The 72,089-nt window shown below is 40.8% G+C and overlaps 2 protein-coding genes across 3 annotated transcripts in view; both read right to left on the reverse strand.

The window, feature by feature from the left end:
* Window positions 1–34,392: 34,392 nt before the first annotated feature.
* Window positions 34,393–56,673, reverse strand: LOC144528059 (protein sprouty homolog 3). Its single transcript, XM_078266478.1, has 2 exons — window positions 56,619–56,673; window positions 34,393–40,969 (listed from the first exon to the last, which is right to left on the reverse strand). The coding sequence occupies exon 2, from the start codon at window positions 40,881–40,883 to the stop codon at window positions 39,963–39,965; it is 921 nt and encodes a 306-aa protein (XP_078122604.1). The 5' UTR covers window positions 40,884–40,969; window positions 56,619–56,673; the 3' UTR covers window positions 34,393–39,962.
* A 14,387-nt stretch (window positions 56,674–71,060) lies between these two features.
* Window positions 71,061–72,089, reverse strand: part of pof1b (POF1B actin binding protein) — a 32,844-nt gene continuing 31,815 nt past the window's right edge. For both annotated transcript variants that reach the window (XM_078265225.1, XM_078265226.1), the window contains exon 13: window positions 71,061–72,089. This exon is cut by the window's right edge. The gene's annotated coding sequence lies outside the window, so the exon portion shown is untranslated.

The following is a 72,089-nucleotide window of genomic DNA, read 5'->3' on the forward strand; positions in this document are numbered from 1 at the left end:
TGTAAACCTATTCTGGTACAACCTCTAAATACAATTATGAACCTGAAAATTATCATAATATGAAAATTTTAACATGAATCCAACATATTATTAGTAAAGATGTTTTTCAATGTACACAACATTGATCATTGGCTTACTGGCCTACAGCTAATCTCAGAGAAATTACGTTTGCCATTAAAAGTAATTGAGTATTCAGTTTAGTATGGGAACTTGATTTTTAAGAAAACACGGTTGTTATTTGCGTACAGGTCAGTACAGTGTTAGAAAATGTAGTAAATGTTTATATAGTGCTGAGAATGCCAGATGTGGGGGTTAGAGTTTTGCCAATTCTTTGGGAAAACAGCTAGCCCTTCTATCAAAATGTATACTATCATTGAGTTTATAACTTATCCCTGCACTCTTCTAATGCTATCTGATCTAATACTGTTAAGCAAGGCTATGTTGGAGGGTTATCATAAATGTCATTATAATTTTGAATTATGTTTCTGCTTACTGCTTGAGCAGAATGAAAAGTTCTGATTTCACTTTGGGCCTGTATAGGGAAGCTTGTTAACCTCACACACACTTGTTATATGTCCGTATGTGTTCTGGTTGGCAGCAGTGTTTTCTTGTGAGCAGGCAGTCTGTGTGACGTTTGGCAGCGACATCTGAGAGGCTCCAGAGACATGAGACACAACAGCCTCAGCTCCCTCCATCTCAGCTTCCTCGGAGGAGTCGGAGCCTGAAGACGACTCCGAGGCCAAGTGGCAGCACTTCAGAAATCAAGATGGTGGCCTGCCCCTCCTATCCTTCCGAATCAGAACGCCAGAACTGCTATTTTAGGAGAAAAAAAAAGATTCTCTTCATCCTCCCCCATAATCAAACTTTTTACACATAAACACAGACGGACATGCACACACTTTCTGTAGATCCTCTGGCATGCTAAGTAAAGGCTACCATCTGTTTTCCACCAGCATTTTCCTGTGGCACTTGCATTGGTGTAAACCCAACTGCAAGCACAAGTTCAAGTCTGATTTCCACCAACCACAACGCTAAAGTGAAGTGGCACAGTCTGAGCGTCAGACCCGCACAGAGGAGGCAACTTCAAAATAAAATCCAAAGTAAAAAATTGTCACTGGTTTCTGAGGGTCCGAGGAGGCGGCCCACTAGAAGTTTCTCCTAATGATGTGTGTTTTCTGCCTTTTGATCGGTGATTATCTGGGATAAATACTTTAAAGTACTAAAAAGTTAATAAAGACTCAAGAAAATCTTTCCAATTTGGACTTCTGAGACGAGAGAAGAGATTTGATAGACATGAAGCACGGACTTGTGGTGCGGATGGAGAGGGGACGGGGTGCAGCTGGGGAGATTCCACGAGAAAAAATTGCAAGAAAATGGACAGAGGAGGAGTGGAATAGAGGCAAGAGAGGAAGAGAAGCGTTGTACGACGAGGAGGAGAGGTGTGGCAGAACGGGCCGAGGGGAACCCGCCCCCCTAATTGGTACTTAAACACCCGCACTGAGCAGAACTGTTGCTATCATAAGAAATTGATGAATTAACTGAGAGAGATAGGCAGAGAGAGAGCAGGAGACTGTGGGACCACAGAGAGAGAGGGTTCTGAATCTTTTAAGAGGATAACTTACTTGGGCAAAACAGCTGTTTATGCATTATTTGTGCGGCGAGCCATTTACCACCGTTTAAGATGAAAACCTTGGTTCCCGGGCTGCAGGAGTTGCCCGGGGGGACACAGAGGGTTTTGGGAGGGACCCGGCAGCCCATCAGTCACTGATAAGAAAGGATGAAAAATTAATTTCCTCGTAGTTCCGTTTTAAAGACTCAGATATCGGCCTGTCAGTCTGTGAGCTATCGTTTAAGTGACAAACAGGCGTGCAGGGATTGGGGCAAGAGGAGGAGAAAACGGCAGGATGAGGTGGGCATGGATGGATGGATGGATAAAACTTTGTGGGCAACTGAGGCTGCACCCTCATTATCTGTTCACAGACTTTTAACATTGTATTTATTGCAGTTCCCAGAAAGAAAGAAATGCTGGGTGTGAAAGAGTCGGACATGCCTGCACTAATGCAGACAAACAGATAACTGGATAATAGTAGAATAATGTATACAGAGAGCCAAAAAGCCTGGTTTTGCTATGCTCCATCCATCATATATAAAGATCAGACTCAAAGGAATACTAGTTTGCATGAAAACACACTTAGCAAATGTTTCAGAGCATTAAAATAACAGCTCCTTCAGTGCAGCATATTAGAAAATGTCGGTTTAATACATTCTCAGACCAAAACCTGTTGTCTGGTTTCATCAGTGGAGGTGTGTGTAGAGGAACGGGTTGATGGGTGGATGATGGCCTCCTTAAACTCTGTCCAGAAGGCCCAACTTGACATCATCACTGTTTCACTTTGATCACTTCAAAGAAAGCCTTGAAGTTGACGCTGGAGAAATCACACGACAAGCGCTATTGCAGTTAAACAGCCGCGATCACACATCTTCAAATACCATTGCCTGTCACTCAAATCCAAACAAACTGCGAGAGCCTTGGCCCTGCGTGAAAACAACAAGATTGAAGATAAAATGCAAAGTTAACTGGTCAAAGCAAGAAAACTTTAGGGTTTTCAGAGTTTGGGGAGACTGGGGGAACTCACACATCTCCAAGGCTGTCTGCTGCTGTTTGATTGTGTGTATATTTCCATACTAATGAGGACCAAACTGGTTCAATTTAATGCAGGGCAATCCTTAAATGTGATAGGTAATACTTTAAATCTTAGAATTAAGATAAGGGATGATTATCAAAAGTACAGTATACCATTAAAAAAGATGTCTGCCTGTGCCTGTGTACATGGCGGTCTGTGCAGGTGTGTGGTTTCCCTGCTTCTGTCACCTGCTCTCTCCTCTCCTGTCATCCTTCTTGTTGCTGTGGTGACTGCCTCGGGGCGACAGACATTTCCATGTCATGTTGGGTGGCTCTGATGCTGATCGGTCCTGATGCAGAGAGCTTTGTCCCTTTTTGTTCACCTAAAGCACTGTCATGTCACAGTACCACCTGGGAAGGGAACTGTCTCTCATACTGACACACACACAGACACACACACACACACACACACACACACATACACATACTGACATATTCATTTTGAATACCTCAACTCCAAAACCTTTTTTTACGTGTCTGTAAGCTGGCACTACTTTGGAGGGAAATCTCAGAATTACCTGTTTACTTGAAACGTTTTGTTACGTATTTCTGACTAATTTTAAATTAGGTAAATTAATTTGTGTCTACTTCTTCCGGTTCCCAAGCCAAATCTCCACGGACTGAGCTAGTGCCACACCAAATGTGTAATGCCGAACTATGGATCATACTGTACTTTGGATTCGGTGATCCATTTATTCACAGTTCTGTATACACATCCACTGTAAGGTTTCACAACAAGACTGTTAGAGAAATTATAAAACATACTTTCCCTCTTGTTATTATTAAACTGTTTGCATAGAATGCCATATTATAATGATTACACTTTCACAAGATACCATGGAGCCATCGTCTGTCCTTGTAAAAGTCACAGGATGTTTCTGAGAGCAGAGCAGGCAGAGGAGATGCCCAGCTTGAAGATAAACTGGCAACATTGACTCTTTGTTAAGACTATAGACTTTGTATTGCATTCCACCTTGTGTTACAAAAGCTGTTGTAAGAGAGCCGTTTCGTTAGTCACTTTTCTGTACTCACGAAATGAGTGCTGTAAACTGCCTCCTCGTTGGGTTCTCGAGTAAAATGAACTTTAATATAACTTCAGTGGTTGATAATATAATGACTCAAACAAAGACGAAGATAAGAGTAAAGTTCTTACATTAACCGGTTTTTTACAGCACTCACAACAGTGCAGAGAAAACTTACAGATGTGTCACAATGTCTCACAGAAAATAGCGCTCTCACTCAACAGCCAACAACAGAGATTACATCAACAGCGGGCCAGACCTGTCCCCCCTCTGCTCTACCACAAGCATTCACACTGACCATGCACGTACCATGCATTCCCATCATTTGCAGAGAGATGGGGGGGTGATAGACTGACTCTGCTAATCGAGAACTCTCAACTGTACAAAATCATTACAAAAATGTATACACGGTGCGTGCAGGATTACGGCTGCCAGCACCACTGCCATCGATGATGGTAGTTTTATGTAATATTGTAGCATGACCAATAGCTAAGGGTGCTGTAGTAAAACTTTGGTTTTGTAAAGTGTTTTTTTTTGTTTTATTTTAACATCCAGTGCAGTAGCAGGTAACCATGTTAGTTACTCTAAGCAGAAACCCAAGGATCAGTTTTTCAACAACACATCCCGCTCATATAAGAATATACATTGAGACCCAGAAGCCAGTGGAACTTACAGTAACCCAGAAGGACTTGGCTCTTGATTTTTTACGAGACTTGGACCAAAAGACTACATAATAAAGGGTTGCCTTTTTTATTATGTTAGTAATAGTACTGATCTAGGATCATTTTGTGATTGGCTGCGTGCTCACATTTTGGAATGTGTTTGTTTTGTATTTGCATGATTCAAATCAGGGAGTTCACCCTATAAATGCTCTGTAAATAACACGCTGAGATAGATAGACTTTGACTCTCTCTTTTCTCACACAATGAGAGCCGGGTCCTAATGGAGGAGGGGTGGACTTTGCCTGGCATATCATCATTCAGGCCGGGCGCGTAGGGCGAGTCGTGATTAGCTGGCAATTTATTCTTCTGGCCGCGATTGAGAGGAAGGGGCCCTGAAATGGTAATGTGTTTAAATGTCAGAGGAAAGGTACGGTTCTCATCAACCTTTGGTCACCCGTCCGCTTTGAATATTCTTATTGCCGTCATGTATTAGTAATGAGAGTTGAAAAGTAAGTAAAATTTAACCTTCGCTGTACCTGAGAAAACTATGAATATTAACGAGGCCTATTATGTGTACCTGATCTGAAAGAATTTTAACCCCACGCCTGGCTGGCTCGTTGGCTCTCTCCCTCCCCAATTTCTCTATATTCATCCCCCGCTCTGTCTCACACTCTCTTCTTCTTGCACTCCTTTGCTCTGTTTCTCACTCCATTGTCTCTCCTCACATGCGTTGCTTTTAGCTTTCTCTCTTTTTCCCCTTTTCATTCCTACCTCTCGTTGTCTGTTTCCCTCCGTCATTCACATTTTTCCACTCCTCTCTTTTTCCCTAGTGCTATTTACTTTTACCCCCCACTTCATTTGTCATTTCATATCTTCCTCTCTCCCTCACTCATGCTTACTCTCTTTTGACCTGTCTTTCTCAATCCCTATCTTCCTCTTTAGCTCTGTTACCTCTTCTGAAGAGTCCATAATGTTTTTTTAATCTTCCGTGTCCTCTTTGGCTACTAGTGATATTTGGCATTTGGTGTGAGAAAGGTACAGTATGAGTCAAATTTTCCAACTCACCGCTAGTTTTTAATTTCTATATGTTTTTATCAGTGTGCCTTAATTACAGTAATGGCCATTGTGAGAAGACTAGAACTTTGTAGATCCCCCACATTTTCTCATTACGGGATTAGATAGAAGCTCTTCTGCCAATTCTTCTACCTTGATTTACATAATGTATTACTACTAGATACTTAGTAGTAGTAGATTTTGGGCAAATTATTACTTTTTATGACAACAAAACATCTGTCTACAGCCAAAAAGGGACACGAGAGTCACACCTTGGTTCGTTTAGACTATAGGTGAAACAGTTTTAAAATGTTTGTATCCCTTACTGAGGCCAGCAAAGTCATTTTGAATAATGACACAGGACCAGATTTGGACTGACAAATTCGAACAGGATCTGGTATTGATGACACTTGCACCCTCTTCCTCTCCCCCATTCACTTGTTTTGCTCTCTCTTTCTGTCTGTCATCCCTCCCCATCTTCTCATTTCTCTCTGTCATTAGAGGGGAGGAGGCTGTTTACCATGCAGAGATGGTGTTTGCATAGATCAGGCCAAAGCGTGTGTGTGTGTGTGTGTGTGTGTGTGTGTGTGTGTGTGTGTGTGTGTGTGTGTGTGTGTGTGTGTATTGGATGGAGGGGGTGTTACTCTCTGGATTAAAGCTTGATCACGGTGCCGTCAACACACACCGCCTCATTCCCTCCTCCCCCATGAGGGACTGGGGTTTTTCGGGGGGGTGGGATTGACACATCTATCAGCGACAACAAAGACAGACGGGATGTTTGCTGAAAAAAACAAGTCTCTCGTCCACCCTGTCTCTTACTTAAACTTATGATCCGTACATTTTACATCTCAAAAACTGTCAGGCACCTGAGTTTACATGCATGCATTGTGTTTTTATTACGTAATGTAAGTAGAAGGAGATAGCATATGTGTGTGTTGGAAGTGGAACACTGTGTAGTTTAACTATTTATTGTTTTGTTTAATTGGAAAAATAAACTCACAATCAGCAGCTTATTTGCATTGCAGTAAACGTAGCAACTACAGGTTGCATGAGGACGTGTACTCTGTACTAGCCTAGAAATCTAGACGCAACCTAGTGGCAGCAAATGTAATTTGCAGCCAGGGTCAGTCTAGCAACTCTCTGTTGGCTTGCGAGCTGGAAAAATCACAATCACATCGTGTATAGAGTCAGTGGGTGGGCTTAACATAAGGGCGGCAGAGTTGCGACGGTTCCCTGCTACTTGAAAACAAAGAAGATGGCTGTTGCTGCTGGCGAACAGCGGCCTTTCAAATTGGTTTTGGCCGCGACTCTGGCACTGAAGTCATTCTTAAAAGAGGAAGATGTGTTCGGAGTTTTGCCGACTGGATACTGCAAAAGTTTAATCTATCAACTAGCGTTGCTCTGGTTGGCTATTGAGTGCAGAGGGAATTTGAAAGACAACCATTTATTCCGCCTCTCGGATTGAGCCCTGCCAATGGTGAGTTCCCAGACCCAACATCTTGATGTGGGTCTGGCATGTCAGGCTAACTCTGTACTATACTGTATTACAAGTCCTGGATAATGCTCTCTGTACTCTATTGTAAATGTTGACGTCATAAAGGACAAAACTCACAAATATTGCTTCTTTATATACACACTATATAAACTTGTATTACATTTAATTCATTGTATGGGATATTGTTTAAAGTACATCCCATCACACCCACACACATGCTGTCCTCCCAGGGGCTCCTATCTTTCTTATCCTAGGTAATGTCCACCAGCTTAGTCATATTTTCCTGAAAGTGCAGCCTTCCTCTGCCTTCTGTGATCTCTTGGTAAGCCAGTAACAGCCCGACTCTTATTAGCTCTCTTTATTGATTTGGAGAAGGGATCAGAGCTGAGCTGCTCTCATTAACTCTGGATAAAGTCATAATCTACCAACCAGTAGGGTAGACTCACTGCTTTTCTGCTTCAGCACTCAGCTGCCTTCACACTCTCTGCCTCAAATTCACACTTAACGAGTTGATTCCAAGATGTTCCCCTTGTTAAATGATAATGAGGCCTTTTCACAGAAACAATGACGAAATGAAGAGTTTTCTTTGAGACATTCTGACTGCACCAACAGATAATAGTGTTTAAAGTTGTATTGTTGCAGATGTTGAATGTATAGGCTATACACGTATTTAAAGTGTACAGGACTATTTAAACATGTTGGTTACAGGGTAAAAAGTAAGACTATGTATGTTCAATAAACACAATCAATCTGCAAAGTGTTTTCAATTTCAGATTTGATTCCCCTCTGTGTACTTTTTACCCTGCTTTGCAATTAACACATTCTCACTCCCAACTCGTCACATAACGCTGCTTGGTCAGGACCCCTTTTTAACGCACCAGGTACTCCTTTAGCATCATTTACCGTTGCAAAATCATGCAAAAATACTTGATTATGTTTAGGAAAAAACATTACATTCAAGTTCCATAAGTTCCATTCAAGTTCCATAAAAGTTACATTCAAAAGTTAAAATAACGTTGACTTTTGGTTTCACACAGGACACAACGAGCGGTCTCCTGGGTGAAAGTCTATGTTGTCTGACCCATCTATCCACCCTGGCCTCCTCCCTTCAAAGATTTTGTTACTCTTTATACTACGCCACCTGATTCCCTCCTTAGAGGCAGCCCTGCATGTGCAAAACTAAAGGGGTGAGTTAAAAAGTGACACCAAGGGTCTGTATGTGATGAGTTGGAAGTGAGAACGTTTTGTTGCAATTTATGTTTTTGTGTCAGGTCTGCCTTGTTCGTGATGCAACAAACACCACTTGTATTTAAAAGAGCATTAATGGTCATAATAAAAGTAAAGGCTAAAACTTATGGTTGAAGTAAAAATGTTTATATTCATTGATTTGTCAAAAATATTCTTTTAGTGTTCCAACCTGGCCAAACAGTAATTTTCAATTATCATGTCAGCCTGTCAATCACTCTCTCAGTTATTGTGCTCCTCTCCTCCTCCTCCACTTTTTCTTTCTCCTCAAGCCCTCCACACCGAATTCACTGCCGGCCCTCACATTGATTTGCCGGTGTGATAGAGGTGGGAGGTGCGCTCACAATGTGGCGGGGGTCTGGCTGCTTGGGCTGCATCTTTCAGAGGGCCAATCGATACCGACTCCTTTTCTCCCCTTCAAAGCTTTTCGTTCACACAGACAAACAGGGAGAGAAAGGAGACGTGAGGAGCAGGGGAAGGAGGAGGAGAAGAGTGAGTGACATGAGAGTTATCTATCTTTCTTTTCTTTCCTTTTTGCTCCCTCGCCTTTCTCTTCTATCCTCTCTGGATTCATTGCCTGGCCTCAGGGTCAAGAGAAAGGGAGGGAGAGGAAGAAAAATATAGAAAGAGGGAGGCAAAGAGAAAAAGGAGAAAAGAGGCAAGCAGGAGAGTGAAAGACAAGAAAAGTCACATTGGAGGCAGGAAAGTAAACGGAAACAAAATGTGCAAAAAGCAGTAGAAGATAGGCAGCACTCAAATCAGCAAATGTCACAAAAATGTCCCCAAGTTGATGCATCATCAGTGATATGCGAGTTGAAGGTGATGTTGTTGATGAAGATTGCAAATGGGGGCGAACTAAGGGTAGGTACAGATGGATGAGGGTTTACGGTGGGTCGGACTCCTTTTGTCTCTGCTCAAACGTTTCAACCTCGAGGATATAAGATCTATTAAGCATCGTCTTCATCCCGATCTCCCTCCTACACCTGCTTTTTTTATATGTTTTTATGCGTACAGTGCCCTCTGTCATTCTGTCATTGTCAGGTTCCTGCATTGCAGAGTTCCTCTGTAGATACCAGCAGAAGTGGAGGAATTGGAAGATTGCACCTTAAAATACATCACTGCTACTTTTGGGCAAAAAGTGTTTCATTCATGCTCACCAAAAATAAATACATAAATAAAAGTTTGTAAATCTAAAGCCATACTTGGTGTGTCACTCAGACCCGGGGTGGGGCTAAAAGGGGGGCATGGGGTGGCACTGGCATCCCCTTGAAATATGATTTGTCCCCCCCTGGTGCCGCGTAAGTATTCTCTCAAAATGTATTTGCTGTTGCGAAATAGTGGTATGCACAGTATTGTATATATCATTTGTAGGAGACTGATGTAATTGATCCTTCGCTAAACCACGCCCGAAAACCGCCACATTATGGCATGATCTACAGGCTTTAGCTTCAATTTTGATGAAATTATTCTCTAATCGGTTGCATATTAAGTCGTGGATATATCCCTCGAATGCATACTGCAGTCCCTTTTGTCTTGCTCTCTCAGATATTTCACCTGTTCGGCAAAACTTACTAATTATCTCCTTGGGAATGTCTGACACCGGTGCATACATACTGTAATAGACGTGCCAGGCACGAAAGCTTGTCAGGCGTAGCAACAGTAACTAAAGAGGGCGGGGCTAAGCGAAGGGTCAATTGTTTGACCAAACCTCATCATATTTCATACTTGATCCTTAATTTTTTTAGACATAACAATGAGATAATGTATGTTGTCCAAAATACATCTTTTGCTCTAGAAGGGGACGACTCGTAGATAAGAAGCTCTGGGAAATAATGTTCTGTGAAGCAAAGAGTTGGGATTTGTAAGGTTAAACCATATCCATTAACAAACAGGAAAAACAAAGCCTTGATTATTCAAACACAGATGCCACTATACAACCTCCTCTGGGACTGTGATCCAAAGCATCAAAGACTGCCGGCTTGCTCACTCTGCTGATCCACAGACAATAATCTTCCTTCAGCTTTAATGGATGTTAATGGACTGTGACAGATGCTGAAAATGTTTAGGAAACAATTTCACCTCATAGTGAAATGTGATGCTGAATAGTTTTGCTCAGTGTGATTTAATGGTACCTTTACGTTTGACAGTCTGAAGTTTTGTCCTTGTTAGAGGCCTTGTATTAAATATCACAGTAGTGTAAGTAGGGACATACAACAGTGCTGTCAGCAAACAAACTTTCCTTGAGAGCTTTCCCTGTCTCAGCTCGTAATGTTATCTGTGGCTCGAGGCATCAGAGACAATTACATTTTGGTGATATGTCTTCCTTTCTTCAGCAGAGGTTCTTTTACTACTAATTTGATGCTCTGGCGAGGAAGATCGTTGGCTTTAATACAAATCATGTTTCAATCGTTACTTGAAGACCTTAAGCCCTACCCCGGGTCTCTGGAGGACCGTGGTAATGAGGCCTGCTGGGATTTCAATCATTTTTACATCTGTTGAAAAATAAGGAGAAAAGAGAAGAGGAAAAACAGAGAAAAATCAACTACCCCCCCAATCCCCATCTTGCTCTGTTCAAAATAAATAATTTGTTTTGAGGATTCATAATGAAAAATATATATATAAAAACCTCTTTTTTTTTCTTCTACTTTTGTGTTCTCAAAGTTCTCTGGCCTTGAAATCTCTCAGCGCAGTACCTCCGTGCTTAAAGCTCCCCCAACAATTTCTAAAGCCCTCTTCTCTCCCTCCCGTTGCAAAATAAATAAATCTTTCTGATATTAGATTTCAGACACCTCTTTATCACACAACTCACTCTTTCTCCCCATCTTCCCCTGTGTCTCTGTGGCTTATAGTATTTTTCTCTCAGAACAGCAGCTTCCCCACTGCACAGAAACATTACCCCATCCCTCCTCCTTGTCCTCCATATTTTTAAGTCACTCTACACATGATGCCCAAGGTCTATTTAGGTGGGAGGCGATAAACAGCCTTAAAAAGTAGCTACAGCTAAGCGTCCCCATTCCGAGATTTAATTTTACCCACTCAAGAAAGGTGACACCTTCTCTGACAAAAAGAATTGCATGTATTGTAACTGAAGCACAATCTTTCAACAAAGCTCAACTGATGCTTAATCTTCTGTAGCCCAACCTTCGTCTTGTCAAGCTCACAGAGGGCTTAAGAAAATCTTCTCGACTCAAAACAAAAACCACATATTGTAAGACTGTGAGTTTAAAGTGTAATTTTCTAAACAACTTTTCACGCTTGAATTTTGCCAGATCTTTGTCAACTTGTCAAGGTGAATACAATTTTTAAAATACTTACAGCTGCATTATTATTTTAGACATATTGGAATTGTTGGAGCCATTTTGCCTTATTTTACTTATGGACACATATAATTATGTCAGACATTGTGCATTTTCTGTTGTGTATTATGATGATAATGAATTGGAATGTCTTGTGTTCAGGTTTTGTTATTTTGTTCATCATTGCTGCGATAATTGATATGATGTGAAATCTGATAGGATGATGTGATCTGGAGGCGTGGTGACACCTTTGATCTTGGACAGGTGAACAGGTGTTCAGGGGTAGCGGAGGCGCAAACCATTTTAAACCGCATGAACACATAATCCGCGTAACGACTTGTTATGAAATACTCTTGTGTGAAGTTTATTGATTTATTTATGCTGTTTGCCATTTAATAAACGGCTGGACTGTGACACTAAGAGCAACAGATGTTGCGTTGATTTACTGACCACTCTGTACAGGAGTAGTGGAACAAGTTGAAAACACATCTGACATGTCGTCATCTTATAAAGTTGTTATGTAGTTGCTAACTTTGTCTGTCTGATGTGTCTGTGCAGGTAGCGCACAGTGGGTTTATCAAAGCTTTTTTTTGTTGCAGGCCAAATGCAATTCAATTAGCTGAAAAAAGTGAAAATACAAACTATTATTATGTGTGAATGTCATTCTATATGATCTCATTGATGCATCGGTTTGCATGAGATTCTAGGACATTACAAGAGGTCTTGTTTTTCTCTTCACAATGTCATTTCAATGTCTTTCCTCTGTCAGGAAGTGTAATAATTTGGGGTGGTTGGATCCTGAGGCAAAGTTAGTTGGGTCAGACTGTCCCAGGTGATGAGAATCATCTTAGAAATCTACATTGCTAAGCAGCTGTGAGGGTTATGAAAAGTCTTGCAGCACTGATGTAATGGTTACAGAGCCAGTCATGGTTCACACACAAATCATCGTTTTACTTTTTACTTTTAATACCTGGATTCTTTTTAAAGGAGCCAATCAGATTAAACATGTTTTCACCTGGATTGTAGCTCCAGCCAAGCAACAGCTGTTGTTTGCTGCTGCAAGAAAACACGGACAACCACAGTTTACAGTCTAAGTGGCAGCTTAGAAGATCTCCCTTTCATTAAGGGAAAGCAGAGAGTCCCTTTAAGAAAAAGAGCAAGAAACTACAAAGTGGTCGTAATGCAAATAGTATATTAAAAACACAATTTTCACCTGGATTTTTGTGTTGTTGATTTGTTTTTATTTTTATGATTTATATATATATATATATATTTTTATATATATATATATATATATTAAATAAAATCCGAACCTACCCACATGTTTGCACATGGTAGTATCATATACAGTCAATATTCAAATGCAGAAAGTGTGAACTGAATGATTTCAGAAATAATCCCTTTAATCACACCTTGTACTGATTTTGTATTAAGGTCAAACCGAACCGTCATTATCATTTTGAAGAGAAAATATCTTCTCTGCAGTTATTGTAACAGAATGTCACAAGCATTAAAATAAGCTATAATTGCATACACACAGGAACTGAGGCATTTTCTGACTCATAGTGTCTAAAATGTTTCGTTACTCGCTGCAATATTTGATCAGTGGATTTTTTTCACAGCTCTAAAGTAAAATCAAACATATTTGAATATCAAACTATCCGGCGGATACATCACTGATGTCTGGCTGCCGAAGTCTTTGATGCCTCCTGGCAGAGCTGCGCCAGGGAGCCAAGGATTGGCTGCAGTGGTTTAGGCTGCATTGAAGTTAGTGTTAACACTCCACTTCAACAGTGAATCAGAAGCACCCTGTAGCGAGACACCTCACCACGACGCCACAACATCTCTGGGTGTACAGGGTGGCCCACTTTACCTCCCACATCAACACTTGTTGTGTGTTTGTCTGTGTGTCTGCTTTGACTGATGCATCTTTGGTGTGTTTTGTTGTTGCCTTTGTGCTCATCTGTCTCCTCACTTTCCGGTCTGCCTGTCACTTTGAATTCACAGCTGTCCAATTGCTTGTGCTGCTTCTTTGGCCATCTCATTGCCTCTCTACTTACCTGACAACCTTGTTGTATTTTGACCTGCCTGCCTTCGGTCTGACCTGTCAGTTTGTGTGACAGCCTCTCTGCCTGCTTGATTTCCAGCTTGCCTCACTTTCCCTGCTAAATATTTCTGTCTTAGCTTGTAAGTCAGCATAACATGAGGAGACTGTTAAGGAAGGATTATAATGGATTTGTTTGTGTATACAGTAATAGCATCTGTAGGTGTTTCTGTTACCCTTAAATCAACTGTCATATGAACATGCTAACTCTACCACATGGTGCATGTGCCACACTGCACTGTGCATCTCTCAATGTAACCATGATTGCACAGCATGTTAAAGCTTCCTCTAAATGCGCTACATGCCTTTACTCTGACCCACTTTCTTTCTTCAGTGTACAGATATAACATTTATTTTTCCTGCCTGCCACATCCACTTTATCAGATGGCACTGTGTATATAGCCATGCTGGTGTTGCAGTGAAGCGGACAAAGTATAAGTCTCCATATGGAAAAAGGTTATGTTATATTTCCTGGAAATTCTGTGGAAATTTGGAATTGAGATGTGCAACTTATTTTGTGCAAAACGGCACTTGTCTTTTTAGCTGAATTCATCATAGATTTACATGTAGATTCCCACAGGAAATGCTACTGAATACTGATGTCTTATTAACAGTAGCAATGGCTAGATCCAAAGAAAGCCAAAAGACACAAGACAGATGAGTGCACAGATTTCTGATCTCTGGGTAATGCAGTCCTTCAATCTTCAACATTCACACTTCTACATGTGGTTGTCGAATCACAAATTTGCTGATTGCAGTTTAATTTAATTTTGACAATTTGATTTTGTATTAGCAGACTGGTTCATAAACTGTTGAATGAATGCACTAAATATAATTTAAAACAAAGTCAGATACCAAAAATGTAAAAGGTAAAGATTCACAACATATCTGAAAACACCCAATCAATGTGAATCTAAATTACAATCAAATCACAAATATTAAACAACAAGTCAGATAATCAGTCAGCCAGTCCATCAGTCAGAAAGGTAAGAAGTCAGTCAGTCAATCAGACACACTGTACAGTATGCATAGTCAGTCATTATAGTAATCAATTGGGTAACCGGTCAGTCAAAAACAGATTATAACACAGTCAATCAAGCAGATAAACAGTCAGATAGACAAACAAATGCATCATTACACAGTCCATTGGACGAATACAGTCAACAGACCGACAGATAGACAGTCAGACAGTCAGTCAGACAGTGAGGGTATCACAGACTCAGGCCTTCTCCACTGCAGATGTCAGACACTGGATGAGTGACAACTAACCTCCCTCAGCGCTACTTATTGATCAGCCTGGGACACTGCTGCTGCACTACACACATGCTCTGTCTGTGTGTGTGTGTGTGTGTGTGTGTGTGTGTGTGTGTGTGTGTGTGTGTGTGTGTGTGTGTGTGTGTGTGTGTGAGAGAGAGAGAGAGAGAGAGAGAGAGAGAGAGAGAGAGAAAGAGAGTGGGGGTTTATAGTTTTCAGTGACCCTTATATGAACTCCAAAGTTCTGCTCAACAGGTCTGTGCAGCATAAATATACGTATCTGACACAGATCTGTGTGGATTCTGATTATGAGATTTGAACAATGTATAGGCTGTTCTGATGTGGTACGACTAAAATCTCCAGCCTCTTAAATTGCACTTGAGGTGAAAGTGTTTTGTCATCTGCTGTCTCCACGTCTCCAGATTTTAAATCCCAATTTATTTCAATTTAAGCCAACAACAACTAATTATATTTTAAGCTGTTGCACAGTAAAGCAACACACACTCTTGAAACAAGCCTATTTACCCAAATACGTGATTAAAAAAAGTTGCACTTTAAATAATATTTGTATAAGTGCTGTACATCAGCCTACAAAATCCTTCACAAGGCAAACCTGTCTGCCAACCTGTCTGCATCTTTCCAGTATCACTATAGCCCATCTCCACTTCATGAACTTACTGTAAAGTAACGTAACATAACAAGTAGCCCTTGTCACAGGGCCTGCTTTTGTTTCAACTGTTCTTTGCATTCTTTGGAGACGAGTTACATAACACTACATTTATTTAATGTAGTTAATGTCTAAATCATGTATTAGAATGATAATAGAATGTATTAAAATTGTATGTTTTGTTTAAATAGATTGTAATGAAGGCCACTATGGTGAAATTTTCCCAATTTATGTATTTATTAACAAACTGTTCATCTTTAAACACCATCTGACGCCCTCTTCAGCAAACTGGAAGCAATCAGGTTGAGTGGGACACTTTGTTAGGGAAAGTGGGACACTATTTTATGGTTAAAATGAACATGGGAAATACAACTCCAATGAAGTTGGGACGTAAAACGCAAATAAAACCAGAATACATGCATTGAAAATGTGTGGCGCATTCTGAAGCGCAAAATACAACAATGGAGACCTTCAATTAATTAATACTTGGAAGGATTTTTTAAAAATGCATTTCTGGAACTAATGCAAAAATTGTAACATTGTAAACTTCACTCTACATTCAATGAATGGAACTTTCATTAAGCCTACATCCTTTTACCACCTTTTAACAACTTCAGTGAACACATCCAAGACAGATGAAGTCATCGTCATCCATAAGTCCGTTGTGCTCGCCGCAGGACTCATGATACCACCGTTGGCAGTGGCAGCACGCCACCCATTCCTCATTGGCCTTTGGGTCGCTTGCATCTCCATAGACCCCCTTGCAACCAGTACAGGGGTCACTTCCCTGAACTGTTTGCAGGGGAGAAACGGCAGCTTTTTGGGGGCGGACACCAGCAGGCTTACGCACTTTGGTTGTTTTTGGTTTCTTTTTGTCTGCTTTGGCCTGGACAAAGTTGAAGTGTTCCTGGCTTGTTAGGTGGTAGCTGGGTGGCCTCGCCATCATCCTCTTCTTTCCCCTCTCTCTTGTAGGTACTTCAATAAGGTCTGAGAACCTTACAATGGAAGCCCACTCAGCTGGTGAAGTGCTGGGTAGAGAGGGTGGCCCAGTTGTGAGGGTGGAGGCATGGGGGGCTGGCCCAGTTGAGAGGGTGGAGGCATGGGGGGCTGGCCCAGTTGTGAGGGTGGAGGTATGCGCGTCCTCATCAGGCTGGCTGGTTACCACCACTTCTTCCACACCAAAATAAATGTCCTCCTCTGACAACAGAAGGGTTTCTGATGTTTCCTCAATCACCCTTTCAGTGGTTTGGCTTGGCAAGAAAAGGTCAGTTGGAATGACTTCCATGGAGACAGGAAACATCCCTGAGGCTCGGAAACCTGTAGAAGAGTAATATGTATAATGTAATGATGCAGTGTAAATAAGACAGTAAAAACAATGATCCACTCACTGCTAATCTTTTTATACAAATAATTCAAGACAACTCATTATTAATAAAAGAGTCAAACCTGCTTGGGCATTCTCAACAGTGGCGACCTTCTTCCATGCGGGGCTGAACACAGAAAAAAAGAGCTGTTTTGGAAGCTTCTTCCCGCATGTCTTCCTTGTCCACTTGCATCCCAGTTCCTGCCAGTGGTGTTTCAGGCTTCGAAACAACGATCTGTCTGCTGGCTGGAGGGCATGGGTGGTGTGGGGAGGATAGCTCACTACATGGATATTATTTTTCTTCATGAGCTCCAAGAATTCCAGATTGAAGACATGGCTGTAGTGGCCATCTAAGAGCAGGACATGGGGTCTTGGATCCTCCTTAGGCAGCTGCTGGACAAACCGCTGGCCCCACTCCAGAAACAGCTGAGAGTTTATCCAGCCATTATCTGACACGCAGATAATTGCTTTTTCTGGTCGTTCCTCCAGCCACTCTGCCCTGAGCCTCTTTCACTTAAAAATTACCATTGTGGGGGTGTAAGTCCCAACCGCATTGAACCCAGCCAGGACTGTTGTTGTTTCTCCTTTTTCCCCTGATGTTACCTGGAAGCAGGACTTGCTAGTCACCCCAACAACCTTTTTTGAGATGAAATGAGTCCTGCAGTCCGGATTCATCACAGTTCCACAGGTGAGATGGCATCTCCTGGATCTGTAGGCGGTGGAGGAGTGACGTGTAGGTCTGAAACCATTGCTCAACTACAGTGAGATTCATCCCAGAGGCCCTTGCAGCTGAGAGTGATTCTGGCTTGTGGAGGCTCAGGTTGCACTGTATCCGTGTCATATTCTCATTAGGGGCTGAGCCCCCCTAAAGGTCTGACCTTAGAATCGCCCCTGGGGTACAACCCAAAAAAGTGCAAGAATCATGCAAGTAACTTTACATCAACATTAAATATGCTGATGTACTCCACGTGCTACATTCAGAGACAATAAGAGATGTTTTTTTTTAACTGGAACTAAATTTCAGCTGTGCTCAGGGAGTGACATGCAAGTACTTTCACGGTTGCAGGCAGTGATTGGTTAAGCACAGTGGCGCAAAAAGTGGTATGCGCTATATGCGGCGCATAGGGGCGCAGCACCATTGGGGGGCGCCAAAGCGATGGTTAAAAAAAAAAAATATATTTTCAATATGTAGCTGCTGTTGTGCGTTTCTAAATTATTTCTACATTTTCTCAATGTTATTATATAACATTTTAGAGGACTAACAGGCTAGAGTAGGCGCCCTGTCTCATAAGATTCCATCATAGAATGTTGACATAGAAGAGGGAGGGGGGGTGGAGGGAGCGGGTGGGCGCCGTGAGCGCTGAGTGACCAGGTACGAGCGTACGAGTAGTAAGTTGCCGTCTATGGAAAAAGAACAAAGCAAAACAGCTGTTGGGGCTAAAAATAGAAAAAGAAAGAGGGAAAAGGAGATAACATGTCCAGGGATGCGACAGCAGTTAAATAAGTGGATGGTGAGAGGCAACAGGTAGGATTTAAAGTGTGACGTCTTTGCTTGGAGGCTTTACAAATATTCATGTTAACAGACTAGCTAGCGTTTGTTAACACTGGGAATGTAGCAGCCAAATGGGGGTTTACCATGGAATCATGCATAGATTTGCTACCAAACTTGGAGGCTTGCAAATATTCATGTTAACAGACTGTTGACTAGCTAGTGTTTGCTAACACTAGCAGCTAAAGTGGGGTTTACGGCTAGCTTACAATATGCAAAACCAAGGTTGCTGAGCTGAAAACTGATAAATATAAGAGGCTTGCAAATATTCATGTTAACAGACTGTTCTCAGACTAGCTAGTGTTTGCTAACACTAGCAGCTAAAGTGGGGTTTACAGCTAGCTTAACGCAAACCAATATTGCTGATAGCTACATTTAGATTTTGGTTAAACCCTATGGTACCAATCCCATGCATGACATATCTCAATTTTATTAAGGTAAAATAACAACTAGTAAATATAAGGTAGCATGCACAATAAATGACAAGAAGAAAAATAAATAAATGTGAAAAAAATATATAAAATTGTTGCTGCATACCCCTCTGACACTGGGTGGTTGCGCCACTGGTTAAGCAGATGGGTTGTCTTGTCACATCACAATGAAGACAACTACAACAAACTGGCAGAAAATAATATACAGCATGCAACCCAAAATGTGGTGTGAAAGATGAAAACAAGATTATAGAAAAATAAAGGATCACAATGTGTGTAAAAGTGATAAGGTCGGTCCTGCTGTTGCCTTTTTAATGACATAAATCCAAAATGTCCTGGCTTGTAAATTACAGTTAAAATGCAGGGTACCAAAGTCTCACAAAGTTGAGGTTATGGGAAACCCCAGGTGACTTATTATTACACTCCTGTGGTGGAAAAGGGCTAACATAGTGCTATTGTAATAATACAGGGGTAGCCATTGTTGTAGTCCTCATGATGCACTTATCTTGAATTCTCACTTGAATTGATTAAATCTATTTTCCCTCAAATATATTTTAGAACTCTTTTAGAATTACAAATTAATAACAGAGGAGACAGAGGTGGAACAACTGTAACATATAACTCACACCTAAATGCAACATGTTCATGTCTGTTTTCTGCAAGGTGCATTCTGGGAATTGTATGAAATCACTAAATTAGAAATAGCCAAGGAAGGTTGGGAAAATAGGGCCAAAAAGAAAAATAAGTAACACTTCCTCCCCAAATAACTCCTGGATTGTTTCAAACATCATAAATTGATGATCATATCTCCTAGCGTGAGAATATCAGAGGCTGGAACCTCACTTAAAAAAAATTCTTTTTGAGGACCTACTAAAGCACTGAACCCAAAACTTCACCTGAGCTGCTTAGAGGCCACTGAGCAGCTCCCAGGTGTGAATGTGTTTAACAGAGTGGAACATGCTGTTACTGAAAATAGATAAATAAATAACAGCTTGTGTGCTGAGTCAGCTTCTCCCTTTAGGAACTGGAAAAGACATGGATGCAGTCTGCCCAGGTGGATCCAAACTAAATTGCTGCCAGGAAGTGCTTGTTGAAGCTGGAGCTCCCTAAAGGTAGCCGGGTTGAAGCAGATTGTCTAAAGCTCCATGTTTCACATCCTTTTTAGGGGCCCAGACTCCTCACAGCACCAGAGGGAGCACACAGACTGTCTCCTCCACCAAGTGATCATTACAGTGCTCCAATACTGACACTGAGTGGCCAGAAACAAGACTGAACACCTTGTTGTATTTCAATCAAACACAAACCTCTTCTACCTCATCTATTCCTTATCTACCTTTTTCTTCCATCCTCTATCTCATTGTCTCCATTTTCTACTACTATTTTCCTTCCTTAGATATATTTCTTTCCTCCTTTCTCCCCTTCTTTCATCCTTACCTCCACCTCTCCTCCGTTAGATCCTCTTCCTTCTCCTGCACTTCTCTATTGTATTTCCTTACCTGTTCTCTTACGCTAATTTAGATCCTTTCTTTCCCCCCGTTGCCTCCTCTTTTCCACCTCTACCTCCTTTAAATTTCCCCATTAATTGCTTTGCCTTCCTCCTCTACCCGATCTTTTCCTGTACTCCACTACTTCCTCCGTTCCTCCGACTCATTTCCATTGGTCCTCCATTGAAGTCTCCTTCAACAGAGGAAGTGCATGTCCTTCTGATTCTTCTCCTCTTCCTCACCCTTGGTGTGCTCCTCCTCGTCCCTCCCCCCTCAACCCCCAGAACTCATTGTAGAAAGTAGAGCATCTGTTTATTATTAATGAGGGTAGCTCTGTGGGAAATGGAGGCAGGAAAATAAACTTGTGTGCCCTTTTAGTTTTACAGAAGACCTGGGACCTCTGGTGCTAATATTAATCTTTAACTAATCAGATTGAACAAATCTTAAATGTGTGCCTCTTAGAATCTATATTGGTTGTGCTGTGGCTACTTCTGAATACATTCAGAGTACCTTGTGTTATACTGGCTTTGTGCATGGGGGACATTATCATGTTGAAACAGGAAAGGGTCTTCCCCAAGCTGCTGGAAAGCCAGCTGAAAACACACTATTGTCAAAAAGTATGTTGAATGTTGGCACTAAGCACTGTCAGAAAAAAATGTACAAAACAGTACCTTTAAGGAACAAAAGCTTGTCACTGGGGTGGTACCCTCAAAGGTACATTGTTGTACCTTGAGTCAGAGGAGCAAATTTGTACCTTACTTATTTGTACCTTCTAAAGGGACAATATTATACCTTTGAGGATGAATAATGTACCTTAAACAAAGGTACAATAAAGTACCTATGGAAAAGGTACAATTTTGTCCCACGAAGGCACCGCCACAGTGACAAAGCCATTTTGTACCTTTAAGTGGCAAAAAGTTCGTTTTTATTCCTTAAGAAGTGAAAGAAAAAAAAGGCAAACAGCAACTAACTGAATTTTAGACATTTATTTTAGTCCTTAAAATGGAAAACACACAGGATTCACAGGATGCAACAATGTTTAAATTAAAAATTAAATACATTTAACAACTTCATACCGCCACTCCAAAAACAAAGGAACAGTCGGCGATAACATGGCAGGGAATAAATACAATGGCACCATTTATTTTTTCCTTCTTTCAATTTCATGAACATCACTAATAAGAACAGCATTATAGTGCAGAAAAACATGATATAAAAACAAACCCTATAGCGGCCTGGACCAAACCAGGAAAAACCCAGCTCAAAGGTGTATGTGTCCATATACTTTTTGCCAGATATTGTACTAAAAGTTATGGATGTCCTGTCTAAATGGAACCTATTAGTTTCTGTAACTAGTGTGAGAAAAGTTCTGTTTGACAGTCTTCAGTTTCCACAGGTGTTGATCAACTGGATACGTTTACTGGTTGTTTCTTGACTCGTTGATTTAACTTCAAGTTTTTGTGCTTGTTTACAGTTTTACGTAGCCTGACAAGAACTCACCATTGGCATGGCTCAATCCGAGGGGCGGGATAAACGGTTGTCTTTCAAATTCCCTCTGTACTCATAGCCAACCAGAGCAACACTAGTTGATGGATTAAACTTTTGCCCTATCCGGTCGGCAAAACTCCTTTTTAAGAACGACTTTAGTGCTTAACTCCAAGTCTTCCAGAGTCGCGGCTAAAGCCGATTCGATCCCGACTCTATACACGATGTGATGGGCCTGACCAGAATTTGGTTTTTCCAGCTCGCAAGCCAACAGAGTTGCTAGACTGACCCTGGCTGCAAATTGCATTTCTTGCCGGTAGGGTGCGTCTAGATTTCTAGGCTAAGTTTTACGGGAAGTTGGAGTAAATTCTAGTAGTCACATGAGAATAATATTATATTGGCTACACCACAGGTGTAAGGTTGTCGCTTGACATATACAGCGCTCAGTAGATGAATAATAATTTGATTATGATTCAAATAATGTATTTGAAAATGTAATCAGCTAAAATAAAGTAACAAATGGGCTTAAAAACCCCAAAATGACCCCACAGCAGTCAGCTTGGTACAGTGATTGGCCGGTGTGTCCAGGTGTGCAGATGGGTGAGGTTTCAACTACTGTGCATGTTCTGTTCTTTCTCTTCCAAACCTGAGCATGAAATAAATAAATAATAAAGAAAATCTCTGCGGAAATTTCAGCATTGGACTATTGTTTTCCAGGACTGTTTAAAGTCAAGATGCATCTGTCAGTCACTTTCATGGACTTGTGGCTGAGTTGCTCGTGTTGTTTATAGCCTGGACATGTCACGGAGATGCGGATAGCATCGTGGACCAGTATATATACTATATACTTTGGCCATTATTGCTTAAACCAAACAGATAGTAGGCATAAGTATTTTCCATTTGTCATTACCTCTGCTGAAACAACTGATTATAGTCAATGACAGAAATAATGTTTTGATGTTTGATTAATTGTGTGGGTCATTTATCAGCACAAATGCCAAATATTTCCTGTTTTCAGCTTATCAGGTGTGAGGAATTGCTGGTCTTCATTTGTTTTGACTTTTGAACTTTTGAAAGTATGGTTGATTTAAAAAAAAGAGAAAAGAAAAATTGTGATGGGCATTGGCCACTATTTTACAGACTAAATGATTCCCCAAAAGTAATCAACTGATTGATAGCCTAATAATTAAAAAAAAATAGTGTTAAAGTCTGTGTTTGTGACATGACCTACCTAACATGTTGTGGTTAGCGTTCAAACAACAGTCTTGCAGTGGTTCTGCTATGATGAGTTGTTGCTGTGCTATGTTGCTGTTTATCTGGCTCCCATGTCAATGTTTTCATGTGTAGCCTATGTTATTGAGAGTACCAATCATAAAAGAGACCAACACACGAATACAGATATGGGGTGACAGTGGGTGCTGTAGTTGGTGTGTAAGCTTTGTTGTGTGTGCATCCAGAAGTTTGAAGTGTGTCCTCTAGAGATATTTAGAGTAAGATTGTCACTATGTAAAAGGTAGACACTAGCAGGTTGTTTGAGCTTAGGGCTGTTATAAGAGGAAGGCTATTTGTGTCAAATCAGTCATATGTCATGGACCTGTGCCTGGACATGGATCGCTTACAGTGTGATGTGCTTTACTATTGTGGTTTTGTTGTTTGCAGCCTGCAATATCTTAAATGTACTGTACCCTGTTACAACTTTAAGCCTTTGGACTAATGGAATGGGGAAACATAAAATTGATATGTGAAAAACATAGATATGAAAACATATCTTGACATATTCACATGTGAAAAAGAGGACTAAAATCAGACCAAAACAGACAATTTAGAGAGTCAGACTTTTGTTTATTATCATAATTGACGAGCATTTCCGTTCCATCTGATTCTCAACATTTCATAAAACTATGCAGTTTAGAAAGTTCTTATTTTTCAGCTTGTTAAGCAGTTAAGCACAAAGGTTGTGGGTTCTAATCCTTTGTGGAGCATAAATAATTGGTATTGTGAATACTTTGTTTTGTTATGCTAATTAATTGACTTACAATAGATATTAATTACATCCAAAAGAGCATTTCATCTTCCTTTCTAGTAGTGGCCATTATGTCTCAATACGACCACAGGAGGGAGCTACAACCCCACAAAACATTTAAGCTTGAGAAATGTGTGTGTGTGTGTGTGTGTGTGTGTGTGTGTGTGTGTGTGTGTGTGTGTGTGTGTGTGTGTGTGTGTGTAAAGATTCCCACACTCTTTTTGCTCCCTGACAACACACTGTGGGAAGAGAAGGAAGTGTCTGTGTGTTTCCAGTAATTTAATTAAAAAGGGATATGGCAGTTTTTCAGTGTAGGACAACAGGGACTACTTTTTGGTCATGGTGGTGTTAAGCTGAAAGTTATTGGTTGGTTATTGTGAGATAATTTGGCATTTTTTCCATTTTGTGGAACCAAAAACATTGTCTGCTGTTTGGTGCTGGCAGGTAGTGTACAGTGGGTTTATCAGAGCTTTTCCATTTAAAACTGCTGCCTGCTGGAAATGACACTGATTGTCTAAGAGGTGGACTGCAGAGTCCGATGATATTTATCATCTCAGTGAGATGCTTGAAACTAGGGCTGCACAATATTTAGTTTCATCGTCTACATCGCGATGTGCGCATGCGTGATAGTCACATCGCAGGACGTTGCGATGTTGACGCTAAAACTTTTTTGCTGCTTGATAGACAAGTAAACTTTCACCGTTCTCCTTTTACATGACTTTAAGACAGGTAGCCATGTGGGCAGCGTGTGTATGTGACGTAAAGTAGACAGGGTTTATTGTTATGGGAAGTGAGGCTCTCCGTGTGTAGAAAAGTACCGCGGCAGGTGCTGCTGACACAGTGATGCACATACTTTTCCATGGGTAGTGAAGTTACAGTAGTCAGTGTTTTATGTTCGCAGCAAAGACAAAATAAATCACCTGATTAATGCAACGTTCTTCTGGCTACCAGCCAGGCTAAAGCTAATATAGTTAGCCTAAAGAAACAAGTCGTCTGTCCCAACTAACGTTACGGTTCGGAGCCGTTCGGAAACTAATCTACAACAGCAGTCTGTTTGTGATATAACATTATTTACACTGATTTAAGTGTTTTTGGATACACAGTTTGTTGCTAGTGTGTGACATGCAGGTCTGCATGCACAGCAAACCACCAATCACAATCAATGTTGATCAATTTATCTAACAAACAAGCAGGCCCCGCTAGTCGACCACAACCTGAATTTTAGAGGAAGCAACATGCGTGCATTATTACTATCATTCACTTTAGCCTGGATTGATAGTATTATATGAATACAATGGTGTCATGTCAGTCAACCAGTGTATTTCTTCCTAATTTCCCTTTCCAAAATCCCTTCAGAAGAGTAGTCACAGCGCTTACTTGCTTTGGTTTTTGTAAAGCATTAAAGTTCAACAAAGACTGGTTCACATAAGAAAAGTTCCTTTTCATTTTTATTTTCTATGTAGATGCACTCCCCTACAAAATCACCCCAGTAGTCGAGAATGATTTAGTATATCCAAATAGAGCTATTTATGTATTTATTTATATTATCTTGTAAAAATTAGTCTTTTTTCATATCGCAATATATCGCATGAAAAAAAATATATCGCAATGTCAGTTTTTTTCCAATGTCATGCAGGCCTACTTGAAACTCAGACAAGCGTCTGTGTGCTGGACCAGTGACGTGTGTGTGTGTTTGCACTGTGACCTTCCTTTCCTGTGAAGGCAGCGGGCAGTCCGTTACCCAGGATCCTTGGCGGGGCCAGCTGTCAGGGCCTCTGTCCAGTGTTATCCAGCTCAGACTGTGGGAATGTGGGAACCCCAGTTCGTCCCAGAAGGCTCACTAATATTTGACAACAGACCACCCTTTCTCATCCTGCTTCCTGGACCAAGTGGCTAAATATAATACATCCATGGCCGTGGATTTCCTGCCCTGTCCCAAAATATAGAGCCAAAGTACTGCACTGACATCAAGCATGTTCTTTCTTGGATTTTACTTCCCAAGTCGCTCATTCTCATTCTCATGTTCTATTACATTGATAGTATTTCAGTCAAAGATACTTGCATCAAAGATTTGCCCATTTATAGCAAAATGGTTGTACACCAAGATTAGACAGGAAAAGCTCTGCTAAGCAGAGCAAAATCTGTGTATTGTCCACCTCAGCCTGCTCGTGTTGCAGCATGTTGCTCTGCTTAATGACAACCAGTCTCAGTTTTTTTTGTAGTCCTAACAACTCTAAGTCATATGTCAGTTTGCTTCGCATCAATTTCAGTAGTCACATTCTCCTAGTTAAACTTTTATTCATATCAATAATTCAACCTCATCAACATTATAGTTTTGAATCAGAAACTTCAGTATTTGAATCAAGAAGCTCGTGAAAAATAACGTGTGCGAATGTGTCCGATACATACAGTACTTAATCAACATTTAGGTTGGGGCTGGGACTCTCTAGGCACCTCACGATTCAATCTCCATTCAGAGGGCTATAATCATAGATTGGATAAAATATGGATGTAGCCTTTGTGGCGTCACCCACAGGTTTCTAAAGTGATAAAATGAAACTCAAAGTGGGCGGCTGCCGGTGGCTCCAGCCATCTCTGCAATGCCTGACGTCGGCTAATCCAAAAATGGGCAAAGAGGTGGAACATGGATGGGGCTGAGGCAGGCTGAATGAAGCCTATAGTCTATGCTTGCCTCCTGTGACGGCAGTCACCTGTCCCTCAAAGCGGATAGCCCTCAATTATGCAGAATTTTAAGCCTGAATAAGAGCTTTGAGTTGGTCCAATTGTTCAGCCATAAGGAACAAACAGCCCGGTCTCACAAAATTGTTACATGCGATCATAATGTCGAGAATTGGATTACTTGTAAATGTCCGATCATTGACTTTTCTGCATCGATACATAATCTTTTAATAGAGCATCTAAGAAACCCTACATTTAGTTAAATATAAGTATGGATCGGGATTGGGCCAAAAAACTTGTTTCCTAAGTACTGTACATCTTAGTTAAATAGTTTTCAACTCAGACCTTGTCACATCTGAATTTTGGCAGCTGGACACTAAGAGAAAGTATCAAACTCAAACTTGTAACAGTGAGGGGCACAAAAATATGATTCTATGTGGATATAAATGACTATGGTACATAATCATTTATTGAAATGTGTGTAATCAGGTTGCTTGGCATGCAAATGTTATCACAGATAGGACTGATACATTTACATACGTTATATTACTTTTTGTATGTCCTTTTGTTTATGAAGCTTCTTCATAGTTATGTTTTGCCTCTAAGTTCCAAGTTTTTATGCTTTGTGGCTGTAAATATATGAAGGCCAAACCCAACCTGGATGGATGGATGGATGGATGGTTGGATGGATGGATGGATGGATGGATGGATGGATGGATGGATGGATGGATGGATGGATGGATGGATGGATGGATGGTTGGTTGGTTGGTTGGTTGCATGCCTGGCTGGCTGGCTGGCTGGCTGAGTACACACAGCACTTAACCCCATCGCTGAATACCACACCACCACCACCACCATCAGAAGCAGCATCAGGCCATTACTGTTCAGGAAATATGCTGAATTATTCAATCACTTCCTCTCTGCATTCTCTACAGTATGCACAGAGTTGTGTGTGTGTGTGTGTGTGTGTGTGTGTGTGTGTGTGTGTGTGTGTGTGTGTGTGTGTGTGTGTGTGTGTGTTTTTGTCCTGGTCATGACCTACATTAGGTTGTCTGCTTCTGCTCTTATTGACACACGATTACAAGAAAACTAAAGTTAACTGAGTTAAATGTCTAGTCTTCAACTTTAAGAAATCCTGTTTTGTACCATTGATGTGGCATAAAGCATTTTGCATATCTTTAACATTTCGTTACATATAGATTTCTTCTACATTTTTGCATTTTGAACTGTTTGCATTTTGAATTGATCGCACGAAAAAAAACGTCCCCGTTGTGTAAAGACCTTAAGACGTGAGTAATGGTCCATCAACATTATATAGTACAATATTAATAACGGAGTATATCAGTAATATTAAGCTTGGATTACAGGTGCAACAAATTACACCTCAAAGGTGAAACAGAAACTTTATACCTGAGAGAGCATCAAACCACTGCTTTTCTGCCAGGTGTTAAGTTACTCTTAAACTATGTCCTAGTTGCCATGCACAATTTTTGTAGAAAGGGAAAATAAAAAAATAAAAACAATTGCATTGTAGAATAGTGGAATATTGATGTATTTGGCGATAGGGTTGACAAAATATCATGATGTTGTCATCGGTCTAAACTAACAGACTGAGCTCATGAAGTGGCGTATGTATGACACGTCAATTTGCATGCCATTATTGGCGTGTTATCAAGACGCATACTCGCTTTTTACGTGTTTATCAACGCCGTTTGGCCTCCATTGACTTACATTACCTTGCGATTGTATGTGAATTTACGCCATAGCGAGTAGTATGAAAGGGCGAAAATCCGCATAGGGAGGTTGGTCAGGGTGGCAGGTGGGTCAAACACAGGACTTTCACTCAGGAGACCGGGGATCGTGTCCCGCGTGTCACGTTTCCTAAACTCAACCGTTGCTTTCTTCTTTTACTAAATCCAACCCCGTTGTTCTTTTCCTAAACCCAACCTGTTCTTCTTTTCCTAAACCCAACCCGTCCGCTGTATACAGCACTCAAAATGCGTGGCCCGTGGATTGTTGTCGGCCGCGGCAGGCGGGGAAGGCGGGGAGGAAGTAGAAGGATGCCGGTCGGGCCTGCTAGCCTGGCTAAGGCAACTAACACACAGTTCGCCACTGCAGAGACTACTATTCACCAACGCCAGATGGATCGCACACAAAATGGATATATTTGCTACAAATACACACAGAACTGCTGCTTGATGATTATTACCGAAGCCTGGCTGAACACACTCACTCATCCCAGACGGCAGCTAGCGGCTAACAGGGTAGGTGAATTTAAACAATGTCTGTGTTGAAAACGCATCTTGTTGTCATGTAAGGGCCCTGTTCATGTTGCACAGACATTTTAATTGCATTTTGTGTCTGTTAAGAGGCACAAAGGCACTCTTTATGATATGCCCCCAAAACTGCCGTTTTAGCTAAGTGGGAGCTCTCGGCATTAGCTGCAGCAGCTCCATGTTGCTAGCACCGATTCGGCTCGTTTTTCTTGCTATCGACAGTACTCACATACTTATAGCCATATAGCACGCCACTTGGCTTAAGAAAGTGGGCGTGTATGTTTACACGAAGTCATGATATCACGTTGAAACTAAAGAGGGAAAGACTTTAGTGCATGTTTGCAAGTTTCATGGGCACTTTGGAAAAATAATCAAGCAGCTTGTTAATTCGAAATTGGAGGAGTCAAAACACATCCACATAAAATGTGATTTGCTTCTTCCTGATGGCAAGTTTGCCCTCAGTTTGTTATCCAGGTATGGAATTTCATGTCAACATCTGTCTCCTCCTACTCATAAACTCTTGTGTTTTGGGAGTTGTTTCGTTTGAGATCCAGTTTCTTAACAAACCACACCACATTTTGGTATTTCTCTCACTTGACCAAATAAAACCAATTTAAGTCTCAAATGTGCCTTTGTATAAAGTGGGTGGGAACATTTTTGAACCAAATGGTTTATCTTTGTCCTTGAAACCCAGCTGCATGTCTGACCGGACGCCAACTTTTCATTTTGACCACTGGGTCAGCAACAAACATCCGCAAAAATTAATCGACAGCTAATGCTGGTTTTAATTGATGTTATACAAAGATGGTGATGCTATTTTTTCACCTAATTCCACATAAATGTCATGATCTGAATGGGAACGAAGTTATTGTGAATTGCTTGAGTGAGAAAAAGCTGAAGACAGGACAGGGAATGAAAGAATGAGTGTGGGAGGGTGGGATGGATGGATGTGAATTCCAGAGAGCAAGGAGAGGAGTTTTGTCATCCCAGCAGCAGAAACAGGAAGTGAGTTAAAACCTCTCTCCTGACCTTTTGACCCCTGCAGATAACATTCCCACCCTCCCCCATCTCTGCAGCTGTGTGAAGCCCTCCCTCGCTCCCTGGATCTGTCTCTTTTACTAGTTTCCTGTACGCAAGTCCAACTCCATGAATCCCCACTGCTCACAGTCACAGTTTATGCATTTCTTGTTTCTCTTAACTGATGATCAGAAACGGCATTGCCAAAGTGGTTCACAAAATGACTAGCCTATACAAACCAGAAAGTATTCTCAAATGACCCATAACAGAAGCTATTGGATCGACATTGGTATCAGTCTCAAAAAGCCTGTTTTGGTTGGGGCCTACCGATATTAGCATTTAGCTGAAATTGCTGCTGTGCCAAAGTGCAGCCTCACAGACAGTGTTACCAACTTGGTGACTTTCGTGCTAGACTTTTCAGACCTTCTTAGCGACTTTATTTCTAAAAAGTGACTTGCACAATGACTTCGCTGATATGCAAATGAGTGTATGTCTTCGACTTTTAGCAACTTGGAGCTAGTGCCAGCTACTTTGTTTGGAAAAGAGATGGCTACATTGCTCACAGAACCGATAGCATGGCTGTGGACTGAGCAACTTACACTAGCTGTATGTGTTGTGTTGCTGTGTTTGCTTTTTTGTTGGACATTTGAAGATGATCTTTGAGGTACACTCAGTTGCACTTTTCTGAGGTACACCTATAGCTAAAACTAATGCAATGAATGTGCAATAAAGCTTTTCTTCACTGTTTACCTGTTTACGGTTTTAGAGAGTTGTTGATTTTACTTTTTATTTGTAAGTTAGTTGGTTACCATCTGAGAAATCCTGGCACCGTTCCTAGCTAACAGGTCATCAAACTGGGCAAAGGTGAGCCTCAGGTAGCGCTGGAAGTGGCAGTCATCCAGACGCAATTCCTGGAGAAGGCGGTGAAATTCACCGAGCTGTGTGCGCCACTGGATGATGTTATGAAGCCAGACATGCGTTTGGTGTTCCAACATATGTGGGACTTCCACAACAGGTACAAATCAGCAATAGTGGTTATTTTGGCCATGGTTGATGAATGAAAGAAACATTGTTGGTATCTACACCGGCGCATCTTGCGAATTATGCAAATAAACACAAATTATCCCGCGGTCAAACCTGCGAGAGTAACGCAAGGTGAAAATCTGCTTCGCCTTCGGAGTAATCACAGCATATGGCTGCCGTTCATTCTTTTGGCGTAAATTCAGGGCAAACATCGTTCATTGTAAATTAAAAACAATTTTAAGTTACTTTTTTTAATAATAAATAAAAAAAAAATTCTGGAGCTATTAAGTTTAGGAAGTTATCGATTTACGATTACCCATTTAACGTCACATTTACTTCCCGCTGTATCACTAATTTTACTGAAATCATGTGTGTGAGGTTGGAAAGACACAATTCACCCTGCTGAAGTGTCCTTGAGCAAGACACTGAATACCTCCTAAACCCCTGATCTCTGACCTTCTTTCATTTGTGTTACTGTGTTTTCTTTTTGCTTGACCATTGACAGCTATGAACCATAGTGTTGAGAGCATGTGAGGCCAATCTCACTTTACTCAGTGACGGTCCTCACTGACAGCACAGCTCTAGTGTCGTCTATGTAAACACAGAAGAATAGATGGAGCAGATTTTGGAGTGATTGACAGCTGTATGGGTGTTTGATGGACAGGCGGTTTTGTTCCTGAGTGGCTGTGGGACCAACTCCCAGGGTGCACCAGGACAGCGCCTGTATTGAAACAAGGGCCACAGTGAAGATGCACAAGTTTTCGAGGGTAGGGGGTCGGGCAGTGTGGGGGGGGGCTCCTCACCTCTGGACGCCTACAGCTTTAACAGCGGGGTCAGAGGTCACGGCTGGAAGTGGCATCACTCATCGGCCTGTCTCATCTCTGGAAGGAAGGAAGCGAGAGCTTCTTTTAGTAAATTAAAGTACACTTATGTGTTTCTCATAGCTTGACTTAACAAACATTTAGACATATGGAAGATATACCAGTCGGCAAGATGGATGTTCACAATAATGTCAGTCTGAACTCCTAATACACGTCTTCAACAGAAATCAAAATAGACTTATATGGGATATGGGAGAGGTAGTGCTACATTTTCCCACTGGTTAATAAACTTGTGACAACACCGGTTACACCGGACATTTTGCAAGAAAAAAATATTTTTAGATTGGGTTTAAATCTGAAATATTGCCAAATAGGCATTTTTGCTTTTCGCTTTGACACCAAATCCTTCAGCATCCTCTTGTCAGTCAACTCTCCGTCTGAACACGGCACATGATTGGTGAAACCTGACTCTTACGTCTCCGATGCTGCTGCTGTACAGGGCAGACACTTTTCAGTTTATAATGATTCCCTGGGGTGCAGCTGTGCCGCGGTCCGGCTGGGTTTTGTTCCTCGTCCTCCGCACGACATCATACCACACTGGGAGCGTTTCAGAAGCATGAGCGCTGATACACGAAAATGAATGAAACAGGTTTTATTTCTATAAAAATGAAGAAGAAGAAACAATGGTGGGGGTTTTGGGCAAGTAATCGGTGTATGTGGCAAGCCTAGGCAGTGCTGTTTAAAACATCAATTGCAGATCTAGATTATTAAATGTCTCTTTAGATGCACATACCGTACCCATTTCACTAGAGGGGTCAGTGGTCAGAGAGAAGGTGGCCAGGGACAGTAGTTTACCTGCAGCAGGTAACTGCAAAGCCCAAAACAAAGGTACGCAACATGGACGTTTACACACAACAGTTGGCAGTAGAAATGAACCAGCAACCTTCTGTGCACAGGGCCAGCTGTCAGGCTACCAGTTCAGCACTCACATATCAAAGCCCAGAGCTGGTGAATGGGTTTATTGGGAAAAGCTTGCTATGGGAAACATGCATGCATTATTTATTTTCTCTATCACACTTTTAACACACGCAAACACACGCAAACACACACACACACACACACACACACACACACACACACACACACACACACACACGAGGAACATTTAGTTGTACCCGGATTGTTTTCTGGATGTCTTCTGAGTGTTTGTGTGTTGCAAAAGACAGAGAAAGTGTGTATGTTCATTTCCTTGAGTATGTGTGCACTTTTATCTGTGTCTTTGCTCATGTATGTACACATGAGTACATAGCATCGTATGCTGTGGCGCTCCGGCTCCAGAGGGTAGTGTGTGAGGGTGGAAGATGCTAAGAGCTCTGCTTTAATGCACTCTGATTTGAGATGATGAATATAAAGGTTGTTTTTGTTTTCTCCAATTCTGGACATACACACACACACACACACTTACACGTCTCGTTTCTATTCCTTTTATAATCTCTCCCCCTCTTTCCTCATCTCTTCTCTCTTGTATGCGCACACACACACACACACACACACACACACACACACATCTGTATTCACTGCTCTGGGAAGCCATTAGTGTGACCTAGCCTTGATTACTTATTAATGGGCCCTACAGAGTAGAGTGAGGGGAGGCGAGTACCAGGGGGCTTCATTTATAAAACTGTTGTTTGACTTCACCCAGATCTCACCACAGTTGATTTTATCATTTCTTACAATGTCAGCAAAAAAATACAATTGAGTTATATACATAGTATTAAAAAATGGCTAATTACTGGGGATCTGTTGGAGACAATGTAGAAATGTTTTAATTTAGTTAAGTAGTTGGGAGAAGTTCTTTCCGTATATACGGTCTATATATACCAACTTTGCTCTTTCTATGGACTAGAAGAAGAAGAAAAAGGTAAACAACGGCAGAACTGGCAGCAGCATTGACGTCAATGCTTCGATTTGATTCGATGACCTACTTGGTCGGATCAAGTCATTCACCATAAAATAATCATCATCTTAACCCAGTAATTTTACAAAAGAGACTTGTCGTCACTCTGAGAGTCCTGGCATCCGGTTACCCAGGAGCTCGCCGCTGAAAAAAATGTGTGGTGGATGAGTGGTGTGCGACCTCGGCTCGCACGCTATAAATCCGGGCGCGCCGGCAAGATCTATGTCATTTTGACGTCACGATGGCGCGCGCCAGGTTGGGAACGGCCAGTATAATTCACCTATTAGACTGCTGTGGAACGTTTGCTTAGTCTGTTAAAGCGTGATTTATGCTTCTGCGTAAAATCTACGCCGTAGCTACGTACGTAGATCTGTGGAGACACAGACCCTACGCCGGGACCTATGCCGTAGCCTGACGTGCACCTCTCGAAAACTTAGCTGGCATGCTAACATTAGCCAACAAGGAGGGTGCGTGAACCCCGTAGCATCACTGTGAGGGCGGGACTCTACGTGCCGTGCAGTCACTAGACCTAATCTAGCTACATGGTCAACCGGTGGCCCACTTTCAGTAGGCCTATTATTTAAATAAACATAAAGCTAATGTCTAGTCAGCAGATACTCAGAACTAAATCTGGTTGGAACGTCCCAATAATGAACTGAACCTGCATTTATTTAATTTTTCACGTTCAAACAACATAGAAGATGGCTTTGGATTATATTCATGTATCAAATACATATTGTGTCACTTTAATGATGATGAGATGGAACAATTGTGAGTTAAATCAGTCAAAGCACACATTTGTTCCGTTTGGAAACTCCTTTTTATTGGTTCATCTTTAGCCAGGAGGTTAGCAGCAGCCACACCACACAGAGAGGAACAAATAAACCAAATCAAAAGACAAACAACAACATTGGTGCTCATCATCTCCTCTGACCACTGTAAAATAAATACTTCACTCATCAACACCATCCTCATGATTATTGTTACCGCTATTGTTGCAACCATTTAAATAAATATCCATGAAGCAATATCAGCAATGAAAGAGAAAGTGTGAAATGCGTATTGTGCCATGTATAATATATTCATTTTAGATAGATTTCTATATATATTTGTTCCATATACTCTCCTTAAATTCTTTTACAACATACAAGATGCCAATTTGTACCAAAAGCGACGCTTGCTAAGACACAGCAGGAGAAGGTGAATGGTTATAGTGGCAGCCTGCGTACGTACAGCATCAGACAGGTTCCTGACACGAGCTCCGGTTCTGAGGGAGGAATGTCAGAAACATTTGGAAATATTTGGGAAATCTTGGAATTAAAATATCTATATATTGGAACACTTTATTTATACGTACAGATACACACGGTGTAGTCAGCAGTGAAGTGTGGAAGTTGCACACCATGTAATACCTGCCATTGAAAGAGTTTTTGTCACAAGTCTCACAAGTCCTATAGCAATAGATGTCCTTCATTTCCCCTATATCTTCTTAAGATACATGATATTTTCATTTAATTTATTGACGCCACTTACAACTAGCTCCCTATTCAGCTGCCCTACATGTTTTAGTCCATCATTTTAATTTGGATCATTTTAAAATGTAAAAGAAATGGTTTTCGGTAAGTAAAAAGCATTTACTTGTGATATTTAGATATATACAATATAAAACAGTTTAAGATTAACACAAAATCTCCTTTGATAAATCACTCATTTAAAATGAGAATGATTGGAAGTGGATTTGCCTGGTACCCCACAATGCACTGCTTGGGCCACTCTGTGTGTATCTGTAGTACATACAAAACATTGCATACTAAAAAGGTTATGATCGGACAACTGTAAATATTTTAAAGCTACTCTGAATATGGATGAAACTAAAATGGTTAAAACATATGTAACAGTTTCCTCTGTAACGTCATCCAGCTCAGACAGAAAACAATCCGGGTACAACTAAATGTTCCTCGTGTGTGTGTGTGTGTGTGTGTGTGTGTGTGTGTGTGTGTGTGTGTGTGTGTGTGTGTGTGCGTGTGTGTCCGTGTGTCCGTCCCATCTGAGGCCATGACCACAGTAATGCAGTTACATTTTGAAAGTTTGTTCACATTATTGTTTTCAATCACCACAACAATAGAAATATGTGTTTCCTCTATCAGGCAGACCAGTTGAACCAGCAGTGTCTGCACATGGCCGCCAAGTAGTTTTCTGCTGCTTTTGAAGCGTTTTGTCATTCACAGAGCATGCATGCAGGATAGGATGTGCCACGAACGATCAAAAATGGCTCCCATGACAAGCTTCCATCAGCATTTTGGGAAAGCTTAGTTTCTCCCTTTTTCTACACTTCAACATGGGACTGGCATTTTCCAATGCATCCACTCGTTCTGCTTTTGGTGGTTGAAAATGCTTACTTGTGGATGAAAAGTGAACATGTGTGAAAAATAGTTTTTAAATTCATCAGCATTAATGGGGACATTATGCTAACCTAGGTGATTTGCAATAACAGGTGTCATAGATTATGATTTTGGTTGTCAATACTTAATAATAATTAATAATAATAACAATAATGTCATAAGTAACACTAAAAGTGGAGAAAGTTGCAACAATAAAAAGAAAAACAAAAAAAGCCATATTAAAATTGATTGTGTCCTCCCCAGTTGCCAACCTATCTATCAAAGTGAAACCAGTGAATACAGAAACATTTGGGGCCACATTCACACATCCTGAAAACAAACGGCAAAACATTTCTTCACTAAGTCATGCTTATTGTTTAACTTACTATTTGCCTAAATTAAAAAAATATTTAGGTTGCGATATTGTGACTAATGTTATGTGAGAATAATGATTAGAGAAATCCTAATTTGTTGTCTATTTGTTTGCTTTCAGGCCAGCAGAAAGAACAAGGATGATCATAGCTTAGCTTTTGATACTTGATGCTAAAGATGTATTTTGTCTCAAAAAGTATTCAAAAAGGTTCAAAACCAAGCCATAATACTGAGCTTTACTAAGGGATGTAGCAATGAATTGATGCAGTATTTTCCGAAGTCCTTGTGATGAATTCAACTTTTGGGGCATCCCTGACAGCAAACATTGAACAGTAAATAATTAAATGTTCACTATAATGGAAAACAGCCGTTATAATATCAATCTCATAGAAACAAAATAAAGCAGAATAAAAATAGTTATACAGTTAATAGCCCATATTTACATATAAAAATATAGCAAAGTAACATTTAACAAATCAGGTCAGTGTGTGTGTGCAAAGGTGACGGACTCTGACACACACACACACACACACACACACACACACACACACACACACAGAGAAAAGTCCATATGCATCCAAACATGACCACACACACACTTAAAAACATGTACAGTACATGCATACAGACAGGCATACACCTGACACAGTGTGTGTGTTGTTTCATCAGCTTTTTCTTCATAGAAGAGCCATGCGCTGTTGTTGCATCAACGTTTTACATAGAAATTTAACTGTGTACCTGAAGTGCTGGATGAGTTCAGTTGAAGCGAGGAAAGTCATATTAACCTAAAAAAAAAGGGATGTTATACTCCTTTCTTTTGAACATGCCTCTCTTTCCTCTATTCTTTTCCTCTATCAAAACCTCTCGTCTTTCTCTTTCCTCCCAGCATCCCTCTTTCCCAATCAGCTGTCCATCTGCCAAACACCACAACTCCACTCATCCTGTCCCCTCACTTCCCTCCCTCCCACGCTCTATTCTTCTCTGGCCCATTAAAAGCTATCATGAAGCTAATTGCCTGTTTGATCAACTCTCTATGGACCAGGAACTGGAGGACTTTAGCCCTCTGAGCGTAAGAGGAGAGACGAGGCAGAAGGGATAGATGGGTGTGTGGGAAAAATGTGCCTCTTGTCAGATGGCTTTTGTTAGTTGGGTTAGCTTGTAATTATATTTCTTTAGTGTTGTACCTTTTTTAAAAGCTCCTTAGGTTAGGGCTGCTCGATTATGGAAAAAAAATATATAATCACGATTATTTTGGTCAATATTGAAATCACGATATTTTAACACGATTACTCGTTGACTTCTGGAAAGATGTTGCAATTATTGAACTTAAAAAACAGTGGAAAAAGTTAAATAAATCAACAGTAACATTTGCCTTAATACTTTTCCTATTTAAACTTTATCTTTTTATTCAGAAAACAAGAGAAAATAAGAGTTTACTTGCAAAACGTAATGAGCTTAATAATTTTTTTCGAGTTTTTCTCGATTATTCTGTTTTTGTGGTCATTGGCAGCCAAAATCATAATCACGATTACATTTCGATTAATTGCACAGCCCTACCTTAGGTTACACTTTACTTGAAGGTGTCTACATAAGAGTGACATGACACTGTCATGAATGTGTCATAAACATTATAAACAAGTCATAAACGTTTATGACATAATACTTCTTTTAGTAAGTGTCATTCGGTTTTTGTCATGACAAGTTATGGTTAGGGTTAGAGTTAGGGTTAGGGTTCATATGTCATGACTGTGTCATGATAGTGTCACGTGTTCATGACAGTGTCATGTCACTCTTATGTAGATACCTTCAAGTTAAGTGTTATCATGTAATTTTTCCAAATTCTGCAAAATACCAAGAGCAGCCACCGATTTTTAGTAGATCTTAGTGGCTCAGAAGTCCTCCAGACTACCCCTGACACCCAAGACTTACAGGAACTGGTTTGTAATGCTACAAAGCTTAGCAAATTACAGTTGAGTAAAAAAAAAAAAAAAGACTCACATGACCATTATTTTCTTCTTTTTTCTAATAACTATGCTAAGCTAAGCTATTTAGCCTTAAGAAGTTGTGTGAATGTGGCCCTTGGATCAAAATCTCCTCAACAAAGTGGGTTAGCAAGAACTCTGGAAATCCGATGACCACCTTTGGATTGGTTAACTGTTAAAAAAAAGTTTAGTGTAAGTAGAAGTAAGCAAGCATAACTTTATAGAACCAAAATAATTGATTTAGCTACTGCACCTCTGTGCAAACATTACTTTTGCTTGGGAAAGTCTTTGCTTTCATGATGTTATAGTTCGTTATCGTATCGTGCTGTTTTCTCACCATAAGTCGTTTTGGATCAAGGTACTAACTGACTGCCTGAATGAGAGTGAGACACAAAGATGGTTCAGAGAAAACAGCATTTGATTAGAGGATTGGAGGAGAGTGGATTAAATGTGGTAGAGGATGAGGAGAGAAGGATGGAGGTGGGGCCAGTGAAGGAGGTCGGTCAGAGGAGGGAGGTTGGCGACAGACTGACTTCGGGAGGAAACCTGACCAGACCCTCGGCTCCACTGAAGCAGCCGGGCTAAAAATAAGACAAGGGAGGCTTCTTCTGCTGACAGAACAACATACACACAGCTTCTACATACACAGGTTGTTTTACAGTAGGACACACACACACACACGCACGCACACACACACACACACAAACAAACACACACACTGCCTAGTGACAATGGATGCACCCTCCCTCTGGTTAAATAATCACCCATTCAGCTCTTAGCTGCTAGGGAAAACATTGTCCATCTACCTCACAGTGCTTGTCCTTTACAAATGAGCTTAATAGCATTTAAATTCACTCAGCTCGCACAGTGCATGGCCCCTTTGTTGGTGTCAAACTGTTGTTGCAGATGTGTTACAAGTGTCTTTGTTCTCACTTTATGCCTTGGTGCTTTGCTACCAGTCCCAGTCAGATATGCACCGTGACACAACATTGTTTTCTTCATTCATTCATGATCTTATAGCTTTTGTGGCGTTTTCTGAATGTCATTGTGGTCTAAGTCCTCAATCTCTCATGCTTCTTCTGATTGTCTCTTTATAGAGGACAGAAACCTTGTTGGCATAGACCATCCACATCGCCACAGGCATCTTTCCTTTCTGATTTGGTCCATCGGCCATCTCTGTGCTCTGTGCGTTCTCTTTGCAGAGGGTGGGGAGGAACGAGGTTCAACAATACGTAAATAGATTTTAACACGTCCAGATTACACCACAGAATGCGGAGATAGGTGATTTCTGTCTGGAAGCCATGGTTAAGGTTGAAGGGCAGTCCAGCAAAACACAACAGCTTCTTCGTCCAGATGAGTTTTTGTTTTAGGCTATAAAGTCTCCAACATGAACAGGCACAGTAAAGCTTTGGTCCCTCCTGAGCTGGAGATTAAGTAAATTCAAGGTACATTAGGTGAACAACACTTTATGGTTGGTTGGTTGGTTGGTTGGTTGGCTTGTCAGCATGTCGAATGTAGGTAGGTGGGTCACAATGGCATTGTCGTCACAATGTCAGCTGTGGCACAGTTGATTGGCGACAGCATTGCTTTGGCGACAGCTGAGGGGAAGTGGATTTACCTGGCCCCCATCTAGACCTGTCATAATGGCTTCTCCAGGGCCTTGCTGCGGAGTGAGGGATGACCAGGGTTAGGGTTGGAGGCGGAGATCTTGCGGCACACAGTGTTGGTGTTGCTGCACCTGCAGCCAGGGCGCGTGGTGCGGTCGTGGGCACACTGGCACAGGGCAAGGCACAGCCTGGCAGGGGGGTAGCAGCAGAGGCAGGGCAGGCAGAGCGCCAGCAGCCCCATGGTGCCCCAGCGGGCACAAGCGTGGGCTGGAGCACAGGAGCACGGCCGGTCAGCACAGTTATCATCGTCATCCTGGGCAGAGCAGTGGTAGAACAGGCCTTTAACACAGCACAAGCAGGTGCCATACTCCACAGCACTTTCAGCAGAGCACAGACAGCGCTGTCCACAGGCCCAACAGGAAGGCAGGCGGCGGGGGGCGCAGCACTCTTGGCACTTACAGCGACCACACCGCTCGCATATGAACGAATGAAGGCCCAGCTCAGCCTCGTCATCTGTCAGGCCTTTACCCAATGAAGCATCAGGCTTGAGTTCTCCTTTAGGCTGAGAACGGACCACTGAACCGAGGCCAGAGTGAGATGGTGTCAAACCTGCCAGTAGCCGCTGGTCCGAAGTGGCACTGGTCCGAGACATGGAAGAGCTTATGGTACTGGAACGGCTCAGGTGGGACAGGTGAGCGTGCTGCTGTTGACTTTGGCTGCGAGGCAGGGCTGAGTGGAAGGAAGCCTGGGGGAAGTGGGGGTATACTCCATGAGGGTAACGGTCATCATGGGCATAGAAAAATCCGGACTGGGATGCCGGTTCCAGCGCCACGGGCCTCTCCACATAGTCATTGTTGGCCCGTATGGCACGTATCTGGTCGAGCGACAGCACTGGAACCTCTTGGAGATCCAGCCCATCCAGCTCCATCCTGAAGGAATGAGCAGGGTCCATCCTGGTACGCCAGGCTTGGTGGCACCACGGCTGCAGGCCGGGGCAGCGGCAAGGTGCTCCCAACACTCACGGCACATCAGATAAACCTGCAAACACAGAGAGAAAAGAAGGGGGTTAGTGATGATGAATTTAACTTTCAAGGATTCCATCATCAAATTGCAAGTTGTCGTTTATCAGACAAACCTGGTATTATACAGACAAGTGCCAGTTTCATTCATTTTATTGCAACTAGCACAACTAGGGCTGCTTTTGTAAACTGTGTATATTCATCCACCTATTATTTGTTGATATGGACACCTTTTAAGTGTGTTATTTAGCTTATACTACAGCTACTTTTTATAGCCATAAAGAAACATCTTTAAAATCCTGCAAACCTTGCTGCTACAAGCCTTTTTGTCTCATTGTAAGGTTACAGCAGTGAGGAACTTTACCCTTGAATTTTCTCAGATAGAATCCAGACCTAGCACTCTTATTCCACATATATAACTGTTTTCCACAAATATAATTTTGATGAACATAATTGTTATAATTTATTAATCATTTACTGTCTAAAATCTCAAAAGATTTTGAAAAGTCCCAGAGGAGCCTAAATTCTGTAAATTACTTATTTTATGTGACAGTCTGGAAATACTAAGACATTTAATTAACAACAATATGCATCCAAAATATTTTTAGATTTTCAGTCCCTCCAGGATATCACGATGTCGCGATCGCGCCAATTCACGCAAATTCAACCATCACCGTGACTTTGGTGCAACTTTTTTTGCAACTTTCTCCGTCTCCCGCAACTTAATTGCAACAAACATACAAAAGACATCGAAACTTTTATCGCAATTTTTTACAAAAGCTCCTGCAAAATCAGGCATTTTGGGCCGCAACAATTTCAAAATAAAGGCCGCGAAATCCTGGATGGACTGGATTTTAAATGACTTAAGTGATTATCAACATTTTTAACAGTTTCAGTACAGTTTCAGCATTAAATGAATGATCTGTCTAACCAAGACAGGAGCACAGAAAATAGCTTTGCTTTCTAGTACTTCAATTATACCTATTTATCTTTTTTTGTACTGTAATTATAATCTGGAACTTTTTGTGTGCACACAAAATTTACATTTACATATTTACTCTTTATTCTCTCTCCAAATAATATGATACGAGAACAATTCAGGCTATATTCTGTGTTCTCTTTTCCATGAGAAATGTTCCATTTGCTGTGCTAAACACATCCTTTGGTACACAGGAACTGATGGTCTACAACAGAAAAAAGATTTGCCTATTTAGCATGGGAACGAAAGCAACAATGGCTATACACCAAGAAGTACCACCGACAGAAAGTCAAACTGCATCAGCAGAAAACCCAAGTTGGAACTCGTAGTCCTGCCCAGTGTTTGATTGACAGATGAGCTCTGAGAATAGAGCACACAAACACTGAATGCTGTAGGCAAAGAGGTTCACCACATAGAATTGTACTTTTCTTGAAATAAGTGGGAAAAAATAGAAATTGTAGCATATTACCAAATAATCATTGAGTCATTGATTCGTGCCAGCAACTCTTAGCATTATAATAATGGTTATTATGTGCTATTAAGCAATAAAAACGCTGCTGCTTTCAGAGAAGAACTATATCAAGTAACTAAAGTGTAATACAAATTAAGAATTTTGCCTCGGTTATTGGAAGAGAATGGACACCACATTACATGCAGCAAACAGTAGCCTACTTTCCAAATATTGAAGCAGTACTTGATTAAAGATGGATTTTAGCAGCACAGCTTCCACTCAACCATCAGCCGTGTCATCATGACCGCTGAGGTTCTCCACTGCTCAGACTTACTCTATTATTAGCCTGCCAGAGCCAAAGAACCATGAGGTCCACACTGTAATTTAGCATCTGTTGAACACAGCTGCTGCTGCCACGGAGGAAACCCACCTGCAGACAGAGAGCCTGGCAGCGTCACCAAGCAGTTAGAAAGACCATAGAAGAACTGTAAAGTTGCAGGTTTAATTGCAAAACAAATGTTATATAAATATTAAATCAATAAATATAAATCAACAGACATGTTTCCTGCGGGAATGTTTAGTTCATGTTAAAGGCTTTGCAAGGTCGCTCAAGTACTGTATATAGATCAGTCCTATTCCGCAAGATCTCAATGAAAAGGTGCCTTATTTCAGAAAACCAGTTGATAAATATAAAATGCACTGGGTTTTCGTCTGTGGTTCCAACCAAGCAGCAGCCATGGCTAAATGCTGAAGCCAGTAGAGAGATGTGTCTTCAATGGCTACCAATATCTATATCTTTTAAAAAATAAAAACAAAGTTGGACTATTTCCAATGTTTCTTGAAGATGTTGTTGGGTTTTTTAAATGTTTGAGAATCATTTGTAAAACTCGAGCTGAAATCTCAAAGCGTTAGGGCTAATGACAAAAATAAACCTTTTGTAAATTATTTTTGGTTTGGCTGTGCTAAGTTGCTACGGTATAAGCTAAATAAAGCTGCTCATATATGAAAAAAATAGGTGGAGCAATATACACTCTGCATTGTAGTGCATCATGTACTCATTGTAATGCTGGGTGAGACTGCAGCTAAATGCTTAATAAGGTAAAAATAAGCAACAAAGTAAATTAAATAAAAGGTCCAAGTCAAGTTGAATATGCAGCTGATTTGATTTCCGTAGAAACCCAACCAACATGTACAAATACTGTGCAGTCATATACACACACACATACTGTACATGCTCAGCTATACGTACACAAAGAAACTGCAGTCATGCCAAGTGGCCGAGGGGGATAGATAGCTGGCTTGCTCCTCACATGGTGCCGGTCCTCTCAGAGAGTAATGAGGCCAAATGGAAACGCATTAAAAGCAGCTCAGATCATGAGATTAGATGAAGGAGGGAGGTAAGCGGGAGCAGCGTCCACGTGAATACAGAGACATCCATAATACACTGTTAATGTATCAAAGATTTTCTGTCCAGATTCATGTTTTACAACATTTTTTCTTGTGGTTCACATCTACACTCACCAGCCATAACAAAAGAGGGTTGTGTCTAGATGGTAACCATAGATTTGTGCAAAGTCTTGTAAGAAACCCCTCCCCCCCCAACCAAATTTTTTTTTAACCTTCTAAAACCGACAATCCAACATTCACAGCCACCTCACACAGCTGTAAACACTTTCCTCAGACGTGGTCTGATGGCACATCTACAAACTAGTTTCTTTTGACCATAATCTGACCTTTTAGACCATTGTGCTTCTCTTCCAGATCTTAACTGCTTCATTTATTTCCTTCTTGCTTCCTGTTGAGATGGAATTATTGTCCTGCAAAGTGTGTCTGCAGATCTACACAGAGATAGGGGTTGTGGGAAACTAAAGGTCACAGAAAAAACATGCAAAAAAGAAACTGCTTTGTGAATGTCTTTGAACAACACCTGTGCATGCAGCCCAGAGAAGCATCTTCTAGCCCTAAATCCTGGCTAATCCCCTGCTGATGATGAATTGAGACACTTAATCAGTTTACTTAGTGCTTTTGCTAGTGATTGCTACTGGTTCACCTTTTCAGGAAAAAAAATCTTCTGCCGATGTTTTGTTTCGTAAGAAACAAAGCCCAGAATCACCGCAGAATAGTGTAAAAGAGAAGAAACAAACAGTAGAAACAAAAATAAACAAAACAAAAAACGTCTTCCTTTCCTCCAGGCTTTCCAAGGAGAGTCTTTTGAACAAAGCCTGAGCATAAAGGTGCTCTGCCCTACAGTGTCTCTCTGTATCCATCACTCAGTCCCCTCCTTCCAGAGGTCCTGCTATAAAGGAGCAGATAAGAAGGCCCAGGTTGGTTAAATGAGGATGCATTTTCAAATTAGTCCGAGTAGAGAGAAGTCCTGCTGACTAATCTGATCAGTCAGAGCGGTGGCCACGGCTCGCTCATACTCTGCCCGCCTATCCGCCTATCTAATTGTTAAAAAGAAGAGGCCTGCCGTCCATTTCCATGAGCTCACATTTACTTACTGGTTGAGCCAACCCCCCAACACGGCACAGATACTGCAAGTTATGTGAAAAAGTTAGACTTATGCACCTAGGATGGGAAAATATGGTGCCTTCAAGTTCAACTTCATGTCTAAACTCAACCGAAACAAACTGGTGTTGAAACAATAGTCAGAAAATGAAACATCTGGTTTCACCTTATTAAATGTGCTCCTTTTCTCCGTTGTAGTGTAAATTGAATAACTGAGTTGAGGACTGTTGTTCTGACAAAACAAGCCATTTAAAGACATCACCCGAAGCTGTGGGAATTTGTATTCTACATTTTTTCAACTTTCTTTCTGACATTTTACAGTATAACCAAATGATGAATAGATTACACCAAGAAAAGAAACGTCAGATTAATCCATATTGAAAACATAATTTTGCGGCCGTAAAGCAAACAGCCATATAAATGTTAACTGATTTCATTTTTATCGGTGTAAACCATGCCTGAACATCACTTGACTGGGATAACAATGAATCATGGGAGTCAGTAGTTGTGACCTAAATGATCACTGTCATATTGTTTCCCTCAGATGCAGGCAAGGAGAACTTGAAAAAGGTGCCCACTATTTTAAATATATTTTTATTTTGGACATTATTTCTAGCACTGGCCCTGTTATCAGCATCTGCACATGAGCTGAATCAGCTGCACTGACAGCTACAGTTGTTTTACGGGTAGTGATGCTCAGTCTGGCTCTGCTGGGGAGTGCCTGCTATCAATCCTTGTGTGTGTGTGTGTGTGTGTGTGTGTGTGTGTGTGTGTGTGTGTGTGTGTGTGTGTGTGTGTGTGTGTGTGTGTGTGTGTGTGTGTGTGTGTGATTACAAGTGGAGCTTAGGGCAGTTTTTAACGTCACATCTGTGTTAAAGGTTCTTTAGACCTCAAGTAGTCCACTATGGAGCTGTTTTTCTATAAGGGGGTCCCAGTTTTGTTTGTCATGTGAGTGCACATGAGGATGCGCACGTGTGCAGGCCACACACAGTCCTACCAATGGTGTCACACTATTCCACTGATGAACAGGTGGCGGTAACACGCCAATATATGCTGCAGTGCGGCAACAAAATCAGGGAAAAAGACAACTTCAGGGAAAAATAAACATGGATGTAAACAATGCTGGATATACAAACGTACAAAAATATCTGCTTTGCAAATGTTTTATGATGAAGGAAATGAACTCTACACATTTGTTAGACCTCAAGGATACATACAATGCGTTTTGGGAACTAACGCTGAAGGTAAACATAAATTTCCTTTTACAAATAAACTCCACAGCGTCCCTTTAATGTGTGAGGATACTGGTTTTCATGGATACATCTTCTAAATAGTAGAGGGATGAGGGGTTTAAACCTCAGCAGCATTTAGTTCTGATTAAACCCTGACAAACTACAAAATTCAGAAATCTTAAAATGCCTATACATGTTCAGAACTTACTGTGTTTCTCAGTTATGGAAATAATAAACTGAAGTTGGGTTTGTTTTATTTCGAGACACCCTAAGGATGGCAAGGAGGCCGATGCATTGCTCTATGTTTACAATGAACTAGCCCATATTTATTTAAGTCTTTTTATTTCTAACCATCCACTTGAGTACCTTACCCATGGAGTTAGGATAGTTAGTTAGTTAGGATTTTGTTAACTTATAAAAGAAGTCCACATTCATTTTATTTCATGCTATCAGCCATAGGACTGGGTATTAAGATGTTTTGATATGGGTGCCAATACAACTGCTTTTTTTTCTCTCCAATACATCATTTATTTACTAAAAACTCCCCTTCTAAATTGTATCAGCATTGTCTTAACACAGTAGCTGTAAACAAACTTTGCCTAAATAAAATGCAGTCTAAAATTATTGGGTCTGATTTAGATCATCATTTAGAATATTTAATCAAAATGATCAGTGTGGATCTTTTCTTTTCTGAAAACTCCTGATGGTTTTGTTTCTGCCGTGATGAGTAGTATAAATAACTCATAACAACAACAAACTTTAAACTTTATATTCAGTCCCGCTGCTCAATGATCAACAAATTCTCCTTATCAACAAGTTTCAAAATTCTTCTGATACATTTTGCATATCAGCCAAATAATTAGGATCTATTATATTTAGATCATCAATGGTGTGTTCAGGGGAAGCAGGTTTATGGTTAAAACTTAACCAACACGACTGACAGCACAATGAGTGCTTTATTTAGTAGACAACCCATCTGGCTCAGAGGACAGAGGCAGCATCATAACATTTCAAAGGGAAAAAAGTTTTTGTTTTACATGTATCTTTTCTTTGTGATGAATTTCCCAAACATTGCATTGTGTACAATGTAAAAATGAATGTGAGTGAAACAAACCAAACAGAGTCACAGAGAGTGGGAGCTGGTGTTTCAAGAGGCCGTCAGTGCAACCTGAGGATGGACCTTTGTGCTGGGGGAGTATCAGTAAAGACTGAGCCTCTACCCTGGGACACACACACACACACACACACACACACACACACACACACACCTTCACTCTGTTCCACAAAACACACACACTGTATACACACTCTCTCTGCTGCCCAATCACCATTTACACTGCCAGGTTTAAACTGAGGCTTCTGTCTGCAGTGTAACTGTTGCTTGCATATATTTGCGACATATTTACAAGTTAGCAATTGCTTTCAAAATAACTGAATTCAGTTTCCTCAAAAATAGCTTAAAGTTTTTTTTGGATTGCTGGCTATAGGGAGACATTGTACACCTAAAATCTAAAAATGATTGTTTTGACAGTAGATTGTGCATGCAGGAGCCTGTTCAATCCTTTTTTGTGGCGTTTGAGTCGACACCATCAGACCTGTAGCAAACATTTAAATGAACTTAATCCATCTATCCACTTTATGCCTGTCAGGGTCATATTAATTAAATTTAATATATCATCAGGAATTATTGTTGCATACTGCTGGGAAGAACTTGTGAAAATGTGAAATAATAAATAATTCAAGGTCATATAGTCCCGTTTTGGCTGGAATGGCCGTGAAACGGGTATTAAATATAGTTATACAGTATGTGGTATCAAAAAGGTCTTTAAAAAGTCTAAAGAAAGAAAAGAAACCCGTTTTCTTTCTCTCTTTAACTATCTTTACCTGTGTTAAATAAAACAGAAACTAGCTGAGCGCCACCAGATTGTGATAGGCTAATTTAGAACGGCAGAGTGGCAGAGCATCAGCAGTAGAAAATAGCAAAACAGACGTGTATCTGTATAAACATGTTTTACCTAAATAAACCAGTGCTAATAAAAAGCAAACACACACACAAACTATCTATTTGTCACTGGGTTCAGTGTGTTGCGACATCTATTAGCTTATTGTTGGTCTTCTGACAATGCTGTTCGGTAGCTGACTAAAATGCCTGTCACTATTTAAGTAAAAAAAAAAAAAGAAAAAAGAAAAAAAATTCCAGGTTAAAAAGTCACTCATTCAAATGTCAAAGTAAACGGAAACATATAAACTGTGGTGATCCCTTGTCTGTCCACTGACTCCCTAACTTCCGCTGGGTCTGGACTAATTGAGTTTAATGGACAGAGCATCGCTGCATCTCTCACTGGTGACATCATGGTTTCAGGCTATTTTAAAACTGACTGCAGTGACCCTTCGCCTTGGAATGAGGAGGGGTTGCCCTCTCTTCTCCTTTCCTGTCGTCGTCTCCTCTCTTCGTCCTTCCTCTCATTTCTCTCCCTATCCTGTCACCCCCCACATCACCTTCACCGCCTCCCTTCACTCTCCCCTTTCATCCCTTCTGTCCCATCCTTTACTCCCTTTTCTTTTCTTTTCTGCTTTTTGGCCTTTTTATGTCCCTCTCTCTCAAGTATTTACCATATTATTTAAGGAGAGCATGAGTCCTCATAAGAAATAATACTTGACCAGTGCAGCTCACAGCAGTTGAAATATCCAACAAGTAGTTTAACTCTCCAAGATCCATCTTTGTCTTTTTTAAGGAGGGTACAGGGGATATTGGACATAGCGGGTCAACAGCCAATGTATGCTCATGAACGGGTTCGAATTATATCGTACGGAAAGTTATGCACACTAAAATGTAAGATATACGAAAACTAGGAGACCGCCAGCTGGTCAGGTGACATCGGCTACAGAGCAGCAGTTGCTAGCTGTTTAAGCCGCTACAGAGCTTTGTGACGTGGCTACAGACCTCTGTCACAGCTCATCGTATCAGCGGCAGTTAGTAGATGTGTTTAGCTGCTACAGAGCTCTGTGACACCGGCTACAGTGCTCTGCACGGTGTTTCGCATGGTGCACCGCATGGTGCTCAGTCAGGTCAGCGGTAGTTGGTGGTTTAGTTACCTGAGAATAGGTGACTGTGCCCGGGGTACAGAGCACCGCAAGCTGCCGGTCATGGTGCTCCGTCAGGTCAGCAGTAGTTGGTGGTTCAGTTAACCGAGAGACGAAAGTTATGTTTAGGCATCGAAACGACTAGTTAAAGCTATTGTGCGTAGTTTCTGTCGCCCCCCATTAGGAATTCTAAGTAATAACAACAAATCTGTCGGCACGTCCACATGATACAAGCCCAGCGTGATCGTGCACGCGCTCCCACCCCTCCTCCACGCAGTTGCTAGTAACCAAGGAGGACACGGAGGATTAAAAAAACATGATGGACTCTTCAGAAGAGGTCATTATCTTCACTCAAGCTTCTGCGTGGGAAATTCACCGCACAACACAATCTTCTGAACATAGCCATACTGAGAAATACAGAGAGAAAGTTGTGTGGAGCTGATAGTCTTAATTAGCTTTGTAGCAACTAATTTGGCTGGAATGTAACGGGACGTTTATTAATATCAAAAGGTTACGCACTGAAGCTTTAGGCTTAGGGAAAGGTTTGTGGTTTGTATTAAAACACGCATTTCCTGGGTGAAAGTCTTGTTTTCCCCGGGAAGCAAACTCCGCAAAAGTCCTGTGTGTTAACGCCCACCCATCACCCCGACCACCTCCCTACTTTTTCAAAACTTTGAAAATCATATGAATTACAGTGCTTATCTTTTCGTAGCTTTACAGATGGTTCATGAGAACAGGCTGCAACAGTATACAATGTATATTGTATGTCACATAGAAGTGGTATACATCTTCTGGAAACTAAAGATTAATTTGAGAAGCAGCTCAGCATTGTCTGTCTTCTTCTAGTCATAAATCCGTAATAAACCTATGTATAAAAAGGATTAGAACTAGTGGAATTGGTCTTATTGAATCCAAGAGTCTCAGCTATCCAGTCATACACAATGTAAACTGCATGGGATTAGCATAAAGTGGGCATGTCTGTACAGGGGAGACTCGTAGGTACCCATAGAACCCACTTTCATTCTTGAGGTGAGAGGTCAAGGGACTCCTGTGAAAATGGCCATGCCAGTTTTTCCCTCGCAAAAAAAGTTTCGTATTATACCATTATCTTCACTAAAAAAACTGAGCCCGCTACAGCCTCTTAAAGTAATGTCGGCCAAGATTGCCAGCGGTCCCGCGGTTCTCAGAGAGTTAAAGAAACAATTTTTGGAAAATCTGTAAGTTTTTCATCAGAGAAGATAAATATTAATTTAACCTTTGTGCATTCAAAGAAAAAAGCCAGCTGTCTGACAAATCCAGAGCTGTAGCCAGGATTTTAGAAACACTGAGGTCATGAGTCTAAGTTCCCCCAGTGCTTTCCCACTCCCACTAAGAAATACCTGCCAATACACCAAAATCTCTGTATTTATTTTATGTTTATTTAGCTATTCTGTTTTATATTCTGTAAATTGTATCCTCTTACATGACCGCTCCCAGAGTTCCAGGATATAATTCTGGCAAAGAATATATATTTTATTTCAAATTAACATGTTGTGTGCCTAAAACAGCCACGTAGAGAAATTGATTCCAAAGAATGTCTGTCTGAATCTGTAGCGTAGCCAGTAATATTGTAATGGTGGGCTTTGCACATAATAGGATGTCTGAAACAAGTCGGGAGGAGGTCTTAAGTTCTGCCCTAGTAGATCCCGTTAGGGATGTCACAATTCTCTAAATTCACGATTCGATTTGACTTTCGATTTAAACATTTTCTTTTCAGCAGTGATTGCAATGCACAATAACAGCCAGTAGAGTGTCTGATGGCAGAAGGGTACTTTACAACGGCAGTTTGAGTTTTTCTAAATCACCGAAATTGCAGTTGAGTGCACCATTAGTAGTAGAGCCACACATGAACGAACCATGAAGTCCCGGAGCCTGCATGCTTTACCTTCATTGTTTGTTTATACAACTCACCCACGGGGCAGGCAAAAATGTTGCCTACAAGTGACTTCAGGTTTTTTTTTTTCTTTGGACGTGCCTAAGTAGGAGGGGGTAGAGAGAGAAAAAAATACTGGAGAAATCACCGAGCCGGCATTTGATTTCAATAGTCGAAATCAAAAATCGGAATTGTGACACCCCTAGATCCCATTTGAAATAACCCTATTAAGATAACAGTCAAAGTCAGTCATGATCAGTCGAACGACGAACGCCATGCAACCAGTAACCAGTAACATGGCTCAAGCAGAGCGTTCGTCATTTGACTGATTGTGACTGTTTTCCTAAGATGGCGCCTGCCTGTATACGTGAACGGTACAATCTTAAACTATCATTTTAATAAACTGTCTGTACACTTAAAAAGTTCTCAATGCTTCGGTTTACATGTAGGGACCCTCATTATGCTACCGTGGAAGTGTGGTGCTATTTTGAGCCTTGTTAGTGGTATAGAAATAGCGATTTCTTTTTACTTTACCAGTGCCCCGATGACTAGCGTTATAAGCTAAAAACTGGTCACATTCGATTAGCATAGGTTCATTTTGCGCCGGATTTCTCCTTTAAAAGGAACAGTGGGCCCAATTTTAATACCTCAAAACCATTACTTCCATAGTTCCACCTAAGCTTTGTACTCCAGCACATTGATTCCTACACACTTTATCCTCAAAGTCATCGTTTCATTTCATATCCAAAGTTGTGTATTTTTGATTCACCGTGGTGGACAACAGGTTTGTTTGCTGTCTAATGCCATCAAAAGTGTGATGGGAGTAATCAACTGTGGTTGCAAATTCTGATTGGGGTGCCGCTATTGTACAAAGTCATCGCAAAAATCTTTGAATAATCATGTAAAAGAGGAAATATGGTAAAATAACACGTGAAATCAATCAAATCAAGTCAAAGAAAACAAGAGTAAAGTCATGAGTTGCATATAAAAACATTTAAACCAGCAGATTCATAAGGTCAAAACAAACTACAGTGCTGCCAGCTTTCTGGTGTGAGGCCTGTGTGTGAGGCCCGTCAGGCGCTAAGACCCAGGGGCCTTCCTCCTGATACCCTCCGGGAGCACAGCAGGATTGAATGACAATAAACTGGATGAGATACCGGATGTGCCGAATCTGACCCCAACGGAAAGACTGAAATAGACACTGCAGACCAGCAAGTCCAGGCAGGGGGGAGAGAACAAGAGGGGAGGGGAAATAAGAAGCAGTGAATGAGTGAGGGATGGTGATGCTAATAATGATTAAAATAAAAGTGGTGGTGGTACGTCTGACTCAAATTCACAACTTTGCATGAAAATCCCACTTCTTGGCAGCAACTTGGCCTTCTTGCCTGATAAAATGACTTGAACCATTGTTAGATAAATAAAATAGTTGCTAAAGAATGTTTTGTCAATCGACTAGTCATCCACTAATCAATCCACTGAGCAATTCAGCCCTGGCTGAGACCTCCAGCTTCCAAAGGGGAAACAATTCAATGAATTTGTAATCGGAGTGAATTTGTTTAGTTTATTCCACGATTCACTTCAATACAATTGGGGTTTTTCTTGTGACATCTAGTGGCCTTTGGAGGAACTAAACCTTAAGACATTTGTACAAACTCTGCTTTGAAGGTTGCTTCCTGTTGCTAAGCGCTAATTGCACTAAATGCTGCACTTTGACATATTCTTCAAACTTTGAGGGTCTGATCCTGCAAATTATCCAGCTGAAGTTTGTTTTACTCCAAATGTTTCCAAATGAAAAGTCTTCACTTCCTGTGCACCACCAAAGGCCTACAAGACAGCGAGTTCTTACAAGACCAAATGCTAAAGCTTTTATGAACTGTAAATCATTGTCATTATCAATCAGAAACTAAGTAGAACAACTGAACTATACTTGTGTATACTTTACTGTATTTCTCCATATGTCAACCATTATTGCTTTGAAGAAGACACAATGTTCTTTTTCTTTCATACTAAATTGAGTTGAAGGTCAAGGCTGTTGTTTTTTTTCTCTTTTCTTTTTTACAAAGTTTTTACTGTTAATATTTTCTCTCTCTTTCCACAAGTCTGCGGTTCTATAGTGCATTAGTCAATGCATTAGCTCCTCTGCTGTGGCATACAAAATCCCTCCATCTCCATTCACCCCCCCTCTCCATCCAACTAACCACCCATCCATTTCATAATTCGTTCATCTATCCGCCATATTCCCCTGTTCCACACATGCTGTCCCCTCCCTTCCATCCATCCATCCATCTATCCATCCCTGGTCAATCCCTCCACCTAACAATACCACTCTTTTCATCCCATTCACTTTCTTTCTCTCTTTCCCTTCCCCCCCTATCAATCCGTCCCATCATTTGCTCCTCCACCCGCCCCTCCAGTCCCACCCCAGCGGAGATGGGTATTGACATTCTGCATCCGACCTTGAGGACAATCAATCCCAACCCCACATGTCCCCATCACACTTACACACACATACACACATACACACACACACACACACACACACACACACAGCAACTGAAAAAACACAGTGAGACAAATGTTAACATGCAGTTAAACAATCGGTTGAGTATGACTATTTCACTTTGATCAAATTGGGAGGATCGTTCAGAAATGTGCTCCCTCACGCTTCTCTTGAGCCCCTTTCACACATGCACTGCAACCCTGAAGTTATCTAGACGTTACCCGGAGGAGCTGGATGTGAGAACGCAAATGTCCGAATCAGTTGGACTGGACATCAAACGGTCTTTACACTGCCAGCTCCCTAGTGCAAAGTCAGTGTAATGGCTGATTGAGCCCATGTGTGAATTAGAGCAGCTCATTGTACGGAGAATTCATAGCAAGCGAGTGGGCGTGTTGATGACATTTCTATCATGCTGCTGGCGCAAAATCGGAAGAAAACAAACAATGATGAAGATGAAGAAGAACGGTTTACCTGAAGACACAATAACTGGAGAGACGACCAGATTCGGGAACTTCTGTCAGTAAGGGCCGACGCTGAAATCACCAGACAAATTAAATGAACAGCAAAAAACGTGGATGTTTTTGACCAAATTACGAACTGGCTACGTGACCGCGGTGTAATCTGCGTCATATCCTGCCTCCTGCATGCTCTACCCAGGCGACACACCTCGCCTAAACCAAACGTAGTATTTCCAGTAAGTGAGAACGCGTCTGACACAGCCAATCTCCTGTTGTGTGCTATGTGTGTGAAAAACTTGAGTCGTGGGCTCCGTTTCAGAAAGCAGGTTTAGTGAAAACTGAGTTTGTTAATCCTGAGATGAGGGAAACTCAGTTTTTCAGTTTCAGAAAGAGAGGTAACTTAACCTCAGAGTCAGTTACTATGGTAACCTACTCTGAGTTGATTGAACCAACTCAAATCAGCTGTTCTGGAACCGAAAACCCAGAGTTTCCCATCTCAGGGTAAATCAACTCAGAGTTCAGGGTTAGACTCAGAGTTTGTTAAACCTCCTTCCTGAAACGGGCTCCAGGACTCGGATTTGAGTGCGACTCGAGTCTCTATTCTCTAGACTCGAGTGCGACTCAAGACTCTATTCTCTGGACTCGTGACTTGACTTGGACTCACGGACTGATGACTTGTACTTGGACTCGGACTCGAGGATATATAAAATCGGACTTGAGCATTCATGAAAAAGGACTCAGACGTTGGATGAAGTTTCTGACTAAATAGGTTATAAAAATGTGATATAAGATGTTACACTTTTCCTGTTTCGGGCTCCAAGACCGGCCGGGAAGCAGCTGGGGAGACGTTCCATCCAGGGCTGATGTTCTTTTGGGGGTAACACCCTTTACTTCACCGACCAGTATTAACAAAAGATGAAGCCACCATGTCTTGAGAAGCTTCTTGTTTATTGTTGACTGTTAACTCACTTTACATCGTCTTTGGGATCTCTTTTTTCTCTCCGCTTTTTCCTCACAGCCACACATACGCTTCTCAGTCGGACACTGCTACCGCTCGCTCTCCTTGCTTGACAACACACTCACTGACGTCACTCACTTAACGCTGCATTCTCGCTCTTACTTTCACTACTCTCATAACAAAGGAATTGATATTGATATACTGTATGCAACTGTAGTGCATGATTCGCGGGCTCCCTACTACATGCGCCCCGGATCATGACGTTCACCTACACAGATTTTACATCCAATGCTGGAAAGAGCACCGCTAAATGTTGTTTAGAAAAAAGTCAGTAAATAAACTCCCTTTGCAATCGTGACAGTGGTGTCATTTTTGTTTAATGTAGACCCGCTTTTGTTAGTATATCAGCTCTTTAAAGATGCCAAAGTGGAGAAATGTAGGCAGTCTTGGAATTCAACACAGACTCAACCTTGATGACTCGACTTGGACTCGAACACTGGGGACTCGAGGCTCGACTCGGACTCGAACTCAGGTAATGGTGACTCAACTCAGACTCTTCTTTGGTGACTCGGACTTGGACTCGAACACTGGGCACTCGAAACTCAACTCGACTACAACACTGCTGTCAACATGACTAATTCACTTTCTCTAATAATGAAATGATAGCTTGGACCAATGCGTCCACCAGGGGGAAGTGAGATTAGAGTTTACATGATCATGATTTACATCATTACAAACCCTTCCTTCCATGACTGTTTACCCACCCAACAGCCAAGACAAAAGATGAACAATGGGGCAGAGAAAGAAATACATCTGAGGAAAATTGAATGTGCAAGTCACCAGTCGCATTATTGAACACTATTCAAACAGTGAAGAGAAACGGGGAATTTTGCCACCAGACAATGAGGAGGCACCTTTCTGCTCTTCTTGTATATGGCTGCAGGGGATTTAGGAATGACCTGGAATTACCAGTTCAAGTCTGTTTGATAGGGAAATAAACCAGGTTGCCCTCTTCTGCACACTTTTCTGTTTGTTATACCAAATCTTGTGAGTTTTGATTGTTATTGTCACCTCGACTTGATCTCACAAGACTTTTCCCTAATTTCTAGTAAAGAAAGAAACCAAAACTTTATCTTAATGTTAAGACCCAGAAAACTGGCAAAATGTGCATCTTTAGCAATGTTTCATAGAAATAGGGCGTCATTTTTTTTTTTTGTGCTTGGTGCAAAATTTCAACATCCTGTCCATCTGCATTTGGTTCCCACCAAGTTTTCAGAGCCCCAAAATGCTTTCTAAATTACTTTCAACATGTCTTTTAGAACCTAGAGCCATACTATGTCCTACTTTACCTCTATGATATTCCCTTAAAAAGTATTTTTCTGCAGTGAAATCTGTAGACTCTAAAACAAAAGCTTAAAATAGAATCACATTCCAAGATACAAGGCATTTTGAAAAGCTACTCAATCCTTTGGAATAATTCCTTACTTCATGAAAAATTCTCTATGGAACTTTTTCATGTCAAGGTCACGCAAATCATCAATAGTTCATCAGCAGATCGTATAACGAAAGAATTAATTTATGATTACCTCTGATTGGTGCGAGATCCATTCTGTGGCGGCGTGCTTGGGCGTCCTGGGTGTCTGTGTGCGCCTCTGACAAATAAACTCTACAATATTCCTATAATATCCCTTTTAATGACTTATAGTATGTCTATGGAACCCAGTGATGAAATTATCTGAAACCTTAATTCACTTTTGTGATTTTTGTGATGTCTTAATCTTATTGTATGGTACTGAAGGAGGTTATTTAGCTAAAATACTTCTATGATATCCACCTACAGTAACTTTATAAGATTACTGTAGCTCTGTTGTCTTAAGGGTGTGTGTTTGTAGGGAGTGAGAAGGCTGGGAGGATGCTCCCTCTCAGCATGACGCGCCCCACTCCTCCTCCACCTCTTCCCGGCGCTCTTCCAGGAGCTCTTCCAGGAGCTCTTCCAGGAGCCCTTCCAGGAGCTCTTCCAGGAGCTCTTCCAGGAGTGCTCTGATCCCAGTACGTCCTCCTGAAGTCGCCTTCTCCTACACCTCCTGAAAAAGCCAACCAGTCCCTTTATGCACGCTGCATCGAAGGGCTCCACTCTCTGTCCAAGTTGTAAGGACATTCAATTTGCAAGAGATGCTTGTGATGCAGGGATCCTTTCAAAAACAGGCAGAGTTTTGGCGATTGATTCCTAAATCTGCAGTTTTAGAGTCCTCAGTTTCAAGAGGAGAAGAAGAATTTAAGTATCTCCATGCAGAGTAGGAGTGATGTGAAATACTTGCAACAGCAAAATATTCTTGGGTGTAAAAATAAAAAAAGATGATAATGGAAAACTGCAGTTTTTGGTTGGAGTGAGAAGCTTCTTCAATCAGAGATTAAACCAAGAATCTTCCTTTTTTCCCGATTTAAAAAATGTTTCGTTTGCCGTCCTGCTTTAGTTTCCTCTCCTCTCCCCAAGAGATGAATGACTGAGAGCTGGATGCACTTTCTCTCTCTCTCTCTCTCTCTCTCTCTCTCTCTCTCTCTCTCTGTGTCTATCTCAAACACACTCACACACACACTCCAGTCACCCCTCCTCTCTCTCTCTCTCTCTCTCTCTCTTTCCCCTCCCTCTCCCATCACTGAATTCAATTCAATCCAGTTCTGCTTTATGAACATGACAGGGCAGAAGCACTGAAACAAAAGTTGACATTGTATAAACGGATGACTGAAACATGATGCTGTCATTTTTTCATCTTATTTTAAGCTGTGTAATGGAATCCAGGAAGGATGTACTTATTTATGGTTAGTGTTGGGTAACGTTACTTTTAAAAGTAAGTTGTTAGATTACAAGATTACTGCCATTAAAAAGTCCCTACTGACCGAGGAAAGTAGCTCGTAACAAGTACTTTTGCGTTACAAAAGATGAAAACCCCTTAGCCATTCCTTGGGCATGTTGGTTATATTGTCCAGAGGGCGTGCAGCCTACTTCACGCCTACCTTTGAATGCTAGTGTTGTGGAGCTGTGCTTAGCTTGCAGGTGCTTCTTCAAATTTGAAAAGCTTTTTTCTCTGAGCTACACATGCACACTGACGCAACCAAAGGATTAGATACCTTCCACTAGTACGCAGCTACTTGCAAAGAAGTAGGAATAGATGTATAAACAAAAGCAATGGTGCAAATGTTTAAGGCATTTTCTTTTTTTCGTGGCACCAAAAGAAACAGGGAAATGTATTTGAAAAGTAATGGACTGCTTATTGAAAACATAACTAATTACTTGAATTGCAAAACTAGCGTGTTACGTTACTCGTTACAACAAAAAAGGAATTGAGTATTCTTACGCATTAGTTTGTAACGCCAAAAGAGAAAAGCCAGAGCGATTCATTCATTTGTTCTATAAGGACAAGTGACATCACTGACAATATGCTGCATGACTGTAATATGAACCTCTTCCTTTGTCTGTGTGTGTGTGTGTGTGTGTGTGTGTGTGTGTGTGTGTGTGAGTGGATGCTCATGCATGTGCGTGTATGTGCTTTTGTCTCTTTTGGTCTGTGCCCTTACTCAGCAACTTGCAACCATCCGGACTAAAGCAAGACACACCAGTGTAGGCATACAAATGTGCATGCACGCACACACACACACACACACATACACACACACACATTAAAGTAACCGGACACTGGTCCCTAATGGGGGTGGGGGGAGCTCTGTTTCCTGTTGAGGAAAATATCTGAGATGAAACAAACTGCTGATAGAAACACACTGAGGGGGAAATACAGACAAAGAAAATGTGATTATCTAAAAGAAATCAGTTTTTTTTCTTGCAAAGTCTACTGTGTGTTTTTGAAAAGAAATTTTACTAAATAAACATCCACATGGTAATTCAGAAATAGGATACAAAAGGTAGATGTCACAAGTTATAAACCAGCATTCATCTGAATTCATCATTCATTTTTTACTTTATTTGTCTATTTGATCAGATAAAAAACGAAAATGATGACATGTTGGCAAGGCCCCATTTCAAATGCTCTTCCAAATGCAGCCATCTTTTGTCTTTCTTAGGAAGACACAACCGGTGTGCCCTTTACCCCCCTCAGTTTCCACAATCTATTCTGTGTGGGTCGGTATGTTTTTAGTTGGAGCATTCAGGAATCCTTGTAAATTTGTAAAGTCAAGAACATGAACAAATAACAACAACAAAATACACTGCAATGAAAGCCAGGCAGAAACCTCACTATTTTGTTTTACATTAACATTAAGTTGGTATACTCTAAATGAGGTACACTGTACTTAATCCTGGCATTTGTTCACAACTTTTTTCATATGTGTATAAAGTACAGTATAGACTGTTGATAATGATGCCTTAGCAACCACGCAAAACACCTTAGTTACCATCTACTGTAGTCATGCCCTACCAAACACCTAGCAACTTCCTAGCAAATGCTCAGGCAGATTTTTCTAGCTGGCTTTGGCTCTATGAATGCCAGTGTATGTTCGTCCACTACTTTATTCTATGACTTTTCCACACTTTGTTTCCCAATATCTCAACAACTTGATGGAATGCCTTTACACTTTGTACGGACATTCATGAGGATATCTGTTCAGAATAATAGCAGTGTGTTTAAAAAAAAGTGAATAATGCTTAAAATCCTTAGAATAGCTTTTAATTCCATAATATCAATGCATTGGGAACACTGCACATTCAATTCCAAATGAAAACATGACCAAAATTGATCACGTTTGTGTTATACCTTTACAGAAAGCGAAGAAAAAGGAATATTAGGCTGTTCAAAAAAATAGCAGTATTTGCATTTTTCTTCACAAACTCAAACATTTACTGTATGAACTGAAAAATGTCTCAAGGGTTTGCTTTACTTTGAATCACTGCACTAATATTTAGTTGCATAACCATTATTTCTGAGAACTGCTTCACATCTGTGTTGCATGGAGTCGATCAACTTCTGGCACCTGTGAACAGGTATTCCAGCCCAGGACGATTGAACTACATCGTCTGAGGTCTGGGGATTGGTCTGGCCACTCCATAATATTAATCTTGTTCATCTGGAACCAAGACTTTGCTCGCTTACTGGTGTGTTTTGGGTCATTGTCTTGTTGAAAGACCCATTTCAAAGGCATTTCCTCTTCAGCATAAGGCAACATGACCTCTTCAAGTATTTTGATGTATTGAAACTGATCCATGATCCCTGGTATGTGATAAATAGGCCCAACACCACAGTATGAGAAACATCCCCATAACATGATTTTTGCACCACCATGCTTTACTGTCTTCACAGTGTACTGTGGCTTGAATTCAGTGCATGGGGGTCGTCGGACAAACTGTCTGCGGCCCCTAGACCCAAAATGAACAATTTAGCTCTCATCAGTCCACAGAATGTTGCCCCATTTCTCCTTTGGCCAGTCAATGTGTCCTTTGGCAAATTTCAACCTATTCAGTACATGTCTTTTTTTCAGCAATGGGACTTTGTGGGGGCTTCTAGCTGATAGCTTTGCTTCACATAGCCTTCTTCTGATCATAACAGTACTCACAGGTAACTTTAAGTCTTCTTTGATTTTCCTGGAGCTGATCATTGGTTGAGCCTTTGCCATTTTGGCTATTCTTTGATCCATTCGAATGGTAGTTGACCGTTTTTTCCCACGTCGTTCAGGCTTTGGATGCCATTTCAAGGCATTTGAAATCATTTTGGCTGAGCAGCCTATAATTTTCTGCACTTCTTTATATGTTTTCCCCTCTCCAATCAACTTTTTAATCAAAGTCCGCTGTTCTTCAGAGCAATGTCTGGAATGACCCATTTTGCTGAGTATTTCAGTGTGAAATGCACTATAACCAGCATGCACAACCTTTGCTTCCTTCCTTCCTTAAATATGGGCCATAATTGACACCTGTTTCTTCACAGAATCAATCACCTCACTAATTGAACACAACACTGCTATTATTTGAACATGCCCCTTTCAATTACAGATTCAATTACACAGAATGAGCAGCATGCATGTCATGACTGTTGGTTTACTGTGACTCTACAACACTTACTAGTAAATTATTTGCCATGTAGAAATATCACTTCTACCAAAAAAATGTATTTATGAGGTTAGTGATGTTGGACTGCTATTATTTTGAACACAACTGTACAAAAATTATATCCTGGTAGTATTAATCTGTTGCTGGATCCGTTTGTATCGTTTGTTCCAATTAAAAAGTGTTTTAGTAATCGAAAATGTGTTACCTTCTCTGGATAATTTAACTCACCAAGCAGTTTCCATGTGTGGAAAAACTAAAGCTAAACCAGGACCCAGTGAGAGAGTGTGTGTATGTTGTTGAATGCAACACAAACACACACACAGACCCAGAGTTTGTACATTAACCTTTTTGTGGAAGGAATTTCCTGAAATATTGCTTCTCTAACATGCAACTTGCATGCCAATTAGGCAAAAACAACTAAATGGCCAGGGAGAGAGATTGGCATATGTTCTGGGTCAGGCAGGGATCAATGTCAAATGGCCTGGTTAACAGCATACAGCTGACAAAGTCATTCATTTCTGCCGGCGCTCAACTCTGAACGCACTCTTCGTGTGTGTGTGTGTGTGTGTGTGTGTGTGTGTGTGTGTGTGTGTGTGAGAGAGATCTGCTTGTGTGTCATTGTGCTGCAGTATCAAATGCCTGCTGGATGGGGAGGAGGCACTCCCACCCAAGAAGCACATGAGTGTCAACTTGCACAACACATTACAGCATATCTCTCACGTTAGCAACACTGTGCACACATACACACACACACACTTGCTTTTCACTGGATGCTTTTCTGAAGTGCCTGGCTAAACAATAGTCAGGCATGACGTTTCTTTTCACTTCCTTTGTCTTAAAACTGCTGCAGGTTAGATGAGTCGATGTGACACGACTGACAGCTGAGTCCTTGAAACTCGTGATGTTACAGCAGTTGTTAGCGTTGTGTTACAGATTTATAACTACACAAGTTGTTATACAAAAGCATGAAGAACACCACTTGCATTGCCCTTTGCTGTGTCACATGCATCAGGCTGTGCTCATTCATTTTGTACTTATACCTACAGAAAGGCAGGCTACGTAGTATATATAGCGACAAAGTCCACATAGGCAGGAGGTCGGGTGGATGTTCATGTGCCTTTTGGTGCCAACCAGTAGCCAACGTTGACTAATTTTAATTTACTTTTGTTCAGTAACATACGTACTTAACTAACGGCATGTACGAAAGTTACGTAAGAAACATACTTATTTTAATGCAAACCACAACCTTTTCCTAAACCTAACTGATCACTCGTGCTGGACATTTGTAGGATAATACACGAAGAAATTGTGCATAACTTTTCGTGAGAAGTCATACAAACCGATATTTTGCATGCATGTCACTGGCCAAACTGGTATCCGGTAAATGTGGCTGATTTATGGATTTAAAAGATTATTTCACTGTTTTTATGGTTGGGTTCACTTGCCTCTCACAAAGTTCCCACCCTGGTCACCCCCACACCTTCTAATTGCTGCTGATATTTGGGTGTAGAGAAGAGTAGAGCCACTGATCCATTAACTGACCAGGCCCAGCTTGATTGGCTCCGGACAAACCCCTGAAATAGCAGGATTGGCTGTCGGCCAAGCGCCCATTTCCTGTGTGTCTGAGAGGAGCTCTCCAGCCACCGGGGCTCAAATGCATTTCCTGACTGTGTATAAAACTTTTATTAATGACCAGGAGTGCATCAGCAGCTATACCCGCTCGCCCACACACAGAGAGAGAGAGAGAGAGAGAGAGAGAGAGGCATGATGGGAGTGAAAATTAGTTGCAAAGAGACACAATGTGAGACAAGCAGGGGATGAGAGAGGAAGATGGTGTGTGTGTGTGTGTGTGTGTGGGGGTGGAGTGTGTGAGAGACACTGATGGATGGATCAGGAGATGGGGAGATAGAATTAAGTGAAACAAACCAGAGCCGAGACATTAAAAGAGAAAGAGAGATATAGGGAGGAGGTTTTCCATAGGCTCGCAACCCACAGTATCTCTTACAATCTAACTTCATTACACACCTATACACTGCAGGTCACTCAGTGCACCTTTCCTTTCCCAAAGACATAATGTTGATTTAAATATGTAGGAAGGGTTTTCCTGAAAAATCAGATGACCAAATGCCTGGGGTCTCATTTATAAAACTGTGCGTAGGATCCTTACTAAAAGTGTATGCACGCCCAAAAGCACAAAATGGCGTACGCCAAAAAAAAGTCTGATTTATAAAACCATGTGTACACACACCTGTAAGCAATGTTCCCTTGTGTGCATACGTGAATCAGCCTCTTGTCCCGCCCTGTACACGCCCATTTTTATCCATAAATCATAAATAAGTCAATGCAAAGCACATCATGAATGCTGATCAGTATGTCAATGACCCTGGCAGTTGTTCTTTCGTCGCCAAATGTGTGAGGCATCAATACTTAGTAAAGTATTACAAGTAATCGTTATTCCCACATTTACTTTCTGCAGCCTGACTCCAGTCCACCACCTCACCACCTGCGTCGCCAATTCCTATTTTGTCTCCAAAATGTGCGTACGCATGGGTCAGATTTTACCTGGAGGACCGCACATTCTCCCATCAAGTTTTTTTTTTATAAATCACAACCTTTGCGTGGGAAGTGGCGTACGCACATATTCAGCCCCATTTATGAATGAGAACCCTGGAGTCAAACAACTGGACATAAGAGTCTGCAGAGTTCATTACAGTTTGCAATATGAAAGTGTTCAGATAAATGTGAAAAATACTGACCACTTTACCTTTGAGTCTCTTGCCAGTTCCTCTTGCCAGAGGATTTTGGCGTCGGCCTCAGTTCGTCACACTTCAGTGCAACTTCAGTACAGTGTAAAAATGAAAAGAAAATGCATAAGGATATGCAGGTGTCAAAGACAAAATCCTCCTGCTGGGGACCGAAGTAACAGTTTGACCACTGGTAACTTTGGCAAATTATTTTCACTATAAAAATAAGGGAACATTTCTGTATTCCACTGAACATACACTTTTCCAAAAGGCAACAGCTCACAATAGGCTAAAAAACTAAAAAAGCATTTTTTATGCGCTCAACATGTGACTGACTCACACGCCAATCAGCTTGTTGTGCTACAGTACATGTAAACGGCACATATTGCTAACAGTGTACGGCTAAAAATGTCCAAGTGGGACTCGGCTTGTGAACTTTGGTTCCACATTACGTGACGGTTCAGCACGGATACACAAACTGTTACAGCCCTAGTAGGAATTAACCAAATTATTGGCTGCCTGCCCATGAACCTGAATGGGCAGTTCGACCTCTCTCTTTGGGAAGGCAACTAACAAGGAATACAGTGTTTGCTGTCACTCAGAGTGGGAGAAAAGCCAGACTTAATATTCACTGTGAGAGGGATTATCTGTGGAGAACCAGACTGTACCTGAGGTTAAGTTTGAGCAGGAGAAGCTGAGAGCTGTGAGAGAGAAACAACACTATGTGGCCTTTCATCACACTATAAAATGTGAATGGGGAGCTTCAAATGTGTATTGAGGAGCATAATCACATCAAATGGATGAAAGATGAGAGCTGTCAAAGCTTTCCTGGCAGGATGGGGAGACAGAGGAAGAGAGATGGGGGAAGAGGCAGAGAGAGTGATGACTGCCATGACTGGTGGAAAACTGAAAATATCCAGACTGATTAGATGCAACCTGGACAGTCATCCGGATCTGGTAACCCAAGAGGGTTAAGCTCTTTTATATGTAGCAACAGATCCCGGCGGTATTATTGCTGTGGTTGAAAAAATGGAAAAAAACAGCTATTAAAATAGCATGTTTGGAGCTGTTTTGAGGTTACAAATTTAATTAATGTAATTGTCTCCAAATTAGGATTTTGTCTTCTGGTTTCAGTAGTTGGTAATAGTAATGCTAGTTTTAAGATACGTCAACAGTTTTAAAGTGACATCTTATCACTCACATCAAAATACAGATGGACCATTTATCTTCTACAAATTAGTTTATACTCATACTCTGAGCCAGAAATTTTCACTTTGGTAGCACTTACATACACCAAACTTCCAGTTTCATTATTGTATATTCGAGGTTTGTGCAGAGGGGTTTGATCATTTATCATTCATAGTCGGATTTATAGAACATGTTATTACTAAAAACAGGGCGGAAATTGTTTTTTTTATGGCTGTTGACAGTATTTTCTGATTTATGGAGCGATAAAAAAGAGAGATCCAAAATTCCCTCCGTAAAAGCATCAACACATTGACTCTAATATGTCAACAAAATTAAACAAGAATTTCAAACTTGGCTTTATCCAATGTTCAGAGTTCTGTTCAGGAAATGTATGCAGATTAGCACATATTTAATTAGACAATGCCTCATTTGCATATTTAAACATAACATTTCAGAAAACTTGTCATATAAAATATGATGTGATGTCGTAATGTAAGTAATCAACTGAGGAAGTTTCATGGGGATAGTTAGAATTTTTACCCTATTCACCAGTAGTGTCTTGCCTTAAATGAAGTTTGTTCCTGCAACATCAGTGGTCAAGTGAGAGCTTCTAGAAACAGTGACTGCTGCCTTATTTTAACCATGAGATTATTAGACTGAAAAAGATGACATTATATTATTTGGCTGACGCTTTTATCCAAATCTGCTTACAATAAGTCCATTCCACCTAAAGGTGTAAAAGAGAAGAGAAATATGAGAGAAAAAATTGAAACACAAATAAATGTTAGAAAATATAATGTGATTAACTCAATACTTTGTGCTTTATTCTGTACTGCCGCTAGATTTGCATCGGTGTGAGCTGAAGGCTTTTCAGCTCCACACATGCCTGGCTATGCCCCAGTGAAGGGTGGGGGGGGTGATGATTTCTACACACACACACACACACACACACACACACACACACACACACACACACACTTCTCGACCCCACAGTCAGGCAGGGGGCTTCGGTGGGTCACTGACCCCAGGCATGGGGCCTGGTTTCTGGGATAGAGGGGTCGATAGGCCTGGCTGTGTGGGGCAGAGGGGGTCAATAAGGGTGAAAGACAGAGAAAATGTGATTTTCATTTGCCTTATTGTTGTATGTGACCTATTCCACATTGAAGATGTCCTACGTTTTCATAGATAAAATCTTTGCATACTTTGTTTGTAGTCTTTTTATTGTAATAATGTCCATTTCATCATTAATTTTTATGATGATAGCTAATAGCTATAGGGATGAACAGTTCATCGAAAAAATTTCAAAATCGGAATATGGACTAGTCTAGTGCAATATCAAAATCGCCCATTCCCTCCAATTTTGTGAATCATATCGCAATGGCAATATCAATCACAATAATAACAAATATATATCTTTTTCCAAATTGTTCAGCCATAATGGCTACCATCCATTAATGCAATTTAAGCATAACTGAAACAAGTCTAAATTTTACTAACAGTTTACTGTTCAGCATTGGGAAACACTTATTTAGACTTACAGAGACAACTCTGTGTCAGTTTCAACTTTGAATATGAGGATGTATCACTGTGTAATGGAACTTCTTGCTGCATTACTGTCAAAGCAGTTCCCTTTCTGGGTCTCCTCCCGTCATTTGTCATAAAAAGCTGATTATGAATCTGGTTACATGTAAAAAAAGTACCAAGGTAACATAAATGTTTGCATACTTGCATCTATCTATATGTGGACATAAAATCTGCAAACTCTTTTTGCATTTTATTTCATGTCATGCTTTGAGGCCTAATGCAAATAAAGAAATACACATATTCATTTTAACAGTGAGTTTGTATTTTGTAATATTTTGTCAATAGGGGTAAGCTGATAAAGCATATTTCCAGTTTCTGTATCCCATTCACCTTTCAAAAAGTCTGATTAAATATTTATCTTCTCTCAAAATTAGTAGCTATGAAGTCTTAACAGCCTCCCAAAATGTCTATTTCAAATCATTAACCAGCCTCTCTCTGTGTTGCCATCTTTTGTTGATGAATTCCGCCTTTTTTGCCAATATTAATATCATACTTCCATTCATGCTAATAAAGCATATTGATCTGATTAGAGAGAGAGAGAGGGAGAGGGTGAGAGGAAGAGAGAGAGAGGCAGACCTTAGTGCGTAATGGGGAAGCATTGATTATGGCTGTTAACTCTGGCTCTTTGATGTGGATAATGCAGTCTCTCTCTTCCTGCCTCTGCACTGCCTTTACACTCTAAAACCCCCGGGCCTCAGAGGATATTGGGTTTAGAGAGAAAGAGAGAGGGAAAGAGAGGGGGGAGAGAGAGAGAGAGAGAGAGAGAGTATACGTCAGACTTGGTACATAAGCTTGAATGGGACAGAAAGAAGTTGTAGAGATGTAGAGAGCCTGTGGTTGTGTGTAAGAGATTATGTTAACCTTTTTGTTATATGTGAAAAAGACATAAATGTGCGTTATTTCCATGACATAGTAACGTCCGTGACTCATTTTAATCCAATCCATGATCTTTCCCATTCCCAAACAATCATTTATTTTGCCTAAACTTAACTAAGTATTTTGGTTGCCTAAACTTGTAGTTCAGTTTCACAACGTACCGTAACTACGTGTTTAAAACTGCGATGTTATGTTAAAAAGAACGGTCACGTGATTAAAACTGTCACGCAATAATGTATTACGGTGTTTAAAATGGCCACCGTGCAGCCATATTACGGTCATATATATATATATTTATAGCCCCTGCAATTCCTGCTTGTAGCAATGCATCTTTGATGTTTATCTCATCCTTGATGTTTGGATGTTTTTAAACCTACCAACTTTATATAGAAGATAAAAGGTTGTGCAAACTATGTGAATTAGGAGAACTTGAGAATGCTGGGCATACTCTTTGTGTGCATGACACAATAATAAAATTAAAATAGTTATTATAGAGCCACAAAGTCTGCAGAGAGAGAAGGTCAGGATGGATGAATGGGTCAACAAAATGTTAGATTTTGACACAGGAGATTTCTGGTTGCTTCCTGATTTCAAATGACAGTTGTTTTATTTATCACCACCTGCAATAAGTGTTTGCTTGCTCTTACCTTTTTGCTCCCTCCATCTGCTATAGCAAATTTGTCATACAGTATATTATTAATATTACAATATTTTTTTAACAATGCATCAATGTCATGTCGCTAATAGTGACAAATCCACAGATAATATCACCAGACTGCAGCTCCCCTGAGCTCTTTGCTTATTCTCTCTCTATATGTCACACAAATTTATGGCAAGGTCGACCACTAATGCTTCATCAGATCAGGTCTGACACAGTTAATCAACAAAAAAAGCACAATAGGGAGAGCCACAATCAGATTACCAGCAGGTAACACACATATTGTCTGTGTAGATTGTAACAATGCAGTGAGTTTACAGTGCTAAGCAGTTTTAGCAACACTGGAAGAAACATTTCTGCTTCCCAGCCTGTTCTTCTAGAGGAGCACTATCACACCACTCTGCTTTTACCATCCAAAAATTCACATTAAAGAAAATGGAGAACATATCATGATTTGTGTGTACATGATACATGTTTTTTTTTATGTTTGTTTTAGTTTTTTTCAGTGTTACTCCTTATATTTAATTCATGAGGCCTACATAGAATGAGCTGCATAATCAATTCAGTCAAGAAATGTGTCAGTGAGGAGAGAGGAAGCATGGTGAATGATTTCAGCCATATCATGAATTTAGACCGAATGGCAGTTATAGAAGGGCACTCAGAGAGCGCAGACCTCCGCCAAGGCCATGGCGTCTTGCCATGCTAACGAAAGTGAAAAAAGATTTGTTTATCCGCCCATGGTTTGGCTCCGCTCCAAACTTGAATGGGTTCTTCTTTAGCCCATGCTACCCCTTTCCACCAAGTTTCATTAAAAATGAGCCAGTAGTTTTTTATGTAATTCTGCTGACAGACAAACCAACAAACCAAACCAAAAACATGACCTCCTTGCCAGAGGTAATAATAGACATTATCAGTCCATGCTATAGCTAAAGACTCAAGATGAAACAAAAATATGCATACATTTTGTGGAGTGCAAAATGGCAAACTGTAAATATACCTTACTGTAATGATACTTTTACCAACCGTAATTTGAATGAATAAAATGAGTTTCATTGCCTTACGGACTGATACTATATTTTTCCCTTTCAAATAGACTTTTGTACAGACCTCAAAGTCCTCAAAGGGGGGCTCCACACATTTCTCAAAACATTAATCTCCCATTTCCAGAATCTCAAATCAGATTATTCAATTTGCTCAGTAGCCGTAATCAATTATAGCACTTAATTATTGATAGTCTCTCTTAAAGGTCCCATGGCATGAACATTTCACTTTTTTAACATTAATGTGAGTTCACCTAGCCTGCCTATGGTCCCCCAGCGGCTAGAAATGGCGATAGGTGTAAACCGAGCCCTGGGTATCCTGCTCTGCCTTTGAGAAAATGAAATGATGATGGACCACTAAGGCCTATATAAAAGAGACTTCAGATACAGTATTAGGGGACCACTGAGGCATATATAAAAGATACTTCAGATACAGTATTAGGAGACCACTGAGGCCTATATAAAAGAGACTTCAGATACAGTATTAGGGGACCACTAAGGCCTATATTAAAGCATCCAAAAAGCAGCATGTCATAAGACCTTTAATGTTGTAATCTGTTACTTCCCGGGCCTGGTTCTATGTCAGGACAGTCATGGCCGCTTGCAGCATTGCTCTGTGATGGTTTGAGCTTTCTGTGGCCATGTGGGCTTTGAGAACAGTGACTGAAGTCAAAATGGTTGACAAGCAGCCAACTGAGCCAAGCCCTACAGAGCTGTAATGACCTCATTCTCTGCCTCTCTGCTCCATCAGCTCCACTCATTGACCCCGAGCGAGGAGCGAGCTGCTGAGGGCGGCTGGCTCCCTCTGCTGGACACACTTAGAGTTGCAACATCACCCAAGGTCCCTGAAGAAATACAGTAGGCTATGTGATGCAGTGGTGATGTACAAGTATCCTCGCTTTTCACCAAATGCTTGCTAGGATAGACTCCTGCAGCCAAGGACATTTAAAGGAAAAATATGTAGGAAAAAAATTTTTTTTGGAAGAAATACATGCTACTTCTGAAAGCACAAATGTAATCCTAAAAGTAGATATATGATACTTTTCCCTTATTTTCTGTAAATATATAAAGGTACAAATGGCCAAAGCTTCAAATAATGAGGTTCATGTATGTAAAAGCAATCCCTGTGAGCAAAAACCTCACTCTGCTACCAAAAGTTTTTTTTCTACTCTCGCCTCGAACTGACGTCAACTCGTGCCGGATTTCTTTATATGGTCATTTGCTCCAGGCACATTACTGCAGTGTTTACATTAGATACACTGCTACATGTAGCTACATGCTAACTTCAGGGAAACCTGTAATCCTGGTTGCAGATATTAATTTTTCCCTAATTTCGGATTTTGATACATTGTTATATTACAAATATGGAGTAGAATGTTAAAAACAAAACGGAGGCAAGAAAGGAAGGAAAATGGGATGAAAGAAAAAAATAAGGGAAGGAAAAAGGAAGGAACGGAAGAAGAGAAAAAAAATGAGAGAAACAAAGACAGAAAGCTAATATTTAGGCATTCTTAGTCCATTCTTGACCTTTTGGAACAGTACATGAAACAAAATGAGCTCAACGTCCATTTATTTGCTTTTCTGGGCTCTCGCCTATATTTCACAGTCTTCATTCAGTAAATGGAGCTGGTTTAGGTGAAATGTGCTTTAAATCTCTGAAAAATAGGTGGACCTTTTCAGATTATGTATTAATTCAACATAAAAAAGGATATAGAGACAGAAACACATATGGAGATAAAGAGAAAAGTAAAGAAAAGGATACGTTAGTTCTTATCATTTCGGTGAAATTACCCTTTAACATGACCATATTGATTGTGTGATTGTGTTGACCGTGCGTGATTGTGTTGACCGTGCAGTAAACAGTTCAGTAAAACAGAAAACAAGTGCACTTTTGCATAAATACATTACTGATTTTAATCCCAATGTATCACAGCTGAAACATTTCTCATTGGAGAGGACTGAGGCAGTGCAGCCGGGCAGGCTAGCAGCCCAGATCCTCCTGAACTGGAAAATAAAGAAAACTGTTTGCATATGAAAATATATTTAAACGCATCTATTTGTAGATTAACTACAACCAGTTAATTTAGCTCTGTATACAATGTATTATCAGCTTGCAAAGAAAGCAGTATTAGGTCTCCTCAGAGATTACCCAGACAGCAAACAAATGAAGGCCTTCAGGCAACCAAAGAGCCACCATTGGTGCCATGTTACCAAAACATTTTGAAAATGATCAGAGTTGATAGATGCTGGCCTAACATTAGCTTGTTGCTAACAGAGTAAGGCACTTGAGGTCCCATGATAGTCAAGACATTTTTTACAGGCTTTCTACAGAAATTCGGCTCCATGTCCACTGGGCAGCTCTGTTCTGTCAGTAGTGTTAATCACATATTGAGGGGGAATGCCGACGCAGTATACTATGTAAAGGACTACAGTTGAAAATTAGCCGACTGGCTAACACTTGTGCATTTACAGAAATGTTGATTAATGTGCTTTGTCCTAATAAATAAATATGTCTACAGTATGGCAGAAACATAAGCACGGTGCTATTAAATATGATCTTTTAACATACTTCAGCATCTTGGAACTGGTGCTGCAGCCTGTTAAACCAGTTACAGGACAAGCATCTGTAAATTGGATCTGTTGCACAAACTGAAACTATTTCCATATAAAATTAAGTGACGACTTGAAACTCATTCTGACCCCCTACCAGCAGTAAAATCGTGCAAGGGCCTTGAGCGTAATCCTCCAGGTAGAGGTGGAAGAACAAAACCAGCACAGTTTGTATCACTGAACTGATTTACTGTCTTTACCTAATAAATTCTACCAAAACAATTGGTCTGTTCAACATATACAAAAACTTATCTGTAGGCTTTATGAATGATACATAGGTAGAAACAGGTTTTATATTTTTCATT

Source organism: Sander vitreus, chromosome 13 (assembly GCF_031162955.1).
Source record: "Sander vitreus isolate 19-12246 chromosome 13, sanVit1, whole genome shotgun sequence".
NCBI classification, from domain to species: domain Eukaryota; kingdom Metazoa; phylum Chordata; class Actinopteri; order Perciformes; family Percidae; genus Sander; species Sander vitreus.

Excerpts from the sequence above, each read along its gene's own strand:
- LOC144528059 (XM_078266478.1), bottom strand. The coding sequence starts at position 40,883 with ATGGACCCTGCTCATTCCTTCAGGATGGAGCTGGATGGGCTGGATCTC.